The 72,089-nt window shown below is 44.9% G+C and overlaps 1 protein-coding gene across 1 annotated transcript; it reads left to right on the plus strand.

The window, feature by feature from the left end:
* Positions 1–15,482: 15,482 nt before the first annotated feature.
* Positions 15,483–55,391, plus strand: LOC121556968 (urokinase plasminogen activator surface receptor). The gene is made up of 7 exons (XM_045212626.1): positions 15,483–15,511; positions 47,713–47,717; positions 50,480–50,496; positions 50,910–51,026; positions 51,158–51,304; positions 51,641–51,751; positions 54,502–55,391. Exons 1-7 carry the CDS (start codon positions 15,488–15,490, stop codon positions 54,702–54,704), a joined length of 624 nt encoding a protein of 207 aa, XP_045068561.1. The 5' UTR covers positions 15,483–15,487; the 3' UTR covers positions 54,705–55,391.
* Positions 55,392–72,089: the final 16,698 nt, after the last annotated feature.

Genomic DNA, 72,089 nt, shown 5'->3' on the forward strand with positions numbered 1-72,089 from the left:
ATAGGGGGTGTTTAAACAGATAGCCTTTGGAATACAGGGACCCCTCAAAGAAAAAATCTATCAGGCATTAGATAGAAATGGGTATTAAGAATGAGTGATGAAACATAAGACACGTAGTCAATGTTAATAGGAATGTTTTGGATTGGAAATGAACTCAACTAAACTGTTATGATCTGTCCTTTCCTGAGGTTACTACGGATGGTGTCGTAATGCATTGCAGAGATAATTTGGTCCAGAACGGTGTAAACCTCAATAAAAACCAAAAACCCTTTACCCGGCTGAAGAGGAACAACAAAGGCGTTGAAGACGTTCCTGTCCGACACCACCTCTGCCAGGAGACCTGAATCCAGCATCAAATCAAAGCAATCAATTGCCTTCTCTTTTGTGCCTGTTCTCTCAAGAATGAGACAGGAGTCCATGTGGAGTGAGCAGGGGAGAGAGGTCTATACAAATGCAACGTTCTTCCTAGTTTGGGTATACTGGTTTGCACATGGACAAAACAGAATGATGGTGGAGGTTTGGCGGTTCAGGTGTGACATTGGAATTGGGACATTGTTATGGGTAATCCAAGATGAACTATGAAGCTATCTGAAGAACATAATGAAGACGCCAGAAGATTGAGTGCCGGTAGAGGAAGGGACTGTTAGTTGGGGTAGTATGTTGATTAAGGAGGTATGATACACTACTAAATTTATAGTAATTTGGACAATGCATTAAGGTACTGATCTGTTGTAATTCTCGTTATGAGGAAGTTAATGCTAGAATTATTATATAATATAAATATACATTCTGCCAGTGTCAATATGTGCCAAGGTGAGAGTTTTAACTTTGAATAATGGAACAAAGGTGACTAACTAAGAATTGTCATTCCAAAGTTGTTTTGGGTAATTAATTTGATTATGATTATAAATAATAAGTGGACTGATTGATCTGAATAACTTATTAATATTAATGCTTAGTGATGTTGACATGGCAATTACTTGATTAGATATGGATATTGATTATTTTGATTGTTATAATACTTGTGATATGGGTGAAAAAGGTTATGTAAGCTAAAGATATTGACACCATTCTTAAACATGTCCTAGATATTATTGTTAAGACAAAGTTGCATATGTTGATGTGATAGGATACTAACACATATATGGGAAATGCTATAACTAAACAAAAGTGGGGAGCATTGTTTATAAAGAAATACACCCAGTTCAGGGAGCGCCATGACAGTAGGTAAATGAATATGGGACATTTTGGGAATTTGGGATGTTTGTATGAAGTTGTTCCTGGGGGTGGATGGGCCTGCCATGGTTACAAAGCCTAATAGAAAAACTTGGAGGTTAATTTAGAGGAAAACCTTCCAAACTTGTATCCAATACCTGACTGGGCTCTGGGTCCTCATCAGGATGGGTCAAACAATGAGGAATATATATTGGTTTAAATATATGCATATGAAAAGTAACCACATATGGCAAGGATAAGAATAAGTAAATGCACATGCTTACATTCATTTAAAAATTAATCTTTGTATTATTTGGGACATTGTTGGAATGTCCCAAAGGGGGGAATTATATGGTAATATTTTATGTATCATTAAGGAAAATGTTGGGAAATGTCTAAGATATAATATAGTAAACATGATTGACATTTCAGATGCATGTTTAAATAAGGAATATAGTCAATACAATGTGTAAACATGCTTTAATGAATGTATGCATTTTATTTTTAAAGTGTCTGAGCCACGTCACCAATATAATGAGATAAGGGGAAGAGGCCATATAGAAAAGCGCCCATGGTCTTTTGGAGTAAACAACATGTGTTGTTGGACTTTGAAAGATAATAGTGGCGTGGCAGTTAAATAAGTTAATCAGTGATCTTAAGGGGAGTAGCTTTGTAAGCTATGTATACATGACTGTGCATTTGTGTGTTATATAAGAGATCTCTAAGCAAAAGAGACAGTTGTTCCATGGAGCAAGCTCGGCTTTGTTATGCAATAAAGTCTAATTCTTGGATTCACAAGCTCCGGTCTCTTGAGAAATATCTTTAAGTTGACTACTTTTCAGTCAAATATTTCTACGACACAACCAGAACAGGGGTAACACATAATGACTGACGAGGTGACACCAATCTGTGTGCCCTACTTGCTTAAATGCTATATGTGCTAAAAGTCCAACCTCGAAACATAAATGGAAAAACCAAAACCTGTTACCTCGGAGGGATGATCAGAGAAGTGATTATGGATAGCAAAGAAATCTACCTTTGGAGAGAAATGTTGTTAAAGTTATCAATTATTATCGATAATAATTGATTTATCAGTTAATAACATTTTTTATATTGTCGCTGTCTCATATTGAAGCAGTATTTCCTGTCAGTGCAGCTAACTGATGTAAGGAATCTGCATCCAGACCAAAGTTCTGCTGGTAAGATCTGTGTGTTCATCAACAGAGAAACAACACCATGGTCAGTGTCTCCTGTTGTTACAGCAGTCAGGCATGCCTCTATGGCTCTCCTCCACACAGTCCCAGCCAGAGCCATCTTCTGAATCTCTACCATGGCAGACGAGAGATTAGGCAGTGACAGGAGGAAAATGTAGCGTTTGTGGCCCTCAAGCTCCTTCTCAATGGTGGTGTGTAAGAGGGGGAAGTAAAAGCTCTGTGGTTGAAAGCAGGACAGTAAGAACACTTTCGCCTGCTTTACCCCAGCCTTCCTCAGACTCACCTCACAGTCAGCTCTTATCTGACTCAGAATTTCAGCTTTAGTGAGACCCTTGCCGCTCCTGCACCTGAATGAGGCCTCCAGGTCACTGTCCGCTTTGTTTCTAACAAAATAGAGACATTTCCCAGCTTGTCTTATGGCGTCGGCCAGCTGGATGTGGTATTCCCTGAACCGCTTAGCCCTACAATTATAAAAAATTAAATAAAATAAATCCAGAAGAAAACATTTGAATTCCACAAAATAGTCCTGGCTGTGCCTCTGCAGTGTAGGGTATTGTTCTCACTGTGTTAGCTGCCCTTGGGTTGCCATAGCAACATGTTCAGGGATTGTACAACTCACAGGGAGGTCCTGTGAGGGGAGACCCCGTAGCTAGCTAGATAGCAACTGAATCTAGCTAACAAGCTAGCTAGCAATGTCACGATCAGTGAGAATGCCCCAAAACACACAAAAAACATCTGAAAGTCCAGAGAAAATATTTCAAAAAACTAAAATACACTTCTGACACCAGTGTTGTGTTTTGAGCTCTTTACTTAGTATGAGCTAATGTTAGCTAATGCTCAGTGGTGTAAAGTACTTGGGTAAAAATACTTTAAAGTACTACTTAAGTAGCTTTTTTGGGGTATCTGTACTTTACTTTACTATTTATATTTTGGACAACTTTTACTTTTACTTCACTACATTCCTAAAGAAAATGATGTAAATTATGTCTGAGTGTTGGAGCATGCCCCCTGGCTATCCGTAAATAACAAAATAACAAGAAAATTGTCACGATCGTCGGGAACAGAGGAGGACTAAGGCGCAGCGTGGAATGCGAACATTTTATTTAATTTGAATGAACACACGAACAAAACGAAAACGTGACGTCCCTGGTTACATACACGAACCAACACGGAACAAGAAACCACAATGAATGAATGCCTAACGGCTACCTAAGTATGACTCCCAATCAGAGACAACGAGCTACAGCCGTCTCTGATTGGGAGCCACCCTGGCCAACATAGATATGCAACAACTAGAACCAACACACATGACAACTCACACCCTGGCTCAACATACTAGAGTCCCCAGAGCCAGGGCGTGATAGTACCCCCCCCTAAAGGCGCGGACTCCGACCGCGCCAACCAAATACCACAGGGGAGGAACCGGGTGGGCACTCCGCCTTGGCGGCGGATCCGGCTCCGGGCATGATCCCCACTCGCTCTCTAACCCCCCAAAGTACCCCTGGTCCGGTCTGGCCCTGCTGACCGGAGCTGGACTGCACACTGGTGGAGCGGATTGCTCTAGCTCCGGCGTGAAGCAGCTGACCCGTGCTGAACCAGGCACCAGTGGAACAGGCACGGGCTGTGCCGGACTGACGACGCACACCACTGGCTTGGTGTGGGGAGCAGGAACGGCCCGAGCCGGGCTGACGGAAACGCACCACTGCCTTGGTGCGGGGAGCAGGAACGGGCCGAGCCGGTTGACGGCGCACCACTGACTTGGTGCGGGGAGCAGGAACGGGCCGAGCCGGGCTGACGAGCGCACCACCGACTTGGTGCGGGGAGCAGGAACGGGCCGAGCCGGGCTGACGAGCGCACCACCGACTTGGTGCGGGGAGCAGGAACGGGCCGAGCCGGGCTGGACGAAGCGCACCACTGACTTGGTGCGGGGAGCAGGAACGGGCCGAGCCGGGCTGAAGAAGCGCACCACTGACTTGGTGCGGGGAGCAGGAACGGGCCGAGCCGGGCTGACGGGCGCACCACTGACTTGGTGCGGGGAGCAGGAACGGGCCGAGCCGGGCTGACGAAGCACACCACTGACTTGGTGCGGGGAGCAGGAACGGGCCGAGCCGGGCTGACGGCGCACCACTGACTTGGTGCGGGGAGCAGGAACAGGCCGAGCCGGGCTGACGGGCGCACCACTGACTTGGTGCGGGGAGCAGGAACGGGCCGAGCCGGGCTGACGACGCACACCATTGGCCTGGTACGGGGAGCAGGAACAGGCCGGACCGTACTGGGGACACACACCACTTGTCCTACGCAGGGATCTGGAATGGGCCGGACCGGACTGGTAACACACCCCAGTACCTCTCGCCGTGCCTCTACACCTTCCATCCCCTCTTCGACCAGTGGCCCCCGTAACCTGGCGGCCTCCTCTGCCAACCCGCTGGGCCACTCTGCCGTGGTCTCCTGCTGGCCCGTCGTCCACGGCGTTAGCCCCCCCCTAAAAATTTTCTGGGCGTCTCTCCTACCCGTGGACCAGGTCTCCATGTCCCTCGCCAGCCTTTCGCCCTTCTGCTTCCATGTCAAGCCCTTCTCTTCCTCACCCGGCTTGACCCAGTCGAGGAGGCGAAGGAGATCTGCTAGAGATCTCCCTGGCGATGGCTCCTGGACACGCTGCTTGGTCCAGTCTTGGTGGTTTCTTCTGTCACGATCGTCGGGAACAGAGGAGGACCAAGGATTAGCGTGGAATGCGAACATTTTATTTAATTTGAATGAACACACGAACAAAACAACAAAATGAAAACGTGACGTCCCTGGTTACATACACGAACCAACACGGAACAAGAAACCACAATGAATGAATGCCTAACGGCTACCTAAGTATGACTCCCAATCAGAGACAACGAGCTACAGCCGTCTCTGATTGGGAGCCACCCTGGCCAACATAGATATGCAACAACTAGAACCAACACACATGACAACTCACACCCTGGCTCAACATACTAGAGTCCCCAGAGCCAGGGCGTGACAAAAATGATGCCGTCTGGTTTGCTTTATGTAAGGAATTATACATTATTTATACTTTTACTTTTACTTTTGATACTTAAGTATATTTTAGCAATTACATTTACTTTTGATACTTAAGTATATTTATAACCAAATACTTTTAGACTTTTACTGAAATAGTATTTTATTGGGTGACTTTCACTTTTACTTGTGTCATTTTCTGTTAAGGTATCTTTACTTTTACTCAAGTATGACAACTGGGTACTTTTTAAACTCAATCAACTAATCAGCTAACCTTACCATGGCTAGTGCTATGAATCTACAGTAGTTAACTAATAACTCCCTGTACAGCTGATGTGGAGGATATGGGTGGAAGGACCACAACAAACCTTCTTCTTTCCGTGATGTTTATTGAACACAAACACTTTTAAGGACTCATCGATGGGGCTTTAGGGGAACAGGTTCAGAGCTTCAAGTTCCTTGGTGTCCACATCACCAACAAACTATGGTCCAAACACACCAAGACAGTCATGAAGAGGGCACGACAAAACCTATTCCCCCTCAGTATTTGGCATGGGTCCTCAGATCCTAAAAAAGTTATACAGCTGCACCATTGAGAGCATCCTGACTGGTTGCATCACCGCCTGGTATGGCAACTGCTCGGCCTCCGACCGCAAGGCACTACAGAGGGTAGTGTGTACGACCCAGTACATCACTGGGGCCAAGCTTCCTGCCATCCAGGACCTCTATACCAGGCAGTGTCAGAGGAAGGCCTTAAAAATGGTCAAAGACTCCAGCCACCCTAGTCATAGACTGTTCTCTCTGCTACTGCACAGCAAGCGGTACCAGAGCACCAAGTCTAGGTCCAAAAGGCTTCTTAACAGCTTCTACCCCCAAGCCATAAGACTCCTGAACAGCTAATCATGGCTACCCGGACTATTTGCATTGTCCCCCCCCCCCCCCATACATCAAGTCAACTGCCCCAAAATGACAGTTACAGAGAACATGAATGTGGTGCTGACTGGTGATTGGCCAACAATATTGCCAATCACCAACAAGGTAGGCGGGACATAAAAGGGGTGCAGTAGACAGTATCTGCATTCACAACAATATCAACCAAATGATATTTATCAAAATGGTTTCAAAACAGTTGTGGTAATTTAGGGCCGATTCAGATTTAGGAAATGTACACCTTTCCTACGCACATCTCAGTAGTTGGTATTCAGATGTACCTTATGCATGTGCATAACAAGCTTTGCCGGCGTGGTTCCCTTGCGTGTGCTGAATAAATGTAATTAAACAGCTGAATATATTTGTTTTATTCCGATTTTTCAGAGGGTGCTGCAGCACCCCTACTTCCTGCGATTATGGACATAACACCCCAATAATTTCAGTGGTTAGTTTTAACCTTCTTCATAACAGTATTGTTCAGTCGATATGTTTTATTTTCATCATTGATTTATATTCAAGAACAAGATCCCTAGTCTATCTTCTTTTTTGGTCTATTTCCATACTCTGTAATAATGATAGGGTAGGAAAAAAACTGTAAAACGCCCTCAGGCATAGGCTGACATTTGAAGTTTTCACCCTAACTCACACCCATCTGCACTACCATCTTATTTCACCTGACCTTTACAGTGCGTTTTGTTAGGATGACACATGTTCTGACACATTCTTCTCAGGGCTTTAGGAGGTGTTTTCCTCTGACTGGGATCCAGATCGTTTTCCCGGATTCAAACAATAACAAATAGGAGCAACACAGACAGAGCCTGCTATTTTTTGCAGGCTCATGACACAAAACAGAACTGAGAGAAACATAATCTTTAAAATGGAAGATATTAAAGTGGGTCAGGGTTTATCAATTCAAAAGTAGGGCTTGTCACATGGTTCGGTTTGAAGTTTTGACAGGAAATGTAACTAAAGGAATAGAAACTTAAGGGCTCATTTGCAGAGGAAATGAAAGTAAAAACAGGTGTGTGACAAACTAATATCAACAAACAAATGAATTGTAAATAATTTGTAAATCTTTTACATATTACCTTCAGTTCATGGGCAAAGTGTTGTATGCGTTTGTGTTACTTTGCTTCATGTCCCGTTTCTTTGTCCCCTCATCAGGATGCAATAATGTGCATATTCTGTGTATGCTTTGCACAGCCACTCCAGTGACATTGTTGCAATCATTGTAAAACATTTTATCACAGGAGTCTGTTCAATTCTGTTCTATTGGACAAATTGCATATACATTTTAGTAATTTAGCTGACATTTTTATACAGAGGGACTTACAGGAACAACTAGGGTTAAGTGTTTAAATTAACTTTACTTTTTGTCCAGAAAAATAACACTATTGTTATTTGATTACATGGGTGGTCAGATTTCCTGAGCGCTCATAACATCTCTGGGAGAAATATTATTAGAGTATTCTAAACCTCAATGATCCTTGTTGGATTGAGAACAGAAGGGAAAACTCTTGCCATTTATTGTGAAACTGCAGGAATCTTCCCCCATTAGAGAAGGCACGTTTGTGTCAGAACAGATATACAGTGGGGAAAAAAAGTATTTAGTCAGCCACCAATTGTGCAAGTTCTCCCACTTAAAAAGATGAGAGAGGCCTGTAATTTTCATCATAGGTACATGTCAACTATGACAGACAAAATGAGAAATAAAATTCCAGAAAATCACATAGTAGGATTTTTAATGAATTTATTTGCAAATTATGGTGGAAAATAAGTATTTGGTCAAAAACAACATTTTCTCAATACTTTGTTATATACCCTTTGTTGGCAATGACACAGGTCAAACGTTTTCTGTAAGTCTTCACAAGGTTTTCACACACTGTTGCTGGTATTTTGGCCCATTCCTCCATGCAGATCTCCTCTAGAGCAGTGATGTTTTGGGTCTGTCGCTGGGCAACACAGATTTTCAACTCCCTCCAAAGATTTTCTATGGGGTTGAGATCTGGAGACTGGCTAGGCCAATCCAGGACCTTGAAATGCTTCTTACGAAGCCTCTCCTTCGTTGCCGGGCGGTGTGTTTGGGATCATTGTCATGCTGAAAGACCCAGCCACGTTTCATCTTCAATGCCCTTGCTGATGGAAGGAGGTTTTCACTCAAAATCTCACGATACATGGCCCCATTCATTCTTTCCTTTACACGGATCAGTCGTCCTGGTCCCTTTGCAGAAAAACAGCCCCAAAGCATGATGTTTCCACCCCCATGCTTCACAGTAGGTATGGTGCAACTCAGCATTCTTTGTCCTCCAAACACGACGAGTTGAGTTTTTACCTAAAAGTTCTATTTTGGTTTCATCTGACCATATGACATTCTCCCAATCCTCTTCTGGATCATCCAAATGCACTCTAGAAAACTTCAGATGGGCCTGGACATGTACTGGCTTAAGCAGGGGGACACGTCTGGCACTGCAGGATTTGAGTCCCTGGCGGCGTAGTGTGTTACTGATGGTAGGCTTTGTTACTTTGGTCCCAGCTCTCTGCAGGTCATTCACTAGGTCCCCCTGTGTGGTTCTGGGATTTTTGCTCACCATTCTTGTGATCATTTTGACCCCACGGGGTGAGAACTTGCGTGGAGCCCCAGATCGAGGGAGATTATCAGTGGTCTTGTATGTCTTCCATTTCCTAATAATTGCTCCCACAGTTGATTTCTTCAAACCAAGCTGCTTACCTATTGCAGATTCAGTCTTCCCAGCCTGGTGCAGGTCTACAATTTTGTTTCTGGTGTCCTTTGACAGCTCTTTGGTCTTGGCCATAGTGGAGTTTGGAGTGTGACTGTTTGAGGTTGTGGACAGGTGTCTTTTATACTGATAACAAGTTCAAACAGGTGCCATTAATACAGGTATTGAGTGGAGGACAGAGGAGCCTCTTAAAGAAGAAGTTACAGGTCTGTGAGAGCCAGAAATCTTGCTTGTTTGTAGGTGACCAAATACTTATTTTCCACCATCATTTGCAAATAAATTCATTAAAAATCCTACAATGTGATTTTCAGGATTTTTTTTTCTCAATTTGTCTGTCATAGTTGACGTGTACCTATGATGAAAATTACAGGCCTCTCTCATCTTTTTAAGTGTGAGAACTTGCACAATTGGTGGCTGACTAAATACTTTTTTTCCCCACTGTATTTGAGTCAAGTTTAAAACTTTTAGCTATAAGTCTTGGGAACATGGAGACCACACCTTTAGTGTAATGTATTGAAAAGTATACAAGCACTTAAAAGACTAATACACATTAGTCAGCAGGGATTGAATCATGCGTCATGTACCATGCCAAGAAGTCCTTGTGAGTGATAGGCACATCCTACTGCCATTGTCACGCCCTGGCTCTGGGACTCTTTTATGTTGAGCAAGGGTGTGTTGTTTCTATGTGTTTTGTGTGCTAGGGTGATTATCTAGTTCATTTGTTTCTATGTTGGCCGGTGTGGTTCTCAATCAGAGGCAACGTGTATCAGCTGTTGCTTGTTGTCTCTGATTGGGAACCATACTTAGGCAGCCTGTTTTCCACAGTGTGTTGTGGGATCTTGTTCCGTGTTGGTTTGGTGTTGTAGACCAAGGACTTCACGTATCGTTTGTTGTTTTGTTCGTGTGGTGACATTAATAAAGAAGTATGTTCACTTATCACGCTGCGCATTGGTCCACTGTATTCGACGATCGTGACAGCCATCAATAAACTAAACTCAGCAAAAAAAGAAACGTCCCTTTTTCAGGACCCTGTCTTTCAAAGATAATTTGTAAAAATCCAAATAGCTTTAGGCATGCTGCAACGAGGCATGAGGACTGAGGATGTGGCCAGGGCAATACATTGCAATGTCCATACTGTGAGACGCCTAAGACAGCGCTACAGGGAGACAGGACGGACAGCTGATCGTCCTCGCAGTGGCAGACCATGTGTAACAACACCTGCACAGGATCGGTAAATCCGTACATCACACCTGCGGGACAGGTACAGAATGGCAACAACAACTGCCCGAGTTACACCAGGAACGCACAATCCCTCCATCAGTGCTCAGTCCGCAATAGGCTGAGAGAGGCTGGACTGAGGGCTTGTAGGCCTGTTGTAAGGCAGGTCCTCACCAGACATCACCGGCAACAACGTCGCCTATGGGCACAAACCTACCGTCACTGGCAAAGAGTGCTCTTCACTGACGAGTTGCGGTTTTGTCTCACCAGGGGTGATGGTCGAAATGGCGTTTATTGTCAAAGGAATGAGCGTTACATCGAGGCCTGTACTCTGGAGCGGGATCGATTTGGAGGTGGAGGGTCCGTCATGGTCTGGGGCGGTGTGTCACAGCATCATCAGACTGAGCTTGTTGTCATTGCAGGCAATCTCAACGCTGTGCGTTACAAGGAAGAAATCCTCCTCCCTCATGTGGTACCCTTCCTGCAGGCTCATCCTGACATGACCCTCCAGCATGACAATGCCACCAGCCAAACTGCTTGTTCTGTGCGTGATTTCCTGCAAGACAGGAATGTCAGTGTTCTGCGATGGCCAGCGAAGAGCCCGAATCTCAATCCCATTGAGCACGTCTGGGACCTGTTGGATCAGATGGTGAGGGCTAGGGCCATTCCCCCCAGAAATGTCTGGGAACTTGCAGGTGCCTTGGTGGAAGAGTGGGGTAACATCTCACAGCAAGAACTGGCAAATCTGGTGCAGTCAATGAGGAGGAGATGGACTGCAGTACTTAATGCAGCTGGTGGCCACACCAGATACTGACTGTTACTTTTGATTTTGACCCCCCCCCCCCCTTTGTTCAGGGACACATTATTCAATTTCTGTTAGTCACATGTCTGTGGAACTTGTTCAGTTTATGCCTCAGTTGTTGAATCTTGTTATGTTCATACAAATATTTACACATGTTAAGTTTGCTGAAAAGAAAGGCAGTTGACAGTGAGAGGACGTTTATTTTTTGCTGAGTTTATATGAAGAGAAAGAGAAAGAAAGTGCTTAACGTTCGGGAGGAACGCATTGAACCAGGTGCAGGTCAGATTGAAGCACTTGGGAGCAGAATATGCCATGTGCAGGGGGTGGAGCTCATCACACATCAGCTACTACAGTGGAGAAATGACTGTTGTGCATCTAACAAACCTGAGTCAGATACATACTGTATGTTAAAGGCCCAGTGCAGTCAAAAATGTTTTAGTTTTATATACAGTGCCTTCAGAAAGTATTCACACCCCTTGACTTTTTCCAAATGTTGTTGTGTTACAGCCTACATTTTAAATTGATTAAATTGAGATTTTTTTTGTCACTGGCCTACACACAATACCCCATAATGTCAAAGTGGAATAATGTTTTTCCAGTAAAAATAAAAAATGCATTAAACATTTAAAGATGTCTTTAGTCAATAAGTATTCTACCCCTTTGTTATGGCAAGCCTAAATAAGATCAGGTGTAACCATTTGCTTAACAAGTCACATAATAAATTGCATGGACTCACTCTGTGTGCAATAATAGTCTTTAACATGATTTTTAAATGACTACGTCATCTCTGTACCCCACACATATAATTATATGTAAGGTCGAGCAGTGCATTTCAACAACAGATTCAACCACAGAGACCAGGGAGGTTTTCCAATGCTTCGCAAAGAAGGCCACCTATTGGTAGGTGGGTTTAAACAAATTGCAGACATTGAATATCCCTTTGAGCATGGTGAAGTTATTAATTACATGTTGGATGGTGTATCAATACACCCAGTCACTACAATGATTCAGGCGTCCTTCCTAACTCAGTTGCCGGAGAGGAATGAAACCGCTCAGGGATTTCACCATGAGGCCAATGGTGACTTTAAAACAGTTACAGAGTTTAATGGCTGTGATAGGATAAAAATGTTAGTTATTCCACAATACTAATCTAATTGACATAAGGAAAAGAAGGAAGCCTGTACAGAATAAAAAATATTTAAAAACATGCATCCTGTTTGCAACAAGGCACCAAAGTAATAATGCAAAAAAAATGAATGTGGCAAAGCAATTAACTTCTTATTCTGAATACAAAGTGTTTTATTTGGGGCAAATCCAATTCAATACATTACTGATTAACACTCTCCGTATTTGCAAGCATAGTGGTGGCTGCATCATGATATGGGTATGCTTGTAATCGTTAAGGACAGGGGAGTTTTTCAGGATAAAAAAGAAACGGAATTGAGCTAAGCACAGGCAAAATCCTAGAGGAATACCTGGTTCAGTCTGCTTTCCACCAGACACCAGGAGATTAATTCACCTTTCAGCAGGACAATAACCTAAAACACAAGGCCAACTGGAGTTGCTTACCAAGAAGACAGTGAATGTTCCTGAGTGGCCGAGTTACAGTTTTGACTTAAATCAACTTGAAAATATATGGCAAGACCTGAAAATGGTTGTCCAACAATGATCAACAACCAGTTTGACAGAGCTTGAAGAATTTAAAAAAATAATAAAGGGCAAATATTGTACAATCCAGGTGTGGAAAGCTCTTAGAGATTTACCTAGAAAGACGTGCAGCTGTAATCAATGCCAAAGGTGCTTGTACAAAGTATTGACCCAGGGGTGTGAATACTTATGTAAATTAGATATTTATGTATTTCATTTTCAATAAATTAGCAAAAATGTCTAAAAACATGTTTTCACTTTGTCATTATGTGGTATTGTGTGTAGATTGGTGAGATTATTATTATTTTTAATACATTTTGAATACAGGCTGTAACACAGCTAAATGTGAATAAGTCAAGGGGTATAAAAACTTTCTGAAGGCACTATATATTTCCACACTATAAGGTTGTAATAATACTGTGAAATTGTGAACATTTTTGAGAGCTGTTTAAAAAGACCTTCTGAAATTCCAGCCTGTGTTGGAGGGATGGCGTTTTGGCCTGCCTGGTGATATCATCAGGCGGTAAATTAGTGAATAGACCAAACCTCTCTGACCAGTTCCAGACAGTCCAAGCAAAATTCTTGCTTGAGAAATTTCTATTTTCTAAGAAGCTATTTTTGTTTATTTTTAACCACTTTAATTGAAAACAATCACAGTAAGGTACTTACTTGTTACCCAGAAAGTATTTGATATTGAGATAGAAACGGCTCCATTGGACCTTTAAATACTTTGAACTAGCACTTTCCATTGGTTTCAATGTACCGGCTGGTCTGTTGGACATGTTCCCTTGTGCAGTCGTCACTAGACTTACTACTGTGTTTCCTGTTTGGATGCTGAACACCTCTAGGCACAAGACAAACACCCTATAGGGTGCTTTGTTTCCATACATAGGCATAATCATGCTCAGGGAGACGAGTATGCAGACCTCTTGCAAAAACAGTTACAAGAACCAGATGTACTGTAGGTTAGCACAGACAGGCAGACCACAACCAGAGTGGGAAGTGCTGCAAACAGGATGTCTGATGCATGGAGACAAAGGAAGTGGCTGTGATTGAGTCAATATGAGGCAGAGATGTTGAGAACTTACTTGTTGTGAGTAACCAAATGTTAATTATCTGTAGGTACAGTTTTCATGGGAGGTTTTATTAACATTCTGAGAACAAAAATTCTAGGTTATTTGAAAGTAATTAAATAATCAATCAATCAATCAATCAATCAATCAATCAATCAAATGTTATTTATAAAGCCCTTTTTACATCAGCAGATGTCACAAAGTGCTATACAGAAACCCAGCCTAAAACCCCAAACAGAAAGCAATGCAGATGTAGAAGCACGGTGGCTAGGAAAAACTCCCTAGAAAGGCAGAAACCTAGGAAGAAACCAAGAGAGGAACCAGGCTCTGAGGGGTCCCATTCTGGCTGTGCCGGGTGTAGATTATAATGTTCTGTGAACATGTTTTAATAATACTTTTAATAACACTGCTAGCTTAGGTTAATGGTTTTGAACGGCAAGCAAAAATAGGACCCATGGAAATTAATTTGGTCAGACATTGATCACGCAAACAGATTCTTTTTATTTGTGGCATGGTGTCAGTGAGATTCAGGTGTGTTCAATTTGTGGGCGTGGCCATCACACCTGAACACACTTAAAAAGATAGAGGATAAAGCGTGTTTGACGTTGAGAACGGAATGTATACTGTATGTTTTTCAATAACATTGTTAAAATGTTCTTTGAACGTTACTAATGTTTTCTTGTGGTTTTTATAGAAAGGTTTCTTAATGTTCTGAGAACATGACTTTAAATAGAGCCATGAGGAAATCCTGCAGAAAACGTTATACTGAAGTACTGAAATTCCAACAGAATAACTTTTTTTCAGGAAGGCACTTAATACTGCAAAAAGGCCAAAATGCAAAGCGTTACATTTGGGTCAAAGCCAACACAACATTTCACTGAATAACCCTCCAAATGTCCAAGCATGGTGATGGCTGTATCCTCTTATGGCTGTCATTGGCATGGAGCAGAGGAGTTTTGTCAGGATCAAATGGCAGGTATGGAGTGAAGCAAAGGCAAGGTCTTAGGCCTGCATCAGTCTGCTTGAGACCTGACACTGGGAGAGAAAACAGTTTCTTACCAAGTCGAGACAGTGGAAACTCCTGAGTGTGAATAGGATTTAACTCCTTTTTATTTTTGTGTTTGCTGTTATTAAATCAGTGTTTTCTCATCGCCAATGACAAAGGACAGATTTCATTACAGGAAATACAACAGCATACATAAAAATGAATAAAAGTCCTATTCACAATGGGGCGGTCACATTTTTGACTGCAATGATCCACAAAGTGTGCAAAGTTGGTGGAAGCCTATCCAAAAAGAAAATAATATTTATTTGACATTTATTTTTTATTTTGAAATTGTGAAGGTTTTGCAGAACATGGAGCATTGAAACAAGTTCATGAATTTTAATTCCAGGATGTAAGACCACAGAAAACAAAATGTGAAAATTCTAAAAACAAGTTGCCACATTCTACAAATGGTATGTGTTGCAACAGAACACTGTATTCAAAGCTCAGTTATTGAACACCGGATAAACCAGGTAGAGCTCTGTGAGTGTGTGAATGCTTCTAGACAAAACATGCCACACCTCTAAATGATCACAGATAAATGCTGTAACTCGACACACCCTATATCATTTCACCTCCTTCAGCTCCAAGTCAAAATGCACCTTATTGTAACCATCCTCGTGAGTGTGTGTCAGTGGGTGCTGTAGGTGGGTGTGGTGCAGGAATCAGATGCAGGACGCAGAGAAATAAGTCCAATAGACTTTAGTGAAAAGCACACTCAAAATAACGAGTCAAACGCCCGGAGGCGAGAAAGTCCGCACATAGGCGAAAACCAAAAGGCGCACAAAACAGTGCGTAAATAACCTCCTAACACAGAGGAGGAAAATACAAAATGCACAAGGCAACAGTAGCGCACAAACACGACAGCGAAACAATCACACACAAACACAGACACACACAACGAGAACTAAATAGAACACTAACGAGGACTAACTAGACACAGGTGTACAACATCAAGACCAAACCAAACGAACATGAAACATAGATCGGTGGCAGCTAGTACTCCGGGGACGACGACCGCCGAGGCCTGCCCGAACCAGGAGGAGGAGCAGCCTCGGCCGGAAACCGTGACAGTACCCCCTTGACGCGCGGCTCCAGCCGTGCGCCGACCCCGGCCTCGGGGACGACCAGGAGGACGCGGAGCAGGGCGCGTGGGATGGTCCCGGTGGAACTCCGACAGGAGAGATGGGTCTAGGATGTCCCTCCGCGGCACCCAGCACCGCTCCTCCGGGCCGTACCCCTCCCACTCCACGAGATACTGGAGACCCCCATCCGGCGTCTGGAGTCCAAGATGGACCGAACGGTGTACGCCGGAGCCCCCTCGATGTCCAATGGGGGGCGGAGGAGTCTCTCCTATCTCATTGTCCTGGAGTGGACCAGCTACCACCGGCCTGAGAAGACACACATGGAACGAGGGGTTAATATTCTTATATTCAACAGGTAGATGTAACCTATAACACACCTCGTTCAATCTTCTCAGGACTTTAAAGGGCCCCACAAACCGCCGACCCAGCTTCCGGCAGGGCAGGCGGAGGGGTAGGTTTCTGGTAGAGAGCCAGACTCGATCTCCGGGTGCGTACACCGGCCCCTCACTGCGGTGGAGATCGGAGCTCGCCTTGTGACGAAAGACGGCCCGCTGCAGGTGGACGTGGGCAGCGTTCCACGTCTCTTCCGAGCGCCTCATCCAATCATCCACCGCAGGGGCCTCGATCTGGCTCTGCTGCCACGGTGCCAGAACCGGCTGGTAACCTAATACACATTGGAAAGGGGTTAGGTTAGTAGAGGAGTGGCGGAGGGAGTTCTGGGCCATCTCGGCCCAGGGAATGTAACGCGCCCACTCCTCAGGCCGGTCCTGGCAATACGACCTCAGAAACCTACCTACATCCTGGTTTACACGTTCTACCTGCCCGTTACTCTCGGGTGGTACCCCGAGGTAAGGCTAACCGAGACCCCAAACGCTCCATAAACGCTCTCCACACACGGGAGGTAAACTGGGGGCCTCGATCAGACACTATATCCTCGGGGACCCCGTAATGCCGGAAGACGTGGGTAAATAGGGCCTCAGCGGTCTGTAGGGCAGTAGGAAGACCCGACATTGGGAGAAGACGACAGGCCTTAGAGAACCGGTCCACAATGACCAGGATGGTGGTATTCCCCTGAGAGAGGGGAAGGTCTGTTACAAAATCCACCGAGAGGTGGGACCATGGTCGTTGTGGAACGGGTAGGGGCTGTAACTTACCCCTGGGCAGATGTCGGGGCGCCTTACACTGGGCGCACACCGAGCAGGAGGAGACGTAAACCTTCACATCCCTAGCCAAAGTAGGCCACCAGTATTTAGTGCTAAGGCAATGCACTGTCCGGCCAATACCCGGATGTCCAGAGGAGGGTGACGTGTGAGCCCAGTAGATAAGTCGATCCCGAATCTCGAGCGGAACGTACTTCCGACCCTCAGGACATTGTGGAGGGCTGGGGTCGGTACGCAACGCTCGCTCGATCTCGGCCTCCCACACCACCGGTGCCACAAGGCAAGACTCCGGTAGTATGGGAGTAGGCTCAACGGACCTCTCCTCCGTGTCATACCGCCGGGACAGTGCATCTGCCTTGCCATTCTGGGACCCAGGGATGTACGTGATTTTAAATACAAACCTGGTGAGAAACATACTCCATCGAGCCTGGCGAGGGTTCAGTCTCCTCGCTGCCCGGATGTACTCCAGGTTCCGATGGTCAGTCAAAATGAGGAAAGGGTGTTGAGCCCCCTCAAGCCAATGCCTCCACACCTTAAGGGCCTGAACTACAGCTAACAGCTCCCTGTCCCCAACGTCATAGTTACGCTCCGCCGGGCTGAGCTTTTTGGAGTAAAAGGCACAGGGGCGGAGTTTAGGTGGCGAGCCGGACCGTTGAGAGAGCACGGCCCCTATACCAGCCTCAGACACGTCCACCTCAACCTGAAAGGGAATTGTGGGATCCGGATGCGCCAGCACCGGAGCCGACGTAAACAGGTCCTTCAGTCTCCCAAAGGCCCTGTCCGCATCAGCTGACCACTGCAGGCGCACCGGACCCCCTTTCAGAAGGGACGTGATGGGAGCTGCCACCTGTCCAAAACCCCGGATAAACCTCCGGTAGTAATTCGCAAAGCCCAAGAACTGCTGCACCTCTTTTACAGTGGTTGGAGTTTGCCAATTACGCACAGCGGACACACGATCCACCTCCATTCTCACCCCTGACGCGGACAACCGATAACCCAAAAAAGGAGACCGACTCCTGGAAAAACAGACATTTCTCTGCCTTGACATATAGGTCGTGCTCCAACAGCCTCCTCAATACACGTCGCACCAGGGTTACATGCTCGGCCCGGGTAGACGAGTACACCAGAATATCATCAATGTACACAACCACCCCTTGTCCCTGCATATCCCGGAAAATGTCATCTACGGAGGATTGAAAGACTGATGGTGCATTCATCAACCCATATGGCATGACAAGATATTCGAAATGACCTGACGTGGTACTAAACGCTGTTTTCCATTCATCGCCCTCCCTAATGCGCACCAAGTTATACGCGCTCCTGAGATCCAATTTTGTGAAAAACCGCGCCCCATGCAATGACTCCGTCATGGTCGCAATCAGAGGGAGTGGATAACTGTATTTCACAGTAGTCAGATTGAGACCACGGTAATCAATGCACGGGCGCAACCCTCCATCTTTCTTCTTCACAAAAAAGAAGCTTGAGGAGGCGGGAGAAGTGGAGGGCCGAATGTATCCCTGTCTCAAAGATTCGGCTATGTAAGTCTCCATAGCTTTTCTCTCCTCTTGAGACAAAGGATACACATGGCTCCGTGGGAGCGCTGCTCCTGCCTGGAGATCAATCGCACAATCCCCCTGTCTATGGGGAGGCAACTGCGTCGCCCTAGTTTTGCTAAACACAAGAGCTAAATCCCCATATTCATGCGGAATGTGCAGTGCGGGCACTTGGTTTGGACTTTCCACCGAAGTCGCCCCCACGGAAACACCCAGACATCGCCCCTCACACTGAAGAGACCACCCATCGAGAGCCCTCTGTTGCCACGAAATAGCAGGGTTATGGGTGCTTAACCAGGGAATTCCCAGCACCACTGGGTACGCAGGAGAGTCGATCAGATACAGCTGTATAGTCTCTTCATGACCCCCCTGCGCACACATCCTAAGTGGCGCTGTGACTTCCCTGATCAACCCGACCCCAACGGGCGGCTATCTAAGGCATGAACGGGAAAAGGTTTGTCAACAGGTAGGAGAGGGATCCCTAACTCTAAACCAAACTTTCGATCAACAAAATTCCCAGCTGCGCCTGAATCTACTAGCGCCTTATGCTGGGAATGAGGTGCAACCTGTGGAAAACCAACAGGTATACAAAAGTGCGCAACAGAAAGCTCTGGGTAAGTGGGGCGTCCACTCACCTGGGAGGCCCCCCCAGTGCGTGGCCTGTTGTCTTCTCCCCCGGAGAACCCTCCCCAGCACCTGGCCGCAGTGTGCCCTCCACGACCGCACTTGGTGCAGGAGACAGGCCCCCTCGGGCTCCTCCTCCTCCGTTCTCTAGCGCCGGCACCTCCGAGCTCCATAGGGCTCGGCTCGGAGGCGCCGGAGGGCGGAATGGACGGACCCCCCTCGGGACGTCCACGGGTGGCCAGCAGGGTGTCTAAACGGATGGACATATCAACCAACTGGTCGAAAGTCAGATGGGTATCCCTGCAGGCCAACTCTCGTTGAACGTCCTCCCGGAGGCTACACCGAAAATGGTCGATGAGAGCCCGTTCATTCCACCCTGCATCCGCCGCTAGAGTCCGGTACTCCAAAGCAAACGCCTGTGCGCTCCTCCTCCCCTGTCTCAAGCGGACTAGCCGCTCCCCCGCCGCTTTGCCCTCAGGTGGATGGTCAAACACGGCCTTGAAGCGGCGGGAGAACTCGGCGTAGGAGATGGTGTTGGCGTTAGCCCACTCCAACGCCTTTCCCGAGAGACAGGAGATGAGGGCGGAAACGCTCTCGTGTCCCGAGGGCACCGGGTGTACAGTGGCCAGGTAGAGCTCCACCTGCAGGAGGAACCCCTGACACCCGGCAGCTGTTCCGTCATACGCCCTCGGGAGCGAGAGCCGAATCCTCCTGGGTTCCGGACCTGGGACTGGTGGACCGGCCGATGGGGTGGGCAGGGTAGGTGGAGGTGTGGGTACCCTGCTGGCTTCCCGTCGGTGCAGGGTGTTGATCACGTCCTGTAGAGCGGTCTCCAGTTGTCTTATCTGTCCATCTTGCCAATGGATATGCTCCTCGAGCGACACAGGTGTCACGGCCGATCCTGCTGATTCCATTATGGTGTGTGATTCTGTCAGTGGGTGCTGTAGGTGGGTGTGGTGCAGGAATCAGATGCAGGACGCAGAGAAATAAGTCCAATAGACTTTAGTGAAAAGCACACTCAAAATAACGAGTCAAACGCCCGGAGGCGAGAAAGTCCGCACATAGGCGAAAACCAAAAGGCGCACAAAACAGTGCGTAAATAACCTCCTAACACAGAGGAGGAAAATACGAAATGCACAAGGCAACAGTAGCGCACAAACACGACAGCGAAACAATCACACACAAACACAGACACACACAACGAGAACTAAATAGAACACTAACGAGGACTAACTAGACACAGGTGTACAACATCAAGACCAAACCAAACGAACATGAAACATAGATCGGTGGCAGCTAGTACTCCGGGGACGACGACCGCCGAGGCCTGCCCGAACCAGGAGGAGGAGCAGCCTCGGCCGAAACCGTGACAGTGTGCTTCTTCCCAAAGGTAAGAGGACTATCTAGGCTATAGCCTACGGTTAACATGCATTTCGATTCTAATTTATTTTAAATGTCAAAATAGTACACAAAGAAAATCTCTAAATATGGCTATAGCCCATATCATTTTTGTATTACTTAGGCTACCTTTGGCTGCATTTGGATTAATTCTGCTTTGAAGATCAAGTTCAGCAATTATTATACTTTTTTTTGCAATTTCAGTTTAGCCTATAGCCCGCAGTTTACAACTATAATGAAGAAGAAATAAATATATAACTTCAACAGCATTGATCAATGTACCTTTTGAATGACAAACGCATTTCAGCCAAAGAAAAAAGTGTCCACGTTTTAGTATATTATATCCCTGATAATTTATGAAAATAATTTCTAATAATGGGATGCTGTAACTTTTCACCTTCTCAGCATATTCACTCAAGTGCATTGAGTGCATACCGGGACAATTGGGAGCATGCACGGACAAGCAGATTGACTGTCCTAATCCAACCCAATGTGGAAACACGCGGATGACATCCTATATGGGTAAATTAATGGCAGGTTCATTTAGCTCATAAATGTTAGCCTAACGATAAAACAAATATTCTGGTTCATTTTATTACGTTTTTTTACCTGTATGTTTTTTTTCTTGACTCGACCTCTTCTTTCCATTTCCAGGCGATACAAAATTAGTATATGTCAACGCGAAGTCTTGCGCGGTGCCAACTGAGTGTTTCAGTGCAGCAGTGAACTTCGGAATCTCGCGCATTACGATCGCCAGCAAATGCTGCAATACGGACCTCTGCAACTCCCAAAGCGTCCCTGGTAACTATCTCAATGAGAATGTATAGGCTATGTAAGTTTATAATCAATGCTACTATTAAAACATTCGATTTGATAGCATGTTGAAAGGTTGAATTGAAATTAATCATTTTAATTGATAGTTCTATGAGGAAAGTTTGAGTTGCTGAATTAGACTAACTCAATTCTTAAATTGAAATACAACCAGCCGATCTATTTAGCATACTTGTTGAAAACACTTGGCAGCCATTAAATATAGAGGAATACTCGAAATAGGCGATTATAAGGAATAGAATTCATCTATTTTGATTTTGGTTTGTGGTGAGGTGGAAGTGAAAAGTGCAATCACTTATCCTGTAGAGTCCACTAAACCCACTCCTAATGGCAAGAAGTGCTTCACCTGTACCGGAACGGACTGCACGAGCGCTCTGAGCTGCTTGGGAGACGAGGACCGCTGCATCTCAACATCAGGTAGTGTGTCAGATTAATGGCGCACCGTTACCTGCACATTCTTTACATTCCTAAAGCCTATTTATTTAGTCTCTCAGACTGGTCTCATAGACTAGACATAACATAGTAAACGTAAATCCGGGACACTCAAATTAGTATGGTATGTTATGTTTGGTTTAGTTACATCAGATAGAAGGTTAATTAAGGCAAAAACGTAAGGAGGCTGGTTGGTCAGAGTGGATGGGTGGGCATATAATGCTAATGTCTAGCAACCCAAAGGTTGCATGTTTGTATCTCATACAACTTTAGCGTTTTAGATCCATTCCCCTAACTTTTTAGATAACCCTTACCCTTGCCCTAACTCCTAACCTTAACCCTAACCGCTAACACTAACCCTTACTGCTAGCTAATGTTAGCGTTAACCATCTAGCCACATAGCTAATGTTAGCAACAAATATTTTGGAATTGAAATCAAATAAAATTGTATTGGTCACATACACGTGTTTAGCAGATGTTATTGTGGGTGAAGCGAAATGCTTGTGCTTCTAGATCCGACAGTGCGGTAATATCTAATAAGTAATACCTAACAATTTCATAACATATACCCAATACACACAAATCTAAGTAAGGAATTAATTAAGAATATATACATATATGGACGAGCGATGTCAGAGCGGCATGGACTAAGATACAGTAGAATAGTTTAGAATACAGTATATACATATGAGATGAGTAATGCAGATATGTAAACATTATTAAAGTGACTAAGATATAGTAGAATAGTATAGAATACAGTTTATACATATGAGATGAGGAATGCAAGATTTGTAAACATTATTAAAGTGGCTAGCGTTCCATTTCTTAAAGTGGCCAGTAATTTCTAGTCAATGTCCATAGGCAGCAGCCTCTAATGTGCTAGTGATGACTGTTTAACAGTCTGATGGCCTTAAGATAGAAGCTGTTTTTCAGTCTCTCGGTCCCAGCTTTGATGCACCTGTACTGACCTCGCCTTCTGGATGATAGCGGGGTGAACAGGCAATGGCTCGGGAGGTTGATGTCCTTGATGATCGTTTTGGCATTCCTGTGACATCGGGTGCTGTAGGTGTCCTGGAGGGCGGGTAGTTTGCCCCCGGACCTCGAGCTTAATGATGAGCTTGGAGGGTACTATGGTGTTGAATGCTGAGCTATAGTCAATGAACAGCATTCTTACATAGGTAATCCTCTTGTCCAGATTGGATAGGGCAGTGTGCAGAGTGATGGCGATTGCATCGTCTGTGGATCTGTTGGGGCGGAAAGCAAATTGAAGTGGGTCTAGGGTGACAGGTAAGGTAGAGGTGATATGATCCTTGACTAGTCTCTCAAAGCACTCCATGATGACAGAGGTGAGTGCAACGGGGCAATAGCTGTTTAGTTCAGTTACCTTTGCTTTCTTGGGTACAGGAACAATGGTGGCCATCTTGAAGCATGTGGGGACAGCAGACTGGGATAGGGAGAGATTGAATATATCTGTAAACACACCAGCCAGCTAGTCCATGCATGCTCTGAGGACGCGGCTAGCGGGCCGCGTCGGTGGAACTGTGTTATCCTCAAAGCGGGCGAAGAAGGTGTTTAGCTTGTCCGGAAGCAAGACGTCGGTCTCGGCAACGTGGCTGGTTTTCCTTTTGTAGTCTGTGTTTGTCTGTAGACCTTGCCACATACATCTCGTATCTGAGCCGTTGAATTGCAACTCCACTTTGTCTCTATACTGACGTTTTGCTTGTTTGATTGCCTTGCGGAGTGAATAACTACACTGTTTGTATTCTGCCATATTCCTAGTCACCTTGCCATGGTTAATTCATAACTTATCTTACATTTTGCAATTTGTAACATATCATATCAATTGTAAATCGTAACATATCATACGAAATGGATGATGGACATCCACAAATTAATACATACAATACGAAATGTAACATATCATACAAAATGGAGTTCCCAGAATTTACGTACAGAATAATACGAAATACTCTGATATATGTATGATAATATGCTTACTCTGAGGAATTATTGATATTCTGTGTGTTTATATAGTCCTGGCCTCTGATAGCATGCAGTTACCCTGAGCAAGTAATAACTGAATGTAGAGTATTTTAATTGAATGTGTCCTGCAGCACTGCACTGCAATGAAAAGTTTTCCAATCTCCAAATAAACCTCCAACCCGTTGCATAACTGCAGCAACATAATTACCCCATGGCCCAACGTTTTAATTACTCCATGTGGTGATGTATCTTGGCTGTCAGTCAAACTCCTTAAAAGTGAAACTAACATGTAAGTTTAGGCATTCATTGCCAATGGTTAAGGTTAGGGCTAAGGTTAGGTATTAGGGTTAAACTTAAGTTTAGACATTATTTCAGAGTTGTTAAGTTAAGGGTTAAGGTTTGGGAAAGGCTTAAAACTAAAAAACAAAAATCAAGTGCCTAGCACTGGGATTGAACACGCAACCCTCTGAGCCAGAGGCTGCGGCTTAAACGCCCTATCCCCCATCACAACAACCTAGCAAGCGTACTAGATGGTAATAGGTGCTCACATTGCCCCTAGTGGACAGTATAGCTTCACATTTCGCCAGGTCCAAATGTAATCTGGTACCTACAGATTCAGCACCCCCTGGAGTATTCCAAAAGAGAATGGGCTGAAAGTTTTATCCAATGTGCACTTATCAGGACTTGACTGGACTTGCAAAGCATTGAGTCTTGTGAATATCAGTAACATTGTCTTTTGTGTGCTGCTAGTGAACACGGGTGGCAAGAAGATGACAATGAAGGGATGTGTCTCCAAGAGAATCTGTGTGGGAGAAGTGTCAGGAGCTCTGGGGCCCGCCATGGGCGTGGACATGAAGTGCTGCGAGGGCAACCTGTGTAACAACGCCCAGAGCATCAGACTGAGCCTCCTGCTCCTGGTGACATCCATGGTCTCTGTCGCCCTGTTCCACTGAGGGGCACCGTGCATTCACCTCCTCTCCTCTCCTGGCCATGGCCTCGTTCTGTTTACTAGTTCCATCGTAACTGGAACCTCCCTGTCATTTTACACCCCCACCCCATCTCCCCACTCCCCAGCTCCAGTCTCCACTATTCACCTGTTGTGTGTGTTAATAATGGATGTTATTGAATAGCCCCTTTCACTAGACGCTCCCTTGGGGCTTCACATTGTGTAGGGTTAACTAAACCTCTCCACCTCCACTAGCGTAATGCTGCAGCCACCTGTGGAATGCACTATAGCCATTTCATTTTAGGGACAGCTCTCGCAAAAAAACACACCCACAACAACCCACACCCACAACTACATCCATCCCATAACCCCTACACACACCCACACCTGTCCTCTTCTCTCCTCAAGGTCCTATGAGTCAGTGAGGCATGGATGTTTATTGAGGCATCTGCCAATCTAAACAAGTGTTGTACATTGCTTGAAATCATTGGCATTGCTAGCTTTCACATGTTGCTAACATTCTGAATAATGTAAAAAAGGCTATTGAATCCCATTTTTAACCTGGCAGAAATATACTTGAAATGAAATATGTCACTGGATGTGTACGGTGTTATTGTATTTGCTATGCCTAATTGATGAACAAGATGAATTCTGCAAATTAAAAAGATTAAAAGTATATGAATTACTGTATAGATTATCTGACTCTTTATTTGTCATGATTTAACTGGATTAGAACCCAAATGCAGACAAGTACACCAAGCCAGAGAAGGTTTAACAGGTTTATTTACAATGTTCAAAACGTCCAGGTTTCCAATAATAGGGGAAGAGCAAGTCCAGGTTACAGGGAGGGTAACAGATCCAGGTCAGGGCAGGTGTGGTACCGTAATGTCCTAGTGTCCGTGGTGAGTCCAAAAGGGAGGTCCGGTAGTGGGGAGCAGGATGGTGGTGGCAGGAGTGAAGCGGAGGCAGAAGTCAGGTTCCCATAATCTGTGGCACAGGAGAAAAGTAAATAGAACAGGCCAAAAACACAAAGAGCGAAAACAAACAGGTTGAGTCGGCAGCGAGACTAACATGGTCGTCTTGACTATGATCTGACGATGAGTGGAAAGTTTGACCGGGTCTTAAAGGCTGAGGTGATTATGGTGAATGAGCTGCAGCTGGAACCCTGACTCCCGCACACCAGACTTCACTCCTGCAATCAAGGACAGACAGAGGGGAGGGGGAGAGCAGAGAGAGAGCTACCTAGCAGCAGTAGGCCTAACATTATTCTCACAACCTCCTGCTTCCAAGTCCAATGAGTCAATGAATAAAAATAAAATAAAATAGATTCCACAATATTATTTACAAGATTTAGTTGAGGTTTAGGATGTAGTGAATGGTTTGTCCCAAATACAAGGCTTTCAGTTTTTGAAATACTTATAACTATCTTATTACTTGCCACCCATTCTAAAACTGACTGCAGCTCTTTGTTAAGTGTTGCAGTGATTTCACTTGCAGGGGTAGCTGATTTGCATAATATTGAGTCATCAGCATACATAGACACACATGCTTTACTCAGTGCCACTGGCAGGTCATTAGTAAATATTGAGAAAAGTAAGCGGCATAGAAATCTGCCCTGGGGAATGCCCTCCTTGACCTGGATTATGTTGGCAAGTTTTCCATTAACATGCTATTTACAGAAAGTTGTGGCTTGAGCAATTCATTTACAAGTAATAACTTTGAGAACTGTGCACCATTGGCATTTCACACTTTAGTTGATCACATTACGGTAACACATTTACATTTCAATAAAATGTGTAATGCGTAATGTGTAATTAATAGTACAACATTGTTCAGTTTTAAAATGAACATCAAAACATTTGAATAGGCTAAATATGAGGAACAATATCATATTATATATCAAGACTTCAGCTGCAGAAAAGGATGATGGGAAATATGCAATTTTTTGTGCACATTTGTTTTTGAAAGTATACCGTACCTATATTTTGTGGACATTTAAGTTAAATATACTTTTTTGAAATATATGAAAGATATGAAAAAGGATACTCTCAGGATGCATGTTCCTCAGCTGTGCAATAAACAATCGTTATCATTGTCAACTTTCTCTGCACTCTTCTGAACAGCAATTCAGAAAATACTTCAAAACTCATTATTGGCAATGAAACTAAAGTGCCTTGCAAAAGTATTCACACCCCTTGGATTTATTCACATTTTGTTGTTACAAAGTGGAATTAAAATGGATTTAAATGTCATTTTTTGTCAACAATCTACATCAAATACTCTATCAAAGTGGAAGATTTCTATAATTGTTTTGGAAAAGATTGATAGAAATGAAATAACTAAAATACAGTCGTTGCATAAGTATTCAGCTCCCTGAGTCAATACATGCTAGAAACATTGTTGGCAGCGATTACAGTGGGGAGTCTTCTTGGGTAAGTCTCTAAGAGCTTTACACACCTGGATTGTGCAATATTAGCCCTTTAATATTTTCATAATTCTTCAAGTTCTATCAAGATGATGGTGCTCATGGCTAAACAGCCATTTTCAGGTCTTGCCATAGGTTTTCAAGCAGATTTAAGTCAAAACTGTTACTTGGCCACTCAGGAACATTCACTGTCTTCTTGGTAAACAACTCCAGTGTAGATTTGGCCTTGTGTTGTAGGTTATTGTCCTGCTGAAAGGTGAATTATTCTCCCAGTGTCTGTTGTAAAGCAGACTGAAGCAGGTTTTCCTCTAGGATTTTGACTGTGCTTAGCTCCATCCCATTTATTTTTATCCTGAAATACTCCCCAGTATTTGTTGATGTCAAGCATACCCGTACCATGATGCAGGCACCACCATGCTTAAAAATAAGGCGGCAGTTACTCAGTGATGTGTGGTGTTGGATTTGCCACAAATATAAGGCTTTGCATTTAGGCTAAAACTTTTTTTTGCAGTGTTACTTTTGTGCCTTGTTGTAATATTGGAATATTTTTTATTCTGTATATTTGTATTACTATTTTCACTCTGCCATTAAAATCATTATTGTGGAGTCACTACAATGTTGCTGATCCATCCTCAGTTTTCTCCCATCACAGCCATTGAACTCTGTAGCTGTTTTACAATCACCAATGGCCTCATGGTAACATCCCTGAGCAGTTTCATTCCTGTCCTGCAGTTCAATTCAGAAGGACGACTGTATCTTTGATGTGTCTGGGTGGTTTAATACATAATCCACAGCAGAATTATTCACTTGACGACATCCGATCCTCGTTTGTTAAGTCTAATGACACTGCTGGTCCTGCTCACACTGCCCTACCCTATGCTTTGACTTCTTTCTCCCCTCTCTCTCCAGATAAAATCCTGCGACTTGTGACTGCAGGCCGCCCAACAACCTGCCCGCTTGACCCCATCCCCTCCTCCCTTCTCCAGACCATCTCCGGTGACCTTCTCCCCTACCTCACCTCGCTGATCAACTCATCCTTGACCGCTGGCCATGTCCCTTCCGTCTTCAAGAGAGTGAGAGTTGCTCCCCTTCTCAAAAAACCAACACTCGACCCCACTGATGTCTACAACTACAGACCAGTATCCCTCCTTTCTTTTCTTTCCAAAACTATTGAGCGTGCCGTCTTTAGCCAACTCTCTTGCTATCTCTCTCAGAATGACCTTCTTGATCCAAACCAATCAGGTTTCAGGACTGGTCATTCAACTGAGACTGCTCTTCTCTGTGTCACGGAGACTCTCCGCACTGCTAAAGCTAACTCTCTCTCCTCTGCTCTTGTCCTTCTAGACCTGTCTGCTGCCTTTGATACTGTGAACCATCAGATCCTCCTCTCCACCCTCTCCGAGCTGGGCATCTCCGGCGCGGCTCACTCCTGGATTGCGTCCTACCTGACCGGTCGCTCCTACCAAGTGGCGTGGCGAGAAGCTGTCTCCGCACCACGTGCTCTCACCACTGGTGTCCCCCAGGGCTCAGTTCTAGGCCCTCTCCTTTTCTCCCTATACACCAAGTCACTTGGCTCTGTCATATCCTCACATGGCCTTTCCTATCATTGCTACGCTGACGATACACAACTAATCTTCTCCTTTCCCCCTTCTGATAACCAGGTGGCGAATCGCATCTCTGCATGTCTGGCAGACATATCAGTATGGATGACGGATCACCACCTCAAGCTGAACCCTGGCAAGACGGAGCTGCTCTTCCTCCCGGGGAAGGACTGCCCGTTCCATGATCTCGCCATCACGGTTGACAACTCCGCTGTGTCCTCCTCCCAGAGTGCGAAGAGCCTAGGCGTGACCCTGGACAACACCCTGTCGTTCTCCGCCAACATCAAGGCGGTGACCCGCTCCTGCAGGTTCATGCTCTACAACATTCGGAGAGTACGACCCTGCCTTACACAGGAAGCGGCACAGGTCCTAATCCAGGCACTTGTCATCTCCCGTCTGGACTACTGCAACTCGCTGTTGGCTGGCCTCCCTGCCTGTGCCATTAAACCCCTACAACTCATCCAGAATGCCGCAGCCCGTCTGGTGTTCAACCTTCCCAAGTTCTCTCACGTCACCCCCCTCCTCCGCACACTCCACTGGCTTCCAGTTGAAGCTCGCATCCGCTACAAGACCATGGTGCTTGCCTATGGAGCAGTGAGGGGAACGGCACCTCTGTACCTTCAGGCTCTGATCAGTCCCTACACCCAAACGAGGGCATTGCGTTCATCCACCTCTGGCCTGCTGGCTCCCTTCCTCTGCGGAAGCATAGCTCCCGCTCAGCCCAGTCAAAACTGTTCGCTGCTCTGGCACCCCAATGGTGGAACAAGCTCCCTCACGACGCCAGGACAGCGGAGTCACTCACCACCTTCCGGAGACATTTGAAACCCCACCTCTTTAAGGAATACCTGGGATAGGATAAAGTGTTCCTTCTAACCCCCCCAAATTGTAAAGTGGTTATCCCACTGGCTATAGGGTGAACGTACCAATTTGCGAGTCGCTCTGGCTAAGAGCGTCTGCTAAATGACGTTAATGTGCCCTTGAGCAAGGCACTTAACCCTAATTGCTCCTGTAAGTCGCTCTGGATAAGAGCGTCTGCTAAATGACTAAAATGTAAATGATGTAAAAATGTTAAAGAGATATTAAATGTCTGATTTGATATTGTTACCGATCTACTAATCACTGCCCTTTTATTAGTCTTTCAAAAGGCTCCCTGGTCTTTGAAGTTGAATCTGTGCTTGAAATTCAACACTTGACTGAGGGACCTTACAGATGTTGTATGTATGGGGGACAGAGGAAGGATTAGTCATAAAAAAATCATGTCAACCCCTATTATTTCTGTGATTTGTTAAGCCACATTTTTGTCCTGAACTATACTGAACAAAAATATAAACACAACATACAACAATTTCTAAGATTGTACTGTTCATCAGTCAATTGAAATAAATAAATTAGGCCCTAATCTATGGATTTCACATGACTGGGCAGGGGTGCAGCCATGGGTAGGCCTGGCCTACCCACAGCAAAGCCAGGCCCAGCCAATCAGAATGAGTTTTTCCCCACAAAAGGGCTTTATTACAGACAGAAATGTTAAAGTGCACCTGTGTAATGATCATGCTGTTTATTCAGCTTCTTGATATACCACACTTCGATGGATTATCTTGAAAAGGAAAAATTCTCACTAACAGGGATGTAAACGAATTAGTGCACAATTAGTGTATATTTCTTTCAGTATAATTTAGGCTTGCCTAAACAATACTGAATACTTATGCAAAGACTATATTTGTGTTTGTTCATGTTTCGGCTGTCGCTAGTGTGCGTGTTTGTTCCCTCCCTGCGTGGACGTTGTTGTGCTTTCTTTTACCTTCGAGTAAAGTATGCCTTCTGATTAGCTCTGTGTCCTGCGCCTGACTTCGCCTACCGCATTACACTGACGCCTTGACAGAAACACACACCATCTACATGGAGTCAGCAGGTACAGCGATGCCAGCCGGATCAATGGAGGAACGCGTCCAACAACAAGCGGCCATGATCCAGGCTCTCGGCACAGCCATGGAACGAGTGGTGAACACTATGGAGCGATGGGAGAGAGGAGGTCTCCCTATACCTCCTCCGATTACACCACCACCTACACCGATATCCATCGCTTCACCTCCTGGGTCCAGTGGGATTCGGCTCTCGCTCCCGAGGGCTTATGACGGTACAGCTGCCGGGTGTCAGGGTTTTCTGCTCCAGGTAGAGCTCTACCTGGCAACCATCCACCCGGCTCCCTCGGGATACGAGAGCGTGTCCGCCCTCATCTCCTGTCTGTCTGGTAAAGCGCAGGAGTGGGCCAACGCCGAGTGGGGGGGAATAGACGCCGCAACTGTAAGCTATGCAGAGTTTACCCGCCGCTTTAGGGCGGTATTCGATCATCCACCAGAGGGGAGAGCGGCGGGTGAGAGTCTATTCCACCTCAGACAGGGGAAGAGGAGCGCGCAGGAATTTGCACTGGACTTCTGGACTCTGGCTGCCAGCGCAGGATGGAATGAGAGTGCCCTTATCGACCACTACCGTTGTAGCTTGAGGGAGGACGTTCGTCGGGAATTGGCCGGCAGGGACACCAACCTAAACCTGGACCAACTGGTGGATATGTCGATTAGACTGGATAACCTGTTGGCTACCCGCGGACGACCGGATCAGGGGCCGTCCATTCCATCCCCCAGCACCTCCGACCCTACCCCTATGGAGCACGGAGGCGCTGCTATGAGGGAGACCGGTAGAGGGGCCGTCCTCTGCACCAACTGTGGCCGCAGAGGACACACTGCTGGTCGGTGCTGGGGAGGGCCTCCAAAGAGTCGAGGCAGTAGGCAGTGCACTGATGAACCGTTTCAGGTGAGTAGGCACCCAACTCACCCAGAGCTCCCTGTTGCGCATATGTGTATTAATGTTGTGTTTCCTGGGTTTCTTCTCATTCCCAGCATAAGGCGCTAGTAGATTCAGGCGCAGCTGGGAACTTTATTGATCGTCAGTTTACCCGTAAGATAGGGATTCCTATTGTGCCAGTCGATGTGCCCTTCCCTATCCATGCCCTAGATAGTCGCCCTTTAGGGTCAGGTCTGATTAGGGAGGTCACAGCACCACTCTGGATGAAGACGCAGGAGGGGCATGAGGAAATTATTAGTTTATATCTGATTGATTCTCCTGCGTTTCCCGTAGTGTTGGGGCTTCCCTGGTTAACCTCTCATGACCCCACTATTTCATGGCAACAGAGGGCTCTCAAGGGATGGTCTAGTCAGTGCTTGGGGAGGTGTGTAGGTGTTTCCGTAGGGACAACTACGGTGGAAAGTCCAAACCAGGTTCCCACCATGCATATTCCGCCTGAATATGCCGATTTGGCTCTCGCCTTCTGTAAAAAGAAGGTGACTCAATTACCACCCCATCGACAGGGGGATTGTGCGATAAACCTCCAGGTAGGCGCTGCGCTTCCCCTGAGTCATGTGTATCCTCTGTCACAGGAAGAGACGGCGGCTATGGAAACATATGTCACCGAATCTCTGAGACAAGGATAGATTCGGCCGTCCACTTCCCCTGCGTCATCAAGTTAATTTTTTGTGAAGAAAAAGGATGGTGGCTTACGCCCGTGCATTGACTACCGTGGTCTAAATCAGATCACAATAAAATACAGCTATCCATTACCTCTGATTTCGAGTATGACGGAGTCATGACATGGGGCACGCTTCTTCACTAAATTGGATCTCAGGAGCGCGTACAACCTGGTGCGTATCCGGGAGGGAGATGAGTGGAAGACAATTCAACAAGTCTTCCAATCTAGCCAAATCGTTTCCCAAAATGAATGAGACCCCCCTTCACCGGTAGGCTAGGCCTCACTCCAACGGAACCAGATTGGGCTGCCCCAGTGTCTCACAGTATCTTCATTGGCTGCTTAAAAGCATCACCACTCTGCAGAGACACGAACCTGTCTGAAACAAAGGGTTCATACACATTTGATCCAAAATCTTGTTTAGGAGATACCCCAGTCCCAACCAGAGACTTAATGGGCAGCTTTTTCTCTAAAAAATGTATGTTTCAACTTAGGACACAGAGACAATGTGTCCTCTCTCATTTTTGTGTAGGGATACCTACTGGGTGCTTTGTTTGTGAAGGTAGTTGTATGTGTCAACACAAACTCATCTGCAAGAACTGCAGCTTTCTCAAGAGTGAGATCCTTGTGCTCATAAATGTAGCTCAAGAAGTATGAGTGTCTTTAAATCCTCAAGGTCCTTGACTTCTTGAGAACCACACCACTGATCAAAAAGACATGCTTGTTTCCTTGCGAACTCAACATGGCTTTGTGATTCTGTCTTTCGTAATTTACAGAACTGTTGTCTGTATGTCTCTGTGACCAAATCATAAACCCGAAGGATAGCAGCTTTAACAGTGTCATAATCTGAACTCTGGTCAAGAGATAAAGTGGCGTACACTTTCTGAGCTTTTCCCACAAGAACACTTTGGAGGAGCAGTGACCAAATATCTCGTGGCCATTTTAGGGATGTGGCAATCCGCTCAAACAGAGTAAAATATACATCCACCTCCTTTTCATTGAAAGGCAGTACACGTCTGCTATTCCGACCAAGATCAAACTGTTGACGGTGTAGAATGGCCTGATTGGATTCGGACTACTTCCAGATCGAGGTCTTTCAATCGATTGTACAACTTTCTTCTTGTTCTAGTCTGGCTACACGCTCTCGTTCTTGTTCTCTTTCCTGTGCTCAAGCTCTGATAGTTGCACGTCTATGGGATTTACTCTACCCATTTCATCAACCTCTCTCTCCGGAAGGATTTCCTCCTCCACCAAAGCAGCACCGATCAACTCTTTGACTACTTATTTTGGATCGCCAGATGCCACCTTGATGCTATGCAATGATGAGTAGATTCGCCTTTGAACATGTATCTAGCATCTCCCATGTAGGGTTTTCCACAAATACTTCCAACTTAATGTCCATGGATTTATTGTTATTAGCCTGTGTGTTTATGCAACTTTAAAAATGATTCCACCAATCTTATAACTTATAACCCCACAAGGTGGATGTCAGTGACAGAAACTCTACCCAAATTTGTATTTTAAACACTCAAATATCTGGTCACAGCAGAGCTTCAGAGTATGTGATTAGAGCGACTACCATACTCATGGGAAACAACATCCCGGATGAGCCCCCATTTTGTTACGTTCCCACAAGACAAACTCATAACGTCGCTCACAACAAATGGAACAAACAAAATCACTGACAACCAAACAAAACAGAAAGGGGTTAAAAAGGGGTTCTGAAAGGCACCCATTTGGGTGCCCACTGAAAGTTTGCAAAGCCACAAGTAAGGGGTTCTAAAACACGCCCACCATGGACGCCCACTAGGTTTCCTCCGAAAACACAAACTAAAAGAAAAACCCACAACAACTTAGGATAGGGACTAAAAAGAATATGGAACAAAACAGGGGAAACCAAAACTCAGGCTTCTTTCTAACGTATATAGGTGAGCTAGAAATCGCACCGTAGCTCTCCCATCTATCAAACTCAATTGGAGCACTGGGCCAACCACTCCTAAATAGCACCTGGGCCAACACAGGTGAAACACCTTCCCACTAACGAGACGGCAACCAGCACAGGGGTAACACATAATGACTGACGAGGTGACACCAATCTGTGTGCCCTACTTGCTTAAATGCTATATGTGCTAAAAGTCCAACCTCAAAACATAAATGGAAAAAACAAAACCTGTTACCTCGGAGGGGGTTTTGGGTTGACAGAAGAAGAATGATCAGAGAAGTGATTATGGATAGCAAAGAAATCTACCTTTGGAGAGAAATGTTGTTAAAGTTATCAATTATTATCGATTATAATTGATTTATCAGTTAATAACATTTTTTAAATTGTCGCTGTCTCATATTGAAGTAGAGCGGCTCCTTTACCTGATAAGTATTTCCTGTCAGTGCAGCTAACTGATGTAAGGAATCTGCATCCAGGCCAAAGTTCTGCTGGTAAGATCTGTGTGTTCATCAACAGAGAAACAACACCATGGTCAGTGTCTCCTGTTGTTACAGCAGTCAGGCATGCCTCTATGGCTCTCCTCCACACAGTCCCAGCCAGAGCCATCTTCTGAATCTCTACCATGGCAGACGAGAGATTAGGCAGTGACAGGAGGAAAATGTAGCATTTGTGGCCCTCAAGCTCCTTCTCAATGGTGGTGTGTAAGAGGGGGAAGTAAAAGCTATGTGGTTGAAAGCAGGACAGTAAGAACACTGGCCTGCTTTACCCCAGCCTTCCTCAGACTCACCTCACAGTCAGCTCTTATCTGACTCAGAATTTCAGCTTTAGTGAGACCCTTGCCGCTCCTGCACCTGAATGAGGCCTCCAGGTCACTGTCCGCTTTGTTTCTAACAAAATAGAGCCATTTCCCAGCTTGTCTTATGGCGTCGGCCAGCTGGATGTGGTATTCCCTGAACCGCTTAGCCCTACAATTATAAAAATAAAATAAATCCAGAAGAAAACATTTGAATTCCACAAAATAGTCCTGGCTGTGCCTCTGCAGTGCAGGGTATTGTTCTCACTGTGTTATCTGCCCTTGGGTTACCATAGCAACATGTTCAGGGATTGTACAACTCACAGGGAGGTCCTGTGAGGGGAGACCCCGTAGCTAGCTAGATAGCAACTGAATCTAGCTAACAAGCTAGCTAGCAATGTCACGATCAGTGAGAATGCCCCAAAACACACAAAAAACATCTGAAAGTCCACAGAAAATATTTCAAAAAACTAAAATACACTTCTGACACCAGTGTTTTGTTTTGAGCTCTTTACTTAGTATGAGCTAATGTTAGCTAATGCTCAGTGGTGTAAAGTACTTGGGTAAAAATACTTTAAAGTACTACTTAAGTAGTTTTTTTGTGGTATCTGTACTTTACTTTACTATTTATATTTTGGACAACTTTTACTTTTACTTCACTACATTCCTAAAGAAAATGATGTAAATTATGTCTGAGTGTTGGAGCATGCCCCTGGCTATCCGTAAATAACAAAATAACAAGAAAATGATGCCATCTGGTTTGCTTTATATAAGGAATTATACATTATTTAGACTTTTACTTTTACTTTTGATACTTAAGTATATTTTAGCAATTACATTTACTTTTGATACTTAAGTATATTTATAACCAAATACTTTTAGACTTTTACTGAAGTAGTATTTTATTGGGTGACTTTCACTTTTACTTGTGTCATTTTCTGTTAAGGTATATTTACTTTTACTCAAGTATGACAACTGGGTACTTTTTAAACTCAATCAACTAATCAGCTAACCTTACCATGGCTAGTGCTATGAATCTACAGTAGTTAACTAATAACTCCCTGTACAGCTGATGTGGAGGATATGGGTGGAAGGACCACAACAAACCTTCTTCTTTCCGTGATGTTTATTGAACACAAACACTTTTAAGGACTCATCGATGGGGCTTTAGGGGAACAGGTTCAGAGCTTCAAGTTCCTTGGTGTCCACATCACCAACAAACTATGGTCCAAACACACCAAGACAGTCGTGAAGAGGGCACGACAAAGCCTATTCCCCCTCAGTATTTGGCATGGGTCCTCAGATCCTAAAAAAGTTATACAGCTGCACCATTGAGAGCATCCTAACTGGTTGCATCACTGCCTGGTATGGCAACTGCTCGGCCTCCGACCGCAAGGCACTACAGAGGGTAGTGTGTACGGCCCAGTACATCACTGGGGCCAAGCTTCCTGCCATCCAGGACCTCTATACCAGGCGGTGTCAGAGGAAGGCCTTAAAAATGGTCAAAGACTCCAGCCACCCTAGTCATAGACTGTTCTCTCTGCTACTGCACAGCAAGCGGTACCAGAGCACCAAGTCTAGGTCCAAAAGGCTTCTTAACAGCTTCTACCCCCAAGCCATAAGACTCCTGAACAGCTAATCATGGCTACCCGGACTATTTGCATTGCCCCCCATACATCAAGTCAACTGCCCCAAAATGACAGTTACAGAGAACATGAATGTGGTGCTGACTGGTGATTGGCCAACAATATTGCCAATCACCAACAAGGTAGGCGGGACATAAAAGGGGTGCAGTAGACAGTATCTGCATTCACAATAATATCAACCAAATTATATTTATCAAAATGGTTTCAAAACAGTTGTGGTAATTTAGGGCCGATTCAGATTTAGGTAATGTACACCTTTCCTACGCACATCTCAGTAGTTGGTATTCAGATGTACCTTATGCATGTGCATAACAAGCTTTGCCGGCGTGGTTCCCTTGCGTGTGCTGAATAAATGTAATTAAACAGCTGAATATATTTGTTTTATTCTGATTTTTCAGAGGGTGCTGCAGCACCCCTACTTCCTGCGATTATGGACATAACACCCCAATAATTTCAGTGGTTAGTTTTAACCTTCTTCATAACAGTATTGTTCAGTCGATATGTTTTATTTTCATCATTGATTGTTCAGTCTATCTGCTTTTTTGGTCTATTTCCATACTCTGTAATAATGATAGGGTAGTATAAAACGTAGGTTAATGAACTTGGAATGATTATGAATGGTTGAAAAGGTGAAGTTGGCACTGCCAGGGTAATGTTCGTTGAAAAAACATTCATTCTCACGCAACCACAGAGCAGCCAATTTCCCTTAGGTGTCTTTTACAGGAGGAAAAAAACTGTAAAACGCCCATAGGCTGACATTTGAAGTTTTCACCCTAAGTCACACCCATCTGCACTACCATCTTATTTCACCTGACCTTTACAGAGCGTTTTGTTAGGATAACACATGTTCTGACACATTCTTCTAAGGGCTTTAGGAGGTGTTTTCCTCTGACTGGGATCCAGATCGTTTTCCCGGATTCAAACAATAACAAATAGGAGCAACACAGACAGAGCCCGCTATTTTTTGCAGGCTCATGACACAAAACATAACTGAGAGAAACAGAATCTTTAAAATGGAAGATATTAAAGTGGGTCAGGGTTTATCAATTCAAAAGTAGGGCTTGTCACATGGTTCGGTTTGAGGTTTTGACAGGAAATGTAACTAAAGGAATAGAAACTTAAGGGCTCATTTGCAGAGGAAATGAAAGTAAAAACAGGTGTGTGACAAACTAATATCAACAAACAAATGAATTGTAAATAATTTGTAAATCTTTTACATATTACCTTCAGTTCATGGGCAAAGTGTTGTATGCGTTTGTGTTACTTTGCTTCATGTCCCGTTTCTTTGTCCCCTCATCAGGATGCAATAATGTGCATATTCTGTGTATGCTTTGCACAGCCACTCCAGTGACATTGTTGCAATCATTGTAAAAACATTTTATCACAGGAGTCTGTTCAATTCTGTTCTATTGGACAAATTTCATATACATTTTAGTAATTTAGCTGACGTTTTTATACAGAGGGACTTACAGGAACAACTAGGGTTAAGTGTTTAAATTAACTTTACTTTTTGTCCAGAAAAATAACATTATTGTTATTTGATTACATGGGTGGTCAGATTTCCTGAGCGCTCATAACATCTCTGGGATAAATATTATTAGAGTATTCTAAACCTCAATGATCCTTGTTGGATTGAGAACAGAAGGGAAAACTCTTGCCATTTATTGTGAAACTGCAGGAATCTTCCCCCATTAGAGAAGGCACGTTTGTGTCAGAACAGATATATTTGAGTCAAGTTTAAAACTTTTAGCTATAAGTCTTGGGAACATGGAGACCACACCTTTAGTGTAATGTATTGAAAAGTATACAAGCACTTACAAGACTAATACACATTAGTCAGCAGGGATTGAATCATGCGTCATGTACCATGCCAAGAAGTCCATGTGAGTGATAGGCACATCCTACTGCCATTGTCACGCCCTGGCTCTGGGACTCTGTTATGTTGAGCCAGGGTGTGTTGTTTCTATGTGTTTTGTGTGCTAGGGTGATTATCTAGTTCATTTGTTTCTATGTTGGCCGGTGTGGTTCTCAATCAGAGGCAACGTGTATCAGCTGTTGCTTGTTGTCTCTGATTGGGAACCATACTTAGGCAGCCTGTTTTCCACAGTGTGTTGTGGGATCTTGTTCCGTGTTGGTTTGGTGTTGTAGACCAAGGACTTGACGTATCGTTTGTTGTTTTGTTCGTGTGGTGACATTAATAAAGAAGTATGTTCACTTATCACGCTGCGCATTGGTCCTCTGTATTCGACGATCGTGACAGCCATCAATAAACTAAACTCAGCAAAAAAAGAAACGTCCCTTTTTCAGTACCCTGTCTTTCAAAGATAATTCGTAAAAATCCAAATAAATTCACAGATCATCATTGTAAAGGGTTTAAACACTGTTTCCCATGCTTGTTCAATGAACCATAAACAATTAATGAACATGCACCTGTGGAACGGTCATTAAGACACTAACAGCTTACAGACAGTAGGCAATTAAGGTCACAGTTATGAAAACTTAGGACACTAAAGAGGCCTTTCTACTGACTCTGAAAAACACTAAAAGAAAGATGCCCAGGGTCCCTGCTCATCTGCGTGAACGTGCTTTAGGCATGCTGCAACGAGGCATGAGGACTGAGAATGTGGCCAGGGCAATACATTGCAATGTCCATACTGTGAGATGCCTAAGACAGCGCTACAGGGAGAAAGGACGGACAGCTGATCGTCCTCGCAGTGGCAGACCATGTGTAACAACACCTGCACAGGATCGGTACATCCGTACATCACACCTGCGGGACAGGTACAGAATGGCAACAACAACTGACCGAGTTACACCAGGAACGCACAATCCCTCCATCAGTGCTCAGTCCGCAATAGGCTGAGAGAGGCTGGACTGAGGGCTTGTAGGCCTGTTGTAAGGCAGGTCCTCACCAGACATCACCGGCAACAACGTCGCCTATGGGCACAAACCTACCGTCACTGGCAAAGAGTGCTCTTCACTGACGAGTTGCGGTTTTGTCTCACCAGGGGTGATGGTCGAAATGGCGTTTATTGTCAAAGGAATGAGCGTTACATCGAGGCCTGTACTCTGGAGCGGGATCGATTTGGAGGTGGAGGGTCTGTCATGGTCTGGGGCGGTGTGTCACAGCATCATCAGACTGAGCTTGTTGTCATTGCAGGCAATCTCAACGCTGTGCGTTACAAGGAAGAAATCCTCCTCCCTCATGTGGTACCCTTCCTGCAGGCTCATCCTGACATGACCCTCCAGCATGACAATGCCACCAGCCAAACTGCTCGTTCTGTGCGTGATTTCCTGCAAGACAGGAATGTCAGTGTTCTGCGATGGCCAGCGAAGAGCCCGAATCTCAATCCCATTGAGCAGGTCTGGGACCTGTTGGATCAGATGGTGAGGGCTAGGGCCATTCCTTGGTGCCTTGGTGCAGGTGCCTTGGTGGAAGAGTGGGGTAACATCTCACAGCAAGAACTGGCAAATCTGGTGCAGTCAATGAGGAGGAGATGCACTGCAGTACTTAATGCAGCTGGTGGCCACACCAGATACTGACTGTTACTTTTGATTTTGACCCCCCCCCTTTGTTCAGGGACACATTATTCAATTTCTGTTAGTCACATGTCTATGGAACTTGTTCAGTTTATGTCTCAGTTGTTGATGTTCATACAAATATTTACACATGTTAAGTTTGCTGAAAAGAAAGGCAGTTGACAGTGAGAGGACGTTTCTTTTTTGCTGAGTTTATATGAAGAGAAAGAGAAAGAAAGTGCTTAACGTTCGGGAGGAACGCATTGAACCAGGTGCAGGTCAGATTGAAGCACTTGGGAGCAGAATATGCCATGTGCAGGGGGTGGAGCTCATCACACATCAGCTACTGCATCTAACAAACCTGAGTCAGATACATACTGTATGTTAAAGGCCCAGTGCAGTCAAAAATGTTTTAGTTTTACATACAGTGCCTTCAGAAAGTATTCACACCCCTTGACATTGTCCAAATGTTGTTGTGTTACAGCCTACATTTTAAATTGATTAAATGGAGATTTTTTTTGTCACTGGCCTACACACAATACCCCATAATGTAAAAGTGGAATAATGTTTTTCCAGTAAAAAAAAAAAATGCATTAAACATTTAAAGATGTCTTTAGTCAATAAGTATTCTACCCCTTTGTTATGGCAAGCCTAAATAAGATCAGGTGTAACCATTTGCTTAACAAGTCACATAATAAATTGCATGGACTCACTCTGCGTGCAATAATAGTCTTTAACATGATTTTTAAATGACTACGTCATCTCTGTACCCCACACATACAATTATCTGTAAGGTCGAGCAGTGCATTTCAACAACAGATTCAACCACAGAGACCAGGGAGGTTTTCCAATGCTTCGCAAAGGCGGCCACCTATTGGTAGGTGGGTTTAAACAAATTGCAGACATTGAATATCCCTTTGAGCATGGTGAAGTTATTAATTACATGTTGGATGGTGTATCAATACACCCAGTCACTACAATGATTCAGGCGTCCTTCCTAATTCAGTTGCCGGAGAGGAATGAAACCGCTCAGGGATTTCACCATGAGGCCAATGGTGACTTTAAAACAGTTACAGAGTTTAATGGCTGTGATAGGATAAAAATGTTAGTTATTCCACAATACTAATCTAATTGACAGAGGGAAAAGAAGGAAGCCTGTACAGAATAAAAAATATTTAAAAACATGCATCCTGTTTGCAACAAGGCACCAAAGTAATAATGCAAAAAAAATGTGGCAAAGCAATTAACTTATTATTCTGAATACAAAGTGTTTTATTTGGGGCAAATCCAATTCAACACATTACTGATTAACACTCTCCGTATTTGCAAGCATAGTGGTGGCTGCATCATGATATGGGTATGTGTCACGATCGTCTGAAGAAGCGGACCAATACGCAGCGCGTGGAGTGAACATGATGACTTTATTTAATAAAGCAACCACGAAAAACAACAAATGACGATAGTGAAGTCCTCTGTAACACTGACAGAAACATGGAACAAAAACCCACAAAACCAAGGAGAAACCACACAGTTTAAATATGGCTCCCAATCAGAGATAACGAGCCGACAGCTGACACTCGTTACCTCCGATTGGGAGTCATATGACTAATCACCAAACATAGAAATGAACAACTAGAATACCCAACATAGAAATACACCCAAACAATGAAAATGAACAACCCTGGCTCAATAAATCAGAGTCCCTGGAGCCAGAGTGTCACAGTACCCCCCCCTAAAGGTGCGAACTCCGGGCGCACCAGCATGCAGTCTAGGGGAGGGTCTGGGTGGGCGTCTGTCCATGGTGGCGGCTCTGGCCCAGGTCGTGGTCCCCACCCCACCTTAGTCACTATCCGCTTCCGTAGCCCCCTCCACATGACCACCCCCCAACTAAACCCCACTGGATTAAGGGGCGGCACCGGACTAAGGGGCAGCACCGGACTAAGGGGCAGCACCGGACTAAGGGACAGTACCTGACTACGGGGCAGCACCGGCCTGAGGGGCAGCACCGGACTGAATGGCGGATCCTGGCTGGCTGGCTCTGGCGGATCCTGGCTGGGACGGCTCTGGCGGATCCTGGCTGGCGGAAGGCTCTGGCTGATCCTGTCTGGCAGAAGGCTCTGGCTGATCCTGTCTGGCGGAAGGCTCTGGCTGATCCTGTCTGGCGGAAGGCTCTGGCTGATCCTGTCTGGCGGAAGGCTCTGGCTGATCCTGTCTGGCGGAAGGCTCTGGCTGATCCTGTCTGGCGGAAGGCTCTGGCTGATCCTGTCTGGCGGAAGGCTCTGGCTGATCCTGTCTGGCGGAAGGCTCTGGCTGATCCTGTCTGGCGGAGAGCTCTAGCGGCTCCGGTCTGGCGGACGGCTCTGAAGGCTCATGGCAGACGGGCGGCTTTGCAGGCTCAGTACAGACGGGCAGTTCAGACGGCGTTGGGCAGACGGACAGTTCAGACGGGCGTTGGGCAGACGGGGCAGTTCAGACGGCGTTGGGCAGACGGACAGTTCAGGCGCCGTTGGGCAGACGGGCAGTTCAGACGGCGTTGGGCAGACGGGCAGTTCAGACGGCGTTGGGCAGACGGACAGTTCAGGCCCCGCGTTGGGCAGACGGCAGACTCTGGCCGTCTGAGGCGCACCGTAGGCCTGGTGCGTGGTGCCGGAACTGGAGGTACCGGGCTGAGGACACGCATCTCAGGGCTAGTGCGGGGAGAAGCAACAGGGCATGCTTGGCCCTGGGGACGCACCGTAGGCCTGATGCGTGGTGCCGGAACTGGAGGTACCGGGCTGAGGACACGCATCTCAGGGCTAGTGCGGGGAGAAGCAACAGGGCATGCTTGGCCCTGGGGACGCACCGTAGGCCTGATGCGTGGTGCCGGAACTGGAGGTACCGGGCTGAGGACACGCATCTCAGGGCTAGTGCGGGAAGCAGCAACAGGGCATGCTTGGCCCTGGGGACGCACATAAGGCCTAGTGCGGAGAGCAGCAACAGGGCATGCTGGACCCTGGGGACGCACACAAGGCCTAGTGCGGAGAGCAGGAACAGGCCGGGCTGGGCTGGCGACGCGCACCGTATCTCTGGTGCGAGAGGCCGGAACAGGCCGGGCCGGGCTGGCGGCGCACCGTATCCCTGGTGCGTGGAGTAGGAACAGGCCGGGCTGGGCTGGCGACGCGCACCGTATCCCTGGTGCGTGGAGTAGGAACAGGCCGGGCTGAGCTGGCGACGCGCACCGTATCCCTGGTGCGAGTGGCCGGAACAGGCCGGGCCGGGCTGGCGAAGCGCACCCTATCCCTGGTGCGTGGAGCAGGAACAGGCCGGGCTGGGCTGGCGACGCGCACCGCATCCCTGGTGCGAGTGGCCGGAACAGGCCGGGCCGGGCTGGCGTAGCACACCGTGGACCTGGTGCTTGGAGTAGGAACAGGCCGGTCCGTACCGGGAACACACACCACTGGCCTCAACCGAGGATCAGGAACGGGCCGGACCGGACTGGCAACACACATCAGTCTTTCACGCCGTGCCACACACACTTCCCTCCCTCTACTCGCCAATGGCTCCCGTACTCCGTTAGCCTTCTCTCCTTTTCTCCCTGTGGCAGCCTCCTGCTGCCCAGCCGCCCAAGCCATGTGCCCCCCCCCAAAAAAAATTTTTGGGGTTGCCTCCCGTCCTTCCGACGATGGCCCTGCCGATGCCGTTGCTCCTCTCGCCGTCGCCTCTCCACCGTCTCGTTCCATGGTCGGCGATCCATACCATCCAGGATCTCCTCCCAAGTCCAGGACCCTTTACCGTCCAACAGTTCCTCCCATGTCCAGACCCTTTGCTCCTGGACGCGCTGCTTGGTCCTTTTATGGTGGGTTTTTCTGTCACGATCGTCTGAAGAAGCGGACCAATACGCAGCGCGTGGAGTGAACATGATGACTTTATTTAATAAAGCAACCACGAAAAACAACAAATGACGATAGTGAAGTCCTCTGTAACACTGACAGAAACATGGAACAAAAACCCACAAAACCAAGGAGAAACCACACAGTTTAAATATGGCTCCCAATCAGAGATAACGAGCCGACAGCTGACACTCGTTACCTCCGACTGGGAGTCATATGACTAATCACCAAACATAGAAATGAACAACTAGAATACCCAACATAGAAATACACCCAAACAATGAAAATGAACAACCCTGGCTCAATAAATCAGAGTCCCTGGAGCCAGAGTGTCACAGTATGCTTGTAATCATTAAGGACTGGGGAGTTTTTCAGGATAAAAAAGAAACGGAATTGAACTAAGCACAGGCAAAATCCTAGAGGAATACCTGGTTCAGTCTGCTTTCCACCAGACACCAGGAGATTAATTCACCTTTCAGCAGGACAATAACCTAAAACACAAGGCCAACTGGAGTTGCTTACCAAGAAGACAGTGAATGTTCCTGAGTGGCCGAGTTACAGTTTTGACTTAAATCAACTTGAAAATCTATGGCAAGACCTGAAAATGGTTGTCCAACAATGATCAACAACCAGTTTGACAGAGCTTGAAGAATTTAAAAAAATAATAAAGGGCAAATATTGTACAATCCAGGCGTGGAAAGCTCTTAGAGACTTACCTAGAAAGACGTGCAGCTGTAATCAATGCCAAAGGTGCTTGTACAAAGTATTGACCCAGGTGTGTGAATACTTATGTAAATTAGATATTTATGTATTTCATTTTCAATAAATTAGCAAAAATGTCTAAAAACATGTTTTCACTTTGTCATTATGTGGAATTGTGTGTAGATTGGTGAGATTATTATTATTTTTAATACATTTTGAATACAGGCTGTAACACAGCTAAATGTGAATAAGGCAAGGGGTATAAAAACTTTCTGAAGGCACTGTATATTTCCACACTATAAGGTTGTAATAATACTGTGAAATTACATTTACATTTACATTTTAGTCATTTAGCAGACGCTCTTATCCAGAGCGACTTACAGGAGCAATTAGGGTTAAGTGCCTTGCTCAAGGGCACATTAACGTCATTTAGCAGACGCTCTTAGCCAGAGCGACTCACAAATTGGTGCGTTCACCCTATAGCCAGTGGGATAACCACTTTACAATTTTTGGGGGGTAGAAGGATTACTTTATCCTATCCCAGGTATTCCTTAAAGAGGTGGGGTTTCAAATGTCTCCGGAAGGTGGTGAGTGACTCCGCTGTCCTGGCGTCGTGAGGGAGCTTGTTCCACCATTGGGGTGCCAGATCAGCGAACAGTTTTGACTGGGCTGAGCGGGAGCTATGCTTCCGCAGAGGAAGGGAGCCAGCAGGCCAGAGGTGGATGAACGCAATGCCCTCGTTTGGGTGTAGGGACTGATCAGAGCCTGAAGGTACAGAGGTGCCGTTCCCCTCACTGCTCCATAGGCAAGCACCATGGTCTTGTAGCGGATGCGAGCTTCAACTGGAAGCCAGTGGAGTGTGCGGAGGAGGGGGGTGACGTGAGAGAACTTGGGAAGGTTGAACACCAGACGGGCTGCGGCATTCTGGATGAGTTGTAGGGGTTTAATGGCACAGGCAGGGAGGCCAGCCAACAGCGAGTTGCAGTAGTCCAGACGGGGAGATGACAAGTGCCTGGATTAGGACCTGTGCCGCTTCCTGTGTAAGGCAGGGTCGTACTCTCCGAATGTTGTAGAGCATGAACCTGCAGGAGCGGGTCACCGCCTTGATGTTGGCGGAGAACGACAGGGTGTTGTCCAGGGTCACGCCTAGGCTCTTCGCACTCTGGGAGGAGGACACAGCGGAGTTGTCAACCGTGATGGCGAGATCATGGAACGGGCAGTCCTTCCCCGGGAGGAAGAGCAGCTCCGTCTTGCCAGGGTTCAGCTTGAGGTGGTGATCCGTCATCCATACTGATATGTCTGCCAGACATGCAGAGATGCGATTCGCCACCTGGTTATCAGAAGGGGGAAAGGAGAAGATTAGTTGTGTATCGTCAGCGTAGCAATGATAGGAAAGGCCATGTGAGGATATGACAGAGCCAAGTGACTTGGTGTATAGGGAGAAAAGGAGAGGGCCTAGAACTGAGCCCTGGGGGACACCAGTGGTGAGAGCACGTGGTGCGGAGACAGCTTCTCGCCACGCCACTTGGTAGGAGCGACCGGTCAGGTAGGACGCAATCCAGGAGTGAGCCGCGCCGGAGATGCCCAGCTCGGAGAGGGTGGAGAGGAGGATCTGATGGTTCACAGTATCAAAGGCAGCAGACAGGTCTAGAAGGACAAGAGCAGAGGAGAGAGAGTTAGCTTTAGCAGTGCGGAGAGCCTCCGTGACACAGAGAAGAGCAGTCTCAGTTGAATGACCAGTCCTGAAACCTGACTGGTTTGGATCAAGAAGGTCATTCTGAGAGAGATAGCAAGAGAGTTGGCTAAAGACGGCACGCTCAATAGTTTTGGAAAGAAAAGAAAGAAGGGATACTGGTCTGTAGTTGTTGACATCAGTGGGATCGAGTGTTGGTTTTTTGAGAAGGGGAGCAACTCTCGCTCTCTTGAAGACGGAAGGGACATGGCCAGCGGTCAAAGATGAGTTGATCAGAGAGGTGAGGTAGGGGAGAAGGTCACCGGAGATGGTCTGGAGAAGAGAGGAGGGGATGGGGTCAAGCGGGCAGGTTGTTGGGCGGCCTGCAGTCACAAGTCGCAGGATTTTATCTGGAGAGAGAGGGGAGAAAGAAGTCAAAGCATAGGGTAGGGCAGTGTGAGTAGGACCAGCAGTGTCATTAGACTTAACAAACGAGGATCGAATGTCGTCAACCTTCTTTTTCAAAGTGGTTGACGAAGTCATCCACAGAGAGAGAGGAGGAGGGGGGGGAGGATTCAGCAGGGAGGAAAATGTGGCAAAGAGCTTCCTAGGGTTAGAGGCAGATGCTTGGAATTTAGAGTGGTAGAAAGTGGCCTTAGCAGCAGAAACAGATGAAGAAAATGTAGAGAGGAGGGAGTGAAAAGATGCCAGGTCGGCAGGGAGTTTAGTTTTCTTCCATTTCCGCTCCGCTGCCCGGAGCTCTGTTCTGTGAGCTCGCAATGAGTCATCAAGCCACGGAGCTGGAGGGGAGGACCGAGCCGGCCGGGAGGATAGGGGACATAGAGAGTCAAAGGATGCAGAAAGGGAGGAGAGGAGGGTTGAGGAGGCAGAATCAGGAGATTGGCGGGAGAAGGATTGAGCAGAGGGAAGAGATGATAGGATGGAAGAGGAGAGAGTAGTGGGAGAGAGAGAGCGAAGGTTGCGGCGGCCCATTACCATCTGTGTAGGGGCAGAGTGAGTAGTGTGGGAGGAGAGCGAGAGAGAAAAGGAAACAAAGTAGTGGTCGGAGACATGGAGGGGAGTTGCAGTGAGATTAGTAGAAGAGCAGCATCTAGTAAAGATGAGGTCAAGCGTATTGCCTGCCTTGTGAGTAGGGGGGGACGGTGAGAGGGTGAGGTCAAAAGAGGAGAGGAGTGGAAAGAAGGAGGCAGAGAGAAATGAGTCAAATGTGGACATAGGGAGGTTGAAATCCCCCAAAACTGTGAGGGGTGAGCCATCCTCAGGGAAGGAACTTATCAAGGCGTCAAGCTCATTGATGAACTCTCCAAGGGAACCTGGAGGGCGATAGATGACAAGGATATTAAGCTTAAATGGGCTAGTGACTGTGACAGCATGGAATTCAAATGAGGAGATAGACAGATGGGTTAGGGGAAAAATTGAGAATGTCCACTTGGGAGAGATGAGGATTCCTGTGCCACCACCCCTCTGACCAGATGCTCTCGGGGTATGCGAGAACACATGGTCAGACGAGGAGAGAGCAGTAGGAGTAGCAGTGTTTTCAGTGGTAATCCATGTTTCCGTCAGCGCCAGGAAGTCGAGTGGGAAATTGTGAACATTTTTGAGAGCTGTTTAAAAAGACCGCCTGAAATTTCAGCCTGTGTTGGAGGGATGGAGTTTTGGCCTGCCTGGTGACATCATCAGGCGGTAAATTAGCGAATAGACCAAACCTCTCTGACCAGTCCCAGACAGTCCAAGCAAAATTCTTGCTTGAGAAATTTCTATTTTCTAAGAAGCTATTTTTGTTTATTTTTAACCACTTTAATTGAAAACAATCACAGTAAGGTACTTAATTGTTACCCAGAAAGTATTTGATATTGAGATAGAAACGGCTCCATTGGACCTTTAAATACTTTGAACTAGCACTTTCCATTGGTTTCAATGTACCGGCTGGTCTGTTGGACATGTGCAGTCGTCACTAGACTTACTACTGTGTTTCCTGTTTGGATGCTGAACACCTCTAGGCACAAGACAAACACCCTATAGGGTGCTTTGTTTCCATACATAGGCATAATCATGCTCAGGGAGACGAGTATGCAGACCTCTTGCAAAAACAGTTACAAGAACCAGATGTACTGTAGGTTAGCACAGACAGGCAGACCACAACCAGAGTGGGAAGTGCTGCAAACAGGATGTCTGATGCATGGAGACAAAGGAAGTGGCTGTGATTGAGTCAATATGAGGCAGAGATGTTGAGAACTTACTTGTTGTGAGTAACCAAATATTAATTATCTGTAGGTACAGTTTTCATGGGAGGTTTTATTAACATTCTGAGAACAAAAATTATAGGTTATTTGAAAGTAATTAAATAATCAATCAATCAATCAATCAATCAATCAAATGTTATTTATAAAGCCCTTTTTACATCAGCAGATGTCACAAAGTGCTATACAGAAACCCAGCCTAAAACCCCAAACAGAAAGCAATGCAGATGTAGAAGCACGGTGGCTAGGAAAAACTCCCTAGAAAGGCAGAAACCTAGGAAGAAACCAAGAGAGGAACCAGGCTCTGAGGGGTCCCCTTCTGGCTGTGCCGGGTGTAGATTATAATGTTCTGTGAACATGTTTTAATAACACTTTTAATAACACTGCTAGCTTAGGTTAATGGTTTTGAACGCCAAGCAAAAATAGGACGCATGGAAATGAATTTGGCCAGACATTGATCACGCAAACAGATTCTTTTTATTTGTGGCATGGTGTCAGTGAGATTCAGGTGTGTTCAATTTGTGGGCGTGGCCATCACACCTGAACACACTTAAAAAGATAGAGGATAAAGAGTGTTTGACGTTGAGAACGGAATGTATACTGTATGTTTTTCAATAACATTGTTAAAATGTTCTTTGAACGTTACTAATGTTTTCTTGTAGTTTTTATAGAAATGTTTCTTAATGTTCTGAGAACATGACTTTAAATAGAGCCATGAGGAAAACCTGCAGAAAACGTTATACTGAAGTACTGAAATTCCAACAGAATAACTTTTTTTCAGGAAGGCACTTAATACTGCAAAAAGGCCAAAATGCAAAGCGTTACATTTGGGTCAAAGCCAACACAACATTTCACTGAGTAACCCTCCAAATGTCCAAGCATGGTGATGGCTGTATCCTCTTATGGCTGTCATTGGCAGGGAGCAGAGGAGTTTTGTCAGGATCAAATGGCAGGTATGGAGTGAAGCAAAGGCAAGGTCTTAGGCCTGCATCAGTCTGCTTGAGACCTGACACTGGGAGAGAAAACAGTTTCTTACCAAGTCAAGACAGTGGAAACTCCTGAGTGTGACTAGGATTTAACTCCTTTTTATTTTTGTGTTTGCTGTTATTAAATCAGTGTTTTCTCATCGGCAATGACAAAGGACAGATTTCATTACAGGAAATACAACAGCATACATAAAAATGAATAAAAGTCATATTCACAATGGGGCTGTCACATTTTTGACTGCAATGATCCACAAAGTGTGCAAAGTTGGTGGAAGCCTATCCAAAAAGAAAATAATATTTATTTGACATTTATTTTTTATTTTGAAATTGTGAATGTTTTGCAGAACATGGAGCATTGAAACAAGTTCATGAATTTTTATTCCAGGATGTAAGACCACAGAAAACAAAATGTGAAAATTTGCCACATTCTACAAATGGTATGTGTTGCAACAGAACACTGTATTCAAAGCTCAGTTATTGAACAGTGGATAGCTCTGTGAGTGTGTGAATGCTTCTAGACAAAACATGCCACACCTCTAAATGATCACAGATAAATGCTGTAACTCGACACACCCTATATCATTTCACCTCCTTCAGCTCCAAGTCAAAATGCACCTTATTGTAACCATCCTCGTGACAGTGTGCTTCTTCCCAAAGGTAAGAGGACTATCTAGGCCATAGCCTACGGTTAACATGCATTTCGATTCTAATTTATTTTAAATGTCAAAATAGTACACAAAGAAAATCTCTAAATATGGCTATAGCCCATATCATTTTTGTATTACTTAGGCTACCTTTGGCTGCATTTGGATTAATTCTGCTTTGAAGATCAAGTTCAGCAATTATTATACTTTTTTTTGCAATTTCAGTTTAGCCTATAGCCCGCAGTTTAGAACTATAATGAAGAAGAAATAAATATATAACTTCAACAGCATTGATCCATGTACCTTTTGAATGACAAACGCATTTCAGCCAAAGAAAAAAGTGTCCACGTTTTAGTATATTATATCCCTGATAATTTATGAAAATAATTTCTAATAATGGGATGCTGTAACTTTTCACCTTCTCAGCATATTCACTCAAGTGCTTTGAGTGCACACCAGGACAATCGGGAGCATGCACGGACAAACAGATTGACTGTCGTAATCCAGCCCAATGTGGAAACGCGCGGATTACAACCTATATGGGTAAATTAATGGCAGGTTCATTTAGCTCATAAATGTTAGCCTAACGATAAAACAAATATTCTGGTTCATTTTATTACGTTTTTTTACCTGTATGTTTTTTTTTTGACTCGACCTCTTCTTTCCATTTCCAGGCGATACAAAATTATTAGATGTCAATGCGAAGTCTTGCGCGGTGCCAACTGAGTGTTTCAGTGCAGCAGTGAACTTCGGAATCTCGCGCACTACGATCGCCAGCAAATGCTGCAATACGGACCTCTGCAACTCCCAAAGCGTCCCTGGTAACTATCTCAATGAGAATGTATAGGCTATGTTAGTTTAGAATCAATGCTACTATTAAAACATTCGATTTGATAGCATGTTGAAAGGTTGAATTTAAATTAATCCTTTTAATTGATAGTTCTATGAGGAAAATTTGAGTTGCTGAATTAGACTAACTCAATTCTTAAATTGAAATACAACCAACCGATCTATTTAGCATAATTATTTAATGGCTGCCAAGTGTTTTCAACATAGAGGAATACTCGAAATAGGCGATTATAAGGAATAGAATTAATCTATTTTGATTTTGGTTTGTGGTGAGGTGGAAGTGAAAAGTGCAATCACTTATCCTGTAGAGTCCACTAAACCCACTCCTAATGGCAAGAAGTGCTTCACCTGTACCGGAACGGACTGCACGAGCGCTCTGAGCTGCTTGGGAGACGAGGACCGCTGCATCTCAACATCAGGTAGTGTGTCAGATTAATGGCGCACCGTTACCTGCACATTCTTTACATTCCTAAAGCCTATTTATTTAGTCTCTCAGACTGGTCTCATAGACTAGACATAACATAGTAAACGGAAATCCGGGACACTCAAATTAGTATGGTATGTAATGTTTGGTTTAGTTACATCAGATAGAAGGTTAATTAAGGCAAAAACATAAGGAGGCTGGTTGGTCAGAGTGGATGGGTGGGCATATAATGCTAATGTCTAGCAACCCAAAGGCTGCATGTTTGTATCTCATACAACTTTAGCGTTTTAGATCCCTTCCCCTAACTTTTTAGATAACCCTTACCCTTGCCCTTACTCCTAACCTTAACCCTAACCGCTAACACTAACCCTTACTGCTAGCTAATGTTAGCGTTAACCATCTAGCCACATAGCTAATGTTAGCAACAAATATTTTGGAATTGAAATCAAATAAAATTGTATTGGTCACATACACGTGTTTAGCAGATGTTATTGTGGGTGAAGCGAAATGCTTGTGCTTCTAGATCCGACAGTGCAGTAATATCTAATAAGTAATACCTAACAATTTCATAACATATACCCAATACACACAAATCTAAGTAAGGAATTAATTAAGAATATATACATATATGGACGAGCGATGTCAGAGCGGCATGGACTAAGATACAGTAGAATTTGCTCCTGTAAGTCGCTCTGGATAAGAGCGTCTGCTAAATGACTAAAATGTAAAATGTAAATAGTATAGAATACAGTTTATACATATGAGATGAGGAATGCAAGATTTGTAAACATTATTAAAGTGGCTAGCGTTCCATTTCTTAAAGTGGCCAGTAATTTCTAGTCAATGTCCATAGGCAGCAGCCTCTAATGTGCTAGTGATGACTGTTTAACAGTCTGATGGCCTTAAGATAGAAGCTGTTTTTCAGTCTCTCGGTCCCAGCTTTGATGCACCTGTACTGACCTCGCCTTCTGGATGATAGCGGGGTGAACAGGCAATGGCTCGGGAGGTTGATGTCCTTGATGATCTTTTTGGCATTCCTGTGACATCGGGTGCTGTAGGTGTCCTGGAGGGCGGGTAGTTTGCCCCCGGACCTCGAGCTTAATGATGAGCTTGGAGGGTACTATGGTGTTGAATGCTTAGCTATAGTCAATGAACAGCATTCTTACATAGGTAATCCTCTTGTCCAAATTGGATAGGGCAGTGTGCAGAGTGATGGCGATTGCATCGTCTGTGGATCTGTTGGGGCGGAAAGCAAATTGAAGTGGGTCTAGGGTGACAGGTAAGGTAGAGGTGATATGATCCTTGACTAGTCTCTCAAAGCACTCCATGATGACAGAGGTGAGTGCAACGGGGCGATAGTTGTTTAGTTCAGTTACCTTTGCTTTCTTGGGTACAGGAACAATGGTGGCCATCTTGAAGCATGTGGGGACAGCAGACTGGGATAGGGAGAGATTGAATATGTCTGTAAACACACCAGCCAGCTGGTCCATGCATGCTCTGAGGACGCGGCTAGCGGGCCGCGTCGGTGGAACTGTGTTATCCTCAAAGCGGGCGAAGAAGGTGTTTAGCTTGTCCGGAAGCAAGACGTCGGTCTTGGCAACGTGGCTGGTTTTCCTTTTGTAGTCTGTGTTTGTCTGTAGACCTTGCCACATACATCTCGTATCTGAGCCGTTGAATTGCAACTCCACTTTGTCTCTATACTGACGTTTTGCTTGTTTGATTGCCTTGCGGAGTGAATAACTACACTGTTTGTATTCTGCCATATTCCTAGTCACCTTGCCATGGCTAATTCGTAACTTATCTTACATTTTGCAATTTGTAACACATCATATGAATTGTAATTCGTAACATATCATACGAAATGGATGATGGACATCCACAAAATAATACATACAATACGAAATGTAACATATCATACTAAATGGAGTTCCCAGAATTTACTTACAGAATAATACGAAATGCTCTGAGACCACGTTGCAGAGTCTGCACATCTCATAGGTATGATAACATGCTTACTCTGAGGAATTATTGATATTCTGTGTGTTTATATAGTCCTGGCCTCTGATAGCATGCAGTTACCCTGAGCAAGTAATAACTTAATGTAGAGTATTTTAATTGAATGTGTCCTGCAGCACTGCAATGAAAAGTTTTCCAATCTCCAAATAAACCTCCAACCCGTTGCATAACTGCAGCAACATAATTACCCCATGGCCCGACGTTTTAATTACGCCATGTGGTGATGTATCTTGGCTGTCAGTCAAACTCCTTAAAAGTGAAACTAACATGTAAGTTTAGGCATTCATTGCCAATGGTTAAGGTTAGGGCTAAGGTTAGGGATAGGGTTAAACTTAAGTTTAGACATTAATTCAGAGTGGTTAAGTTAAGGGTTAAGGTTTGGGAAAGGCTTAAAACAAAAAAACAAAAATCAAGTGCCTAGCACTGGGATTGAACACGCAACCCTCTGAGCCAGAGACTGCGGCTTAAACGGCCTATCCCCCATCACAACAACCTAGCAAGCGTACTAGATGGTAATAGGTGCTCACATTGCCCCTAGTGGACAGTATAGCTTCACATTTCGCCAGGTCCAAATGTAATCTGGTACCTACAGATTCAGCACCCCCTGGAGTATTCCATAAGAGAATGGGCTGAAAGTTTTATCCAATGTGCACTTATCAGGACTTGACTGGACTTGCGAAGCATTGAGTCTTGTGAATATCAGTAACATTGTATTTTGTGTGCTGCTAGTGAACACGGGTGGCAAGAAGATGACAATGAAGGGATGTGCCTCCAAGAGAATCTGTGTGGGAGAAGTGTCAGGAGCTCTGGGGCCCGCCATGGGCGTGGACATGAAGTGCTGCGAGGGCAACCTGTGTAACAACGCCCAGAGCATCGGACTGAGCCTCCTGCTCCTGGTGACATCCATGGTCTCTGTCGCCCTGTTCCACTGAGAGGCACCGTGCATTCACCTCCTCTCCTCTCCTCTCCTAGCCATGGCCTCGTTCTGTTTACTAGTTCCATCTTATTTGGAACCTCCCTGTCATTTTACACCCCCACCCCATCTCCCCACTCCGCCAGCTCCAGTCTCCACTATTCACATGTTGTGTGTGTTAATAATGGATGTTATTGAATAGCCCCTTTCACTAGACGCTCCCTTGGGGCTTCACATTGTGTAGGGTTAACTAAACCTCTCCACCTCCACTAGCGTAATGCTGCAGCCACCTGTGGAATGCACTATAGCCATTTCATTTTAGGGACAGCTCTCGCAAAAAAACACACCCACAACAACCCACACCCACACCTACATCCATCCCACAACCCCTACACACACCCACACCTGTCCTCTTCTCTCCTCAAGGTCCTATGAGTCAGTGAGGCATGGATGTTTGGTGAGGCATCTGCCAATCTAAACAAGTGTTGTACATTGCTTGAAATCATTGGCATTGCTAGCTTTCACATGTTGCTAACATTCTGAATAATGTAAAAAAAGCTATTGAATCCCATTTTTAACCTGGCAGAAATATACTTGAAATGAAATATGTCACTGGATGTGTACGGTGTTATTGTATTTGCTATGCCTAATTGATGAACAAGATGAATTCTGCAAATTAAAAAGATTAAAAGTATATGAATTACTGCATAGATTATCTGACTCTTTATTCTCACAACCTCCTGCTTCCAAGTCCAATGAGGCAATGAATAAAAATAAAATAAAATAAATTCCACAATATTATTTACAAGATTTAGTTGAGGTTTAGGATGTAGTGAATGGTTTGTCCCAAATACAAGGCTTTCAGTTTTTGAAATACTTATAACTATCTTATTACTTGCCACCCATTCTAAAACTGACTGCAGCTCTTTGTTAAGTGTTGCAGTGATTTTACTTGCAGGGGTAGCTGATTTGCATAATATTGAGTCATCAGCATACATAGACACGTATGCTTTACTCAGTGCCACTGGCAGGTCATTAGTAAATATTGAGAAAAGTAAGCGGCATAGAAATCTGCCCTGGGGAATGCCCTCCTTGACCTGGATTATGTTAGAGAGTTTTCCATTAACATGTTATTTACAGAAAGTTGTGGCTTGAGCAACTTATTTACAAGTAATAGCTTTGAGAACTGTGCACCATTTGGCATTTCACACTTTAGTTGATCACATTACGGTAACACATTTACATTTCAGTAAAATGTGTAATGCGTAATGTGTAATTAATAGTACAACATTGTTCAGTTTTAAAATGAACATCAAAACATTTGAATAAGCTAAATATGAGGAACAATATCATATTATATATCAAGACTTCAGCTGCAGAAAAGGATGATGGGAAATATGCAATTTTTTGTGCACATGTGTTTTTGAAAGTATACCGTACCTATATTTTGTGGACATTTAAGTTAAATATACTTTTTTGAAATATATGAAAGATATGAAAAAGGATACTCTCAGGATGCATGTTCCTCAGCTGTGCAATAAACAATCGTTATCATTGTCAACTTTCTCTGCACTCTTCTGAACAGCAATTCAGAAAATACTTCAAAACTCATTATTGGCAATGAAACTAAAGTGCCTTGCAAAAGTATTCACACCCCTTGGATTTATTCACATTTTGTTGTTACAAAGTGGAATTAAAATGGATTTAATTGTCATTTTTTGTCAACAATCTACATCAAATACTCTATCAAAGTGGAAGATTTCTATAATTGTTTTGGAAAAGATTGATAGAAATGAAATAACTAAAATACAGTCGTTGCATAAGTATTCAGCTCCCTGAGTCAATACATGCTAGAAACATTGTTGGCAGCGATTACAGTGGGGAGTCTTCTTGGGTAAGTCTCTAAGAGCTTTACACACCTGGATTGTGCAATATTAGCCCTTTAATATTTTCATAATTCTTCAAGTTCTGTCAAGATGTTGGTGCTCATGGCTAAACAGCCATTTTCAGGTCTTGCCATAGGTTTTCAAGCAGATTTAATTCAAAACTGTTACTTGGCCACTCAGGAACATTCTCTGTCTTCTTGGTAAACAACTCCAGTGTAGATTTGGCCTTGTGTTGTAGGTTATTGTCCTGCTGAAAGGTGAATTATTCTCCCAGTGTCTGTTGTAAAGCAGACTGAAGCAGGTTTTCCTCTAGGATTTTGCCTGTGCTTAGCTCCATCCCATTTATTTTTATCCTGAAATACTCCCCAGTATTTGTCGATGTCAAGCATACCCGTACCATGATGCAGGCACCACAATGCTTAAAAATAAGGCGGCAGTTACTCAGTGATGTGTGGTGTTGGATTTGCCACAAATATAAGGCTTTGCATTTAGGCTAAAACTTTTTTTTGCAGTATTACTTTTGTGCCTTGTTGCATACAAGAGGTATGTTTTGGAATATTTTTTCTTCTGTATATTTGTATTACTATTTTCACTCTGCCATTTAAATCATTATTGTGGAGTCACTACAATGTTGTTGATCCATCCTCAGTTTTCTCCCATCACAGCCATTGAACTTTGTAGCTGTTTTACAATCACCAATGGCCTCATGGTAACATCCCTGAGCAGTTTCATTCCTGTCCTGCAGTTCAATTCAGAAGGACGACTGTATCTTTGATGTGTCTGGGTGGTTTAATACATAATCCACAGCAGAATTATTCACTTGACCATGCTTAAAGAGATATTCAATGTCTGATTTGATATTGTTACCGATCTACTAATCACTGCCCTTTTATGAGTCTTTCAAAAGGCTCCCTGGTCTTTGAAGTTGAATCTGTGCTTGAAATTCAACACTTGACTGAGGGACCTTACAGATGTTGTATGTATGGGGGACAGAGGAAGGATTAGTCATAAAAAAATCATGTCAACCCCTATTATTTCTGTGATTTGTTAAGCCACTCGAGGCTGTCGATAAAATCCAACTCGAACGTGTACATCGTTTCGGAAAAAGAGGACAGAAATATGAGCGCCCAATCGTTGCCAAATTTTGCTTTTTTTAAGGATAAAGCTATGGTGAAAAGCCTGGGAAAAAGACTTGCTGGCACGAAAATAGGCATGAATGATCAGTTCCCGAGGGAGATTGTAGAAAGGCGCAAAGTTCTGTATCCAATCTTCAAGGAAAAAAGATTAAAAGGGAAACATGTTGCACTAGTGGTGGATAAATTATATATTGACAACCAAATGTTCAGAGACACAAAGACTACTCCATGGCTATTCTAAAAGCTGTAATAGAGGAGTCAAATATTGGAGCACCTGATACTAGCAATGATAGGGATTGTAATATTTAATAACATTTATAGTAAGTATAGTATTTTATAAAAGAATAAAACGATATAACAAGCAGAATAATACATATTTAAATACAAATAATTAGAACATGGCTTTTTTGGCGGGAGGTTGTTGTTTTGGCGGATGGTTGTTGTGGTTGGTCCTGTGTTCTCTCTGGCGTCCTTTCCCCTTGCGGCAGATGTGGATGCGGGTGCGTTTGCACGCTCGGCCCATTTCTTCCCCAGTCAACCATGTGGTGTGCATTTTTGTGTTTGAAAAGGTGCGGCGTTAAGTGAGTGAGAGGGGAAATGGTTGCATATCCCAGAGCCGACCGGGGGTCTATGAGAAGGGGTACTGAGAGAGAGCTTTCAATTTTGTGTAGATGAGGGATATCAATTTTTAAATATAGTATATATCTAATCAAATTTTTCATTGTCCTATCATGATGGAAAGATCCCTAACCCTATAACCTGGACACCCACCTGAGCGACACATACACCAAAGAGAAGTTCCCATCTCTTTTATGGACCTGCTGTGAATATGCACCCTAAACAGAGAAATAAATGCGGTCAGAGACCTACTTGAGCAGCACCGCCCCCTCAAGATTCTGAGCCTGCCTGGCAGGGTTGGTCCTACAAAGCCAGAGCCCCCTGATGGGAGAGCATAATATAGAAGGAAATTCTCAAAGCTGCTAATGAGAACCTTGACGACCTTTTACCTAGCCGGTGGGGATTCCGGTGGGGTACGCCCACCCAGGTAGTGGCAGTGCTGGCAACACTGGCTGCAGTAACCCATGGGGAGGGGGTCACACTCGGACAATCAGAGAGGGGGTTTATCATTGTAGCCCAGGTGGCACAAAAAAGGTCTGACCGCATGGAGATGCTTGGGAAAATGGTTACAACAGGGGATCAGAGTGTTTGTGTCTCAGGTGAAGAGGGTGGATCTGATCTCCATCACCTAGGACTTGACATAGATTAAGTAGATTAATCAAATCTCACATTGTTATCAATTTCTACTCAATCTGCATGCTTTCTCAGTCACCTTTAACTGTATGTGCACTCGTAAATCAAGTTATTTCTTGAGTTGGGCTCTGGGATATAACAGCTGTTGAGTATCTGTTTTTATGGTGGACTGTGGAGGAGGGTTGAGTGTGTTGGAGTATGTGAGTATGTGCGTGTGTGCTTGTCTGGCATCTGTTGTGGGGGTGGGGATGTTGGGGGGAGGGTATGGGATGGACCACGGGAATTATTTGCTAGGATAATAATTGCTTGTCAATGAATTAAATGTAATACAATGGCAATCCGGGTTATATGTTAGAATCCTACGCGTGAACTGCCGACATTATTATGCATATTAATTGATAATGATGGAAATAGGATATGCATAATTTTTAAAAAAATAGTTATATAGATATATATATATATAGAGGTGAAAGCATTGGAAATGCTTTTGGCGGTTAATCTGCTTCTGTTTTGAAGTGGGCGGCAGGTAGCTTAGTGGTTAAGAGTGTAGTGCCAGTAACCGAAAGGTCGCTGGTTCTAATCCCCGAGCCAACTAGGGTGAAAAATCTGTTGATGTGCCCTTGAGCAAGGCACTTTACCCTAATTGCTCCTGTAAGTCGCTTTGGATAAAAGCGTCTGCTAAATGGCTTATTATTATTTTGTGGGTGGCACTGTGTGCTGTTTTCGATGGATGGGTCCTGGCCTCTCGGGGCCTTAGGGATACGGAGGGACGTGGGTGGGATGCTGATCACTGGGATGACGGCTCAACTTGGGATGGGGAGGGGCTTTAGCGGGGGAATTAGTGGAGAACAATTGAAGGGTTACTCCGTAGCAATGCAAATATCACGGTACAGCTATATGGACACTCAATCATTACGCTATTTTTTATTGGTAAATTTACAAACATATATAATGATAAATAGACTTGAAACTTGTATCTCATTATGGTGTATGGTGAAATAAGTATAGCCAGTTATAATTGTAATGGCTTAGCTGATAATAACAAAAGAAGAACAATATTTACATGGCTCAAAGAGAAGGAATATAATATCTATTGTATACAGGAAACTCATTCAACAATTCGAGATGAAGTAGCGTGGAAAAAAGAATGGGGGGAAATATACTTCTCCCATGGGCAAAGAAATTCAAAAGGGGTGATGATATTAATTAATAGTAATTTCGATCCGAATGTGCAAATTGTACAAATAGATACACAAGGTAGATGGATTATTTTAAATATGTTATTGGACCATAAACAGATATGGCTCATTAACCTTTACGGACCAAATAATGATGATCCACAATTCTTTGACAATATATATAATAAATTATCAAGCCTGCAAGCAACTCAAGACAATATTATTATGGTGGGGGATTATAATACTGTTTTAAATAGCTCAATGGACCGTAAAGGAAATCACACCACAAACAATCACCCACATGCTCTTAAGGAAATTGTGAATGTCATGGATACATTAGAACTAGTAGATATATGGAGGCTTAAATATACTGATCTAGTGAGATATACATGGCGGAGACTGAATCAAGCTAGTCGTCTTGACTTCTTTCTTATCTCATTCTCGTTGGCACCAAAAGTAAAAAAAGTGTTGATAGGGGACAGAATGCGGTCGGACCATCATATAATAGGCATATACATTACTCTTACTGAATTTCCACGTGGGAGAGGATATTGGAAATGTAATCAAAGCCTATTGGATGATAATTTATTCATAATTAGAACAAAGGAATTTATAACTGACTTTTTCCAACATAACATAGGTACAGCGAATCCCCTTATTGTATGGGACACCTTTAAATGTGCCTTTAGAGGCCATGCAATTCAGTACTCATCTCGAAAACAAAAGCAATTTAGGTCAAAAGAGTTTATACTAAGAAAGGAAATAGAAAGTCTAACAGAACAGATAGATGGCAATAAAAACTGTAACATAGAGGCTCAGAATAAATTAGAGGAAAAACAAAAAGAAATGGAGAAACTTATTCAAGAAAGATCAAGTGTAATATATTATAAAAATAAAGCAAACTGGATGGAATATGGGGAAAAATGCACAAAATTATTTTTTAATCTTCAACATAGGAATGCTACCAAAAAGAACTTAATGAAACTGGTTACAATTGACTGAGTCACCCATAATTCACCAAATGATATTTTGAAGGAAGAAACAAAGTACTTTAAGCATATGTTTTCTTTTCAGTCGCCTCCATCTCCTCTAACTGAAGCTAATTGTAGAGATTTTTTTCTATTGATAATGTCAAATTAACAGCCACACAGAAAGACTCATGTGAAGGTGAAATTACAGAGGAGGAACTTCTGGATGCAATTAAAGACTTTAAGTCTGGGAAAACTCCAGTGTTGGATGGCATACCAGTCGAGGTATACCAAACCTTTTTTGATATACTAAGAGGACCGTTATTAGCATGTTTTAACCACTCCTATGTAAATGGTAGATTATCTGACACTCAAGAAGAAGGACTGATCTCATTATTACTGAAACAGGATACAAGTGGAAAATATAAAGATCCAGTCCATTTACAAAATTGGAGGCCCCTTACACTTCAGTGTTGTGATGCAAAAATCCTAGCAAAATGTATAGCGCATAGAATTAAAAAGGTATTGTCGGATATTATTCATTCTAATCAGACAGGTTTTTTACATGGAAGATACATTGGAGATAATATAAGGCAAGTATTGGAAACAATAGAACACTATGGAAAATATGGGAAACCAGGCCTGCTATTCATAGCAGACTTCGAAAAGGCATTTGATAAAGTTCGACTGGGGTTTATATATAAATGCCTGGAGCATTTCAATTTTGGAGAATCTCTTATAAAATGGGTCAAAATCATGTATAGTAACCCTAGGTGTAAAATAGTAAATAATGGCTATTTCTCAGAACGTTTTAAACTGTCAAGAGGAGTGAAACAAGGTTGTCCACTATCGGCATATCTATTTATTGTGGCCATCGAGATGTTAGCTATTAAAATCAGATCCAATAATAATATCAGAGGATTAGAAATACAGGGCTTAAAAACAAAGGTGTCATTGTACGCTGATGATTCATGTTTTCTTTTAAATCCACAACTAGAATCCCTCCACAGCCTCATAGAGGATCTAGATACATTTTCTAACCTCTCTGGATTACAACCAAATTATGACAAATGTACTATATTACGTATTGGATCACTAAAAATACAATTTTTACATGACCATGTAGTTTACCAATAAAATGGTCTGATGGTGATGTGGATATACTGGAATACATATCCCAAAGGAAATAAATGATCTCACTTCAATAAATTTTAATAGAAAGTTAGCAAAAATAGATAAGATCTTACTACCATGGAAAGGAAAATACCTGTCAATTTGTGAAAAAATCACACTGATTAACTCTTTAGTATTATCCCAGTTTACCTATTTGCTTATGGTCTTGCCTACGCCTAGCGAACAGTTTTTTAAATTATATGAGAAAAAAATATTCAATTTTATTTGGAACGGCAAGCCAGACAAAATTAAAAGAGCATATTTATATAATGAATATGAATTCGGAGGACAGGAATTATTAAATATTAAAGCATTAGACCTATCACTAAAAGCTTCAGTCATACAAAAGTTATACTTAAATCCGAACTGGTTCTCAAGCAAATTAGTAAGATTGGCTCACCCAATGTTCAAGAAAGGCCTTTTTCCCTTTATTCAGATTACAACCTCTCACTTTCAGTTATTTGAAAAGGAAATAATCTCCCAAATGTCACTATTTCTAAAACAAGCCATATAAAGTTGGTTGCAATTTCAATTTAATCCTCCAGAAACGACAGAACAAATAATGCAACAAATATTGTGGTTAAATTCAAATATACTAATTGACAAAAAACCTTTATTTTTTGACAGAATGTTTAAAAAAGGTATAATCTTCGTAAATGATATCATCGGTAGGACTGGTGGAGTTATGTCGCACATGCAGCTAACAAAAACATATGGAAATGTCTGCTCTACCCAAAATTACAACCAAATAATTGCAGCCTTACCGCAAAAGTGGAAGAGGAAAGTGGAAGGGGGAGAAAGTAAGGAACTTGTCTGTCGGCCTTGCATTAAAGAACATAATTGGTTAAGGAAAACTGTGATAAATAAAAAAGTATATCAGTTTCACTTGAGGACCAAAGGATTGACAGCCGTCCCATATAGATTGCAAAATAGTTGGGAAGAGATCTTTGACGTACCGATACCATGGCATAGTGTTTATGAACTGACACGCAAAACGACACCGGATTCAAAAATTAGAATCTTTCAATTTAAATTATTATATAAAATTCTTGCTACCAATAGAATGTTATGTATATGGGGGATACAATCTTCCCAGCTCTGCAGGTTTTGCTGTGAAGAGACAGAATCATTAGATCGTTTGTTTTGGTTCTGTCCATTTGTAGCTTGTTTTTGGACACAGGTCCAGGAATGGCTAAAGGATTGCAATATTTACCTGGAACTAACCTTGCAGATAGCATTACTGGGTGATCTGAAAAGTCACAGTCAATCAATCAATAATATAATAATACTTTTAGCAAAAATGTTTATTTTTAATTCACAATCTGTAGAAGCAATGAGAATAGAAAGGTTCAGAACTTTTGTAAAACATCACAGTACGGTTGAAATATATATGGCAAATAGAAATCCTATATGGATGGTGTTAAGAGATAGATGGGAGGTATTGAATAGAGTTGAAGGATGGGACTAATAACAAATAACAACAAATAATAACAAAGATAGCTAATAATGTAAGCATACTGTGTCCATAATAAGTATATAGGTTGTATGTTGGGAGCTTTTGGGAAAGAGCACAGTTAGAAAGATATGGCATATAGAAGCAAACTGGATGGACATCATGAAAATGATCGGAGAGGTTGAGAGTAGAAGAAGTTCAGGAGCAAAAAAAAAAAAAAAATATATATATATATATATATATATACATATATACATATAATAGAATTATTGTAAAATTAACTCTGTCCATAAGGTGTAGATAGTAAGTATAGACCGGAAATAGAGGCCTGGGCATTGTTGTTCACTAATTTACTCCAAGTAGGGAAAGGATGGTGGGGTTGAAAAGTAATAAAGGGGAGTATATATCTAAAAAAAAAAAAAAAACATGGGGGATTGGAAGTGATGCAGACAATTACATTGATAGAAGTTACAATCTATCTGCAATATTAAGCTGATCCATTCCCCCAACAAAAAAAAAAAAAAAAATTGACACATTTTTGTCCTGAACTATACTGAACAAAAATATAAACACAACATACAACAATTTCTAAGATTGTACTGTTCATCAGTCAATTGAAATAAATTAATTAGGCCCTAATCTATGGATTTCACATGACTGGGCAGGGGTGCAGCCATGGGTAGGCCTGGCCTACCCACAGCAAAGCCAGGCCCAGGCAATCAGAATGAGTTTTTCCCCACAAAAGGGCTTTATTACAGACAGAAATGTTAAAGTGCACCTGTGTAATGATCATGCTGTTTATTCAGCTTCTTGATATACCACACTTGGATGGATTATCTTGGAAAGGAAAAATGCTCACTAACAGGGATGTAAACAAATTAGTGCACAATTAGTGTATATTTCTTTCAGTATAATTTAGGCTTGCCTAAACAATGCTCAATACTTATGCAAAGACTATATTTGTGTTTGTTCATGTTTCGGCTGTCGTTAGTGTGCGTGTTTGTTCCCTCCCTGCGTGGACGTTGTTGTGCTTTCTTTTACCTTCGAGTAAAGTACGCCTTCTGATTAGCTCTGTGTCCTGCGCCTGACTTCGCCTACCGCATTACACTGACGCCTTGACAGAAACACACACCATCTACATGGAGTCAGCAGGTACAGCGATGCCAGCCGGATCAATGGAGGAACGCGTCCAACAACAAGCGGCCATGATCCAGGCTCTCGGCACCGCCATGGAATGAGTGGTGAACACTATGGAGCGATGGGAGAGAGGAGGTCTCCCTATACCTCCTCCGATTACACCACCACCTACACCGATATCCATCGCTTCACCTCCTGGGTCCAGTGGGATTCGGCTCTCGCTCCCGAGGGCTTATGACGGTACAGCTGCCAGGTGTCAGGGTTTTCTGCTCCAGGTAGAGCTCTACCTGGCAACCATCCACCCGGCTCCCTCGGGATACGAGAGCGTGTCCGCCCTCATCTCCTGTCTGTCTGGTAAAGCGCAGAAGTGGGCCAACGCCGAGTGGGGGGGAATAGACGCCGCAACTGTAAGCTATGCGGAGTTTACCCGCCGCTTTAGGGCGGTATTCGTTCATCCACCAGAGGGGAGAGCGGCGGGTGAGCATCTATTCCACCTCAGACAGGGGAAGAGGAGCGCGCAGGAATTTGCACTGGACTTCTGGACTCTGGCTGCCAGCGCAGGATGGAATGAGAGGGCCCTTATCGACCACTACCGTTGTAGCTTGAGGGAGGACGTTCGTCGGGAATTGGCCGGCAGGGACACCAACCTAAACCTGGACCAACTGGTGGATATGTCGATTCGACTGGATAACCTGTTGGCTACCCGCGGACGTCCGGATCAGGGGCCGTCCATTCCATCCCCCAGCACATCCGACCCTACCCCTATGGAGCTCGGATGTGCTGCTATGAGGGAGACCGGTAGAGGGGCCGTCCCCTGCACCAACTGTGGCCGCAGAGGACACACTGCTGGTCGGTGCTGGGGAGGGCCTCCAAAGAGTCGAGGCAGTAGGCAGCGCACTGATGAACCGTTTCAGGTGAGTAGGCACCCAACTCACCCAGAGCTCCCTGTTGCGCATATGTGTATTAATGTTGTGTTTCCTGGGTTTCTTCTCATTCCCAGCATAAGGCGCTAGTAGATTCAGGCGCAGCTGGGAACTTTATTGATCGTCAGTTTACCCGTAAGTTAGGGATTCCTATTGTGCCAGTTGATGTGCCCTTCCCTATCCATGCCCTAGATAGTCGCCCTTTAGGGTCAGGTCTGATTAGGGAGGTCACAGCGCCACTCTGGATGAAGACGCAGGAGGGGCATGAGGAAATTATTAGTTTATATCTGATTGATTCTCCTGCGTTTCCCGTGGTGTTGGGGCTTCCCTGGTTAACCTCTCATGACCCCACTATTTCATGGCAACAGAGGGCTCTCAAGGGATGGTCTAGTCAGTGCTTGGGGAGGTGTGTAGGTGTTTCCGTAGGGGCAACTACGGTGGAAAGTCCAAACCAGGTTCCCACCATGCATATTCCGCCTGAATATGCCGATTTGGCTCTCGCCTTCTGTAAAAAGAAGGTGACTCAATTACCACCCCATCGACAGGGGGATTGTGCGATAAACCTCCAGGTAGGTGCTGCGCTTCCCCGGAATCACATGTATCCTCTGTCACAGAAAGAGACGGCGGCTATGGAAACATATGTCACCAAATCTCTGAGACAGGGATAGATTCGGCCGTCCACTTCCCCTGCATCATCAAGTTAATTTTTTGTGAAGAAGAAGGATGGTGGCTTACGCCCGTGCATTGACTACCGTGGTCTAAATCAGATCACAATAAAATACAGCTATCCATTACCTCTGATTGCGAGTATGACGGAGTCATTACATGGGGCGCACTTCTTCACTAAATTGGATCTCAGGAGCGCGTACAACCTGGTGCGTATCCGGGAGGGAGATGAGTGGAAGACAGCATTTAGTACCACCTCGGGGCACTATGAGTACCTCGTTATGACATACGGTTTGATGAATGCTCCTTCAGTCTTCCAATCTTTTGTTGATGAGATTTTCCGGGACCTGCATGGACAGGGTGTAGTGGTGTATATCGATGACATTTTAATATACTCCGCTACACGGGCCGAGCATGTGTCCCTGGTGCGTCAGGTGCTTGGTAGACTGTTGGAGCATGACCTGTATGTGAAGGCGGAGAAATGTCTGTTCTTCCAAGAGTCCTAGGACACCGCCTGTCCGCGTCAGGTGTGGAGATGGAGATTGACCGCGTTTCGGCCGTGCGTAATTGGCAGACTCCAACCACGGTGAAGGAGGTGCAGCGATTCTTGGGTTTTGCCAATTACTACCGGAGGTTTATCCGGGGCTTTGGGCAGGTAGCGGCTCCCATTACCTCCTTGCTAAAGGGAGGGCCGGTGCGTCTGCAGTGGTCAGCTGAGGCGGACAGGGCTTTTGGGCACCTGTTTACTTCGGCTCCGGTGCTGGCTCATCCGGATCCTTCCTTGGCATTCCAGGTTGAGGTGGATGCGTCCGAGGCTGGGATTGGTGCTGTACTGTCTCAGCACTCGGGTACGCCACCAAAACTCCACCCCTGTGCTTTCTTCTCTAAGAAGCTCAGTCCGGCGGAGCGCAATTATGATGTGGGGGACCGGGAGCTGTTAGCTGTGGTTCAAGCCCTGAATGTGTGGAGGCATTGGCTTGAGGGGGCTAAACACCCTTTTCTCATTTTGACTGACCATCGTAACCTGGAGTACATCCGGGCGGCGAGGAGGTTGAACCCTCGTCAGGCAAGGTGGGCCATGTTCTTCATTCGTTTTGTGTTTACTCTCACTTAGCGTTCTGGGAACCTGGTCTGTAAGGCAGACGCCCTGTCCCGACTGTATGACACAGAGGAGAGGTCCATTGAGCCCACTCCCATACTCCCGGCGTCGTGTCTGGTGGCACCGGTGGTGTGGGAGGTTGATGCGGACATCGAGCAGGCGTTACGTACCGAGCCCACTCCCCCCCAGTGTCCAGAGGGTCGGATGTACGTGCCGCTCGAGGTTCGTGATCGATTGATCTATTGGGCTCACACGTCACCCTCCTCTGGTCATCCTGGCATCAGTCGGACAGTGGGAAGTACTGGTGGCCCACTTTAGCCAAGGACGTGAGAGTTTATGTTTCCTCCTGCTCGGTGTGCGCCCAGTGTAAGGCACCTAGACAACTGCCCAGAGGGAAATTACAACCCCTACCAGTTCCACAACGGCCGTGGTCCCACCTATCGGTGGATTTTGTGACGGACCTTCCCCCCTCGCAAGGGAACACCACGATCCTGGTCATTGTGGATCGGTTTTCGAAGGCCTGCCGTCTCATTCCTATGCCAGGTCTTTCTACAGCCCTACAAACTGCTGAAGCTCTGTTTCCACACGTCTTCCGGCACTACAGGGTACATGAGGATATTGTGTCGGATCGGGGTCCCCAGTTCACCTCAAGGGTCTGGAGGGCGTTCATGGAACGTCTGGGGGTCTCGATTAGCCTTACCTCAGGTTTTCACCCCGAGAGTAATGGGCAGGTGGAGAGAGTTAACCAGGATGTGGGTAGGTTTCTGAGGTCCTATTGCCAGGACCAGCAGGGGAGTGGTCAGGTTATATCCCCTGGGCAGAGATAGCCCAAAACTCACTCCGCCACTCCTCTACTAACCTTACGCCTTTCCAGTGTGTGTTAGGTTATCAGCCGGTCCTGGCACCTTGGCATCAGAGCCAGATCGAAGCTCCTGCAGTGGATGAGTGGTTTCGGCGCTCGGAAGAGACCTGGAACGCTGCTCATGTACACCTGCAGCGGGCAATCAGGCGACAAAAAGCAAGTGCCGATCGCCACCGCAGTGAGGCCCCGGTGTATGCACTTGGGGATCGGGTCAGGCTCTCGACCCAAAACCTGCCCATTCGCCTGCCCTGCCGGAAGCTGGGTCGGCGGTTTGTGGGGCCATTTAAAGTCCTGAGGAGATTGAACGAGGTTTGTTATAGGTTACAACTTCCCATAAATTACCGTATTAACGGATTCAGCCGAGGCTGCCCCTCCTCCTTGCTCGGGCAGGCTTCGGCGTTCGTCGTCACCGGAGTACTAGCTGCTACCGATCCATGTATCTATGTTCGACTTGTTCTGTCTTTATTGGTCACACCTGTTTCCCATTATGCAGTTATGTCTTCCCTATTTAACCCTCTGTCTCACACTGTGTGTTGTGTGTGTTTGTTCATGTTTTGGCTGTCGTTAGTGTGCGTGTTTGTTCCCTCCCTGCGTGGAGGTTGTTGTGCTTTCTTTTACCTTCAAGTAAAGTACGCCTTCTGATTAGCTCTGTGTCCTGCGCCTGACTTCGCCTACCGCATTACACTGACGCCTTGACAGTATGAATACTTTGCAAGGCACTGTATACTTACAGTGTACTTGATCACTCACAAGTAGATCAAGTGATCAAGTTTAATGATAGTGAACATATAGTATACTTAAAGACTGAAAAACAAATAATTTAAAGTAGACTTTTAATAAGTGTATAGAAGGTTAATCATAGTATATTTATAAAACTCTAAAAGACTGAAAAAAACATTCATTTAAAGTTATTTTTATACGTGTATTGAAGTGTGATAATATTGTATTTATAGTATACTTAAGATATACTAGAAAAATACATCTCGTATTTGAAGTATATTATTATAATTTTTTGTATATTTAAGTATACTTTAGTAGACTTATAATATATTAAAATATATTATTTTTTCCCGCTTGGGGCAGGATGACTAATACCTGACAACACCTTTTTAATTCTATGTGCTATGCATTTTGCTAGGATTTTTGCATCACAATACTGACGTGTAAAGGGCCTCCAGTCTTTTAGATAGACTTGATCTTTATACTTACCACCTGGGTCCTATTTCAGTAATAGTGAAACCAAACCTTCTTGCTGAGGACCTAACAGTTTTCTATAGGTGGTTAAAAGGTTTCATATACTATACCTCAACTGGTATGTTTTCCCTGGCTTAAAGGCTTGTCAAGGACGGGTCAGACCAAGGCGCAGCGTGATATGCATACATGTTTATTTGAACCGAATAAACAACGACAAAACAACAAACTAAACGAAACGTGAAGTCCAAGGTACACAAACAACATACCTCACACGGAACAAGATCCCACAACTCAATAGTTTCAATAGGCTGCCTAAGTATGGTCCCCAATCAGAGACAACGAGCGACAGCTGCCTCTGATTGGGAACCACACCGGCCAACATAGAAATACCCATACTAGATAGAAAACATAGAACTACACAACATAGAATATACAAACCCTGACTCAACATATAAGCGTCCCCTGAGTCAGGGCGTGACAGTACCCCGCCCAAAGGTGCGGACTCCGACCGCACAACATAAACATAACAGGGTAGGGGCCGGGTGGGCATTGCGCCTCGGAGGCGGATCCGGCTCAGGGAGTGACGACCTCTCACTCTTCGCCTCCCTGTTGCGCCCCTGGTCTGGTCTAGACCTCTGCGCGTTGCTTCCCCTCTCCTTCCTCTTACGATACGCCAGGCCCAGTCTGGACCCTGGTGTGGGAGACCCCGAACCTGGAGAGGGGCTGATGTCATGGTCTGGACTGGAGCCGCTGACTGGAGCTGGACTGGGCACCGGTGGAGCGGACTGCTCTGGCTCTGGAGTGGAGCCGCTGACCGGAGCTGGATCAGGCACCGGTGGAGCGGACTGCTCTGGCTCCGAAGTGGAGCCGTTGACCGGAGCTGGACTAGACCCCGGTGGAGCGGACTGCTCTGGCTCCGGAGTGGCGCAGCTGACCGGAGCTGGATCAGGCACCGGTGGAGCGGACTGCTCTGGCTCCGGAATGGAGCAGCTGACCAGAGCTGGATCAGGCACCGGCGGAGCGGACTGCTCTGGCTCCGGAGTGGAGCAGCTGACCGGTGCCGGACCAGGCACCGGTGGAACAGGCACGGGCCGTGCCGGACTGGACACACGCACCACTGGCTTGGTGCGAGGGGCAGGAACAGGCCGGACCGTGCTGGTGACGCGCACTACTGGCTTGGTGCGAGGAGCAGGAACAGGCCGGACTGGGCTGGCGACGCGCACCACTGGCTTGGTGCGTGGAGCAGGAACAGGCCGGGCCGGGCTGGCGACGCGCACCACTGGCTTGGTGCGAGGAGCAGGAACAGGCCGGACTGGGCTGGCGACGCGCACCACTGGCTTGGTGCGTGGAGCAGGAACAGGTCGGGCCGGGCTGGCGACGCGCACCACTGGCTTGGTGTGAGGAGCAGGAACGGGTCGGGTCGTACTGGGAACACGCACCACTGGCTTAGTGCGTGGAGCAGGAACGGGCCGGGCCGTACTGGGAACACGCACCACTGGATTAATGCGGGGAGCAGGAACGTACCGGACCGGACTGGCGTCACGCACCACTTGCTTGGTGCGAGGAGCAGGACTGGGTTCCTTTATTAACCCCCGCTCCTTCTGCTGCCTAACCAGCTCCTCTCGCCGTGCCTCTACACTTTTCTTCTCCCTTTTAGCCTCCTGTAGCGCCTCCCTCTGACCGAATACTTCCTGCTCCCTCTGAACCAATAGCCCCCGTAACATGGTGGCCTCCTCTCCTAACCACATATTCGCCCTTCCACGGCCTCCTGCTGCCTCGTCATCCACCCCGTGTGCCCCCCCAAAATATTTTCTTGGGGTTGCCTCTCGGGTCTCCGTCGTCGGCACTGTTGGCGCCGTTTCTCCTCTCTATACCGGGCCTCCACTGTCTCCTCCCAAGCACGGCGATCCATCCCAGCCTGAATCTCCTCCCAAGTCCAGGATCCCTTACCGTCCAGGATCTCCTCCCAGGTCCAGGCTGTCTGCTCCTGGACACGCTGCTTGGTCCTCGTTTGGTGGGATCTTCTGTCACGCTCGTTCAAGGACGGGTCAGACCAAGGCGCAGCGTGATATGCATACATATTTATTTGAACCGAATAAACAACAACAAAACAACAAACTAAACGAAACGTGAAGTCCAAGGTACACAAACAACATACCTCACACGGAACAAGATCCCACAACTCAATAGTGCCAATAGGCTGCCTAAGTATGGTCCCCAATCAGAGACAACGAGCGACAGCTGCCTCTGATTGGGAACCACACCGGCCAACATAGAAATACCCATACTAGATAGAAAAACATAGAACTACACAACATAGAATATACACACCCTGACTCAACATATAAGCGTCCCCTGAGTCAGGGCGTGACAAGGCTTTACTTGCATCAAGTTCCTCCTCTGCAATTTGGCCTTTACACAAGTCTTTCTGTACAGCTGTTCATTAAAAAAAACTTAATTTTTTTGTGGAAATGGAGA

Source organism: Coregonus clupeaformis, unplaced genomic scaffold, assembly GCF_020615455.1.
Source record: "Coregonus clupeaformis isolate EN_2021a unplaced genomic scaffold, ASM2061545v1 scaf0033, whole genome shotgun sequence".
NCBI classification, from domain to species: Eukaryota; Metazoa; Chordata; class Actinopteri; order Salmoniformes; family Salmonidae; genus Coregonus; species Coregonus clupeaformis.

What these genes read in the sequence shown, in the direction of transcription:
- LOC121556968 (XM_045212626.1), top strand. Translation starts at nt 15,488, where the DNA reads ATGCACCTTATTGTAACCATCCTC. An exon ending in GCGGATTACAACCTATATGG is followed by an intron (nt 51,027 to 51,157) that starts GTAAATTAATGG and finishes TTCCATTTCCAG; the next exon opens with GCGATACAAAATTATTAGAT. An exon ending in CCGCTGCATCTCAACATCAG is followed by an intron (nt 51,752 to 54,501) that starts GTAGTGTGTCAG and finishes GTGTGCTGCTAG; the next exon opens with TGAACACGGGTGGCAAGAAG.